This window comes from Macadamia integrifolia, chromosome 5 (genome assembly GCF_013358625.1).
Source record: "Macadamia integrifolia cultivar HAES 741 chromosome 5, SCU_Mint_v3, whole genome shotgun sequence".
Taxonomy (NCBI): Eukaryota; Viridiplantae; Streptophyta; class Magnoliopsida; order Proteales; family Proteaceae; genus Macadamia; species Macadamia integrifolia.
Window position 1 is genome coordinate 2,375,052 of NC_056561.1, and position 60,948 is coordinate 2,435,999.

The 60,948-nt window shown below is 39.1% G+C and overlaps 6 protein-coding genes, 1 non-coding gene and 1 pseudogene across 9 annotated transcripts in view; 5 read left to right on the forward strand and 3 right to left on the reverse strand.

Annotated features, from left to right (window-relative positions):
- LOC122078287 (probable leucine-rich repeat receptor-like protein kinase At1g68400) overlaps positions 1 to 2,701 on the forward strand; it is a 3,084-nt gene extending 383 nt beyond the window's left edge. Inside the window, exons 2-4 of the mRNA XM_042644213.1 lie at positions 12 to 934; positions 1,148 to 1,540; positions 1,795 to 2,701. Coding sequence (XP_042500147.1) covers positions 94 to 934; positions 1,148 to 1,540; positions 1,795 to 2,369 — 1,809 coding nt within the window. The 5' untranslated portion in view covers positions 12 to 93 and the 3' untranslated portion in view covers positions 2,370 to 2,701. The remainder of the gene's footprint in view (positions 1 to 11; positions 935 to 1,147; positions 1,541 to 1,794) is intronic.
- A 6,100-nt stretch (positions 2,702 to 8,801) lies between these two features.
- LOC122079736 lies at positions 8,802 to 10,186 on the forward strand (annotated as a pseudogene).
- A 6,322-nt stretch (positions 10,187 to 16,508) lies between these two features.
- On the reverse strand, positions 16,509 to 39,055 carry LOC122079294 (pyruvate kinase, cytosolic isozyme). Of its 2 annotated transcripts, none has more exons than XM_042645646.1 (4): positions 39,032 to 39,055; positions 20,854 to 21,394; positions 18,355 to 18,816; positions 16,509 to 17,710 (listed from the first exon to the last, which is right to left on the reverse strand). In XM_042645646.1, exons 2-4 carry the CDS (start codon positions 21,109 to 21,111, stop codon positions 16,898 to 16,900), a joined length of 1,533 nt encoding a protein of 510 aa, XP_042501580.1. In that variant the 5' UTR covers positions 21,112 to 21,394; positions 39,032 to 39,055; the 3' UTR covers positions 16,509 to 16,897. The 2 variants fall into 2 exon arrangements, with proteins under 2 accessions (XP_042501580.1, XP_042501581.1); XM_042645647.1 differs by lacking the exon at positions 39,032 to 39,055 and having other exon boundaries at positions 20,854 to 21,160; positions 21,368 to 21,526.
- Positions 26,187 to 26,279, reverse strand: TRNAY-GUA. The gene is made up of 2 exons: positions 26,243 to 26,279; positions 26,187 to 26,222 (listed from the first exon to the last, which is right to left on the reverse strand). It is a non-coding gene; the product is annotated as a tRNA-Tyr (tRNA).
- LOC122079296 (alpha-galactosidase 1) lies at positions 30,762 to 37,380 on the forward strand. The gene is made up of 15 exons (XM_042645651.1): positions 30,762 to 31,164; positions 31,984 to 32,042; positions 32,678 to 32,734; positions 32,847 to 32,881; positions 34,996 to 35,099; positions 35,343 to 35,418; positions 35,514 to 35,572; positions 35,675 to 35,740; positions 35,825 to 35,908; positions 36,014 to 36,078; positions 36,207 to 36,289; positions 36,434 to 36,524; positions 36,611 to 36,660; positions 36,767 to 36,907; positions 37,008 to 37,380. Exons 1-15 carry the CDS (start codon positions 30,974 to 30,976, stop codon positions 37,098 to 37,100), a joined length of 1,254 nt encoding a protein of 417 aa, XP_042501585.1. The 5' UTR covers positions 30,762 to 30,973; the 3' UTR covers positions 37,101 to 37,380.
- A 37-nt stretch (positions 39,056 to 39,092) lies between the features above and the next one.
- On the forward strand, positions 39,093 to 43,582 carry LOC122079295 (alpha-galactosidase). Of its 2 annotated transcripts, none has more exons than XM_042645649.1 (15): positions 39,093 to 39,604; positions 40,072 to 40,196; positions 40,325 to 40,381; positions 40,851 to 40,885; positions 40,987 to 41,090; positions 41,226 to 41,301; positions 41,399 to 41,457; positions 41,591 to 41,656; positions 41,750 to 41,833; positions 42,032 to 42,096; positions 42,321 to 42,403; positions 42,511 to 42,601; positions 42,717 to 42,766; positions 43,101 to 43,241; positions 43,369 to 43,582. In XM_042645649.1, the coding sequence occupies exons 1-15, from the start codon at positions 39,414 to 39,416 to the stop codon at positions 43,453 to 43,455; spliced, it is 1,314 nt and encodes a 437-aa protein (XP_042501583.1). In that variant the 5' UTR covers positions 39,093 to 39,413; the 3' UTR covers positions 43,456 to 43,582. The 2 variants fall into 2 exon arrangements, with proteins under 2 accessions (XP_042501583.1, XP_042501584.1); XM_042645650.1 differs by having other exon boundaries at positions 39,097 to 39,604; positions 40,138 to 40,196.
- A 2,675-nt stretch (positions 43,583 to 46,257) lies between these two features.
- Positions 46,258 to 52,348, forward strand: LOC122078181 (cellulose synthase-like protein G3). The gene is made up of 6 exons (XM_042644063.1): positions 46,258 to 47,017; positions 49,835 to 49,984; positions 50,170 to 50,295; positions 50,479 to 50,919; positions 50,993 to 51,340; positions 51,655 to 52,348. The coding sequence occupies exons 1-6, from the start codon at positions 46,406 to 46,408 to the stop codon at positions 52,207 to 52,209; spliced, it is 2,232 nt and encodes a 743-aa protein (XP_042499997.1). The 5' UTR covers positions 46,258 to 46,405; the 3' UTR covers positions 52,210 to 52,348.
- A 2,014-nt stretch (positions 52,349 to 54,362) lies between these two features.
- LOC122078270 (aquaporin SIP1-2-like) lies at positions 54,363 to 57,307 on the reverse strand. Its single transcript, XM_042644180.1, has 4 exons — positions 57,066 to 57,307; positions 56,468 to 56,950; positions 55,819 to 56,091; positions 54,363 to 54,742 (listed from the first exon to the last, which is right to left on the reverse strand). Exons 2-4 carry the CDS (start codon positions 56,759 to 56,761, stop codon positions 54,596 to 54,598), a joined length of 714 nt encoding a protein of 237 aa, XP_042500114.1. The 5' UTR covers positions 56,762 to 56,950; positions 57,066 to 57,307; the 3' UTR covers positions 54,363 to 54,595.
- Between the last annotated feature and the right edge of the window lie 3,641 nt (positions 57,308 to 60,948).

Consider the following 60,948-nt stretch of genomic DNA (forward strand, 5'->3'; position numbering starts at 1 on the left):
CCTATTTAAAGCCAGAATATGAGTGAGAGCATCCTGAATTTGGCAAGAATCAATGACCCATGTCTGGTTTAATCCGGTCAGAGACTCTGCAACATGAGCAGTGCTCAGAAATTCACCCTCTGTTTCATGGTGGTTGTGTTTCAACTGGTAAGCTCCATTTCATTTGGTGCGGATGGGTCCTACCTAGATGAAAGAAATGCTCTGTTTCAACTGAGGGATTCTCTTAATTCAACAATTGATTTGCATTCAAATTGGACGGGTCTGCCGTGTTATGGCGATTGGAGTAATTGGGCAGGAATCAGCTGTTCGAATTGGCATGTTATCCAAATTTCCCTGGATGGGATCCAGTTGACAGGTTCCTTACCGCCAATGTTTCTTCAAAACCTTACTTTCTTGAGTAGACTTAGCTTGCGAGACAATTCACTCTTTGGCTTTCTTCCCAATTTTACAAATCTTGACCACCTGCAATACATCATCCTCTCCCATAACCGCTTCTCAGGTTCAATCCCACCAAAGTTAATCAACTTGCCATTATTAGCTACGCTAGAGCTGCAAGAGAATACTCTTACAGGGAATATCCCACCTTTTAATCAATCCAACTTAACAGTCTTCAATGTTTCATATAATCTCCTTCAAGGCTTGATACCTAAAACCCCCATTCTTCAAAGGTTTCCCTTGAGTTCCTTTGACTATAATTCACAACTTTGTGGGAACCCGTTGAAACAGTCATGTCCTATTATTCCTGATCCAGTCAGTCCAACGCTTCCTTCCCCAAGTCCTTCTAGTCCATCGGGGAAGAGTGACAAAGTTGTCATAGTACGGATTACAGTTTCGATAGCAGTTGTGGCGGTTGCGCTTCTCACTGTGGTCTCGCTTACCATATTGTGGTACCGTAAGACAGTGAACAGAAAAAGAAATGTGGAGCATTTTTCTGGTATGTCTTTTCTTCATTGTTCAAGTTTTTTGGAATGATTAAAAACACTTCAATTTTTTTTCTTTTCCAAAGAGAGTTTGGAAGAATTGCAGAACATGAAACACACTACAAGTTGCTGCATCTGTGAACCCTATTTAATATATCTCATAAAAGTTTATTACTATTTCACTAACTTGTGGGATTTGGAATTCTGTATTTTCCTTCTGGTGACAGGAGAAGGTTTTATAGAGCGGGTGGAAAAGAAAAGGCAAATCTTCAGAAACAGGAGAGACCCTGAAAGAACAGTAGAATTGGATTTTATAGACAAAGACAGACCAGTCTTTGATCTGGATGATCTTCTGGGAGCTTCTTCAGAACAATTGGGGACGGGCAAATTAGGAAGTACATATAAAGCAACCCTGGAGTGTGGATCAGTTTTAACAGTAAAAAGGCTCGAGGACATCAATAAGTTAATAAGTAACAAGGATTTTGTTCAACAGATGCAGTTGCTGGGAAAGAAAAGGCATGAAAACTTAGTGGAGATCATATCTTTCTACTATTCCAAGGATGAGAAGCTCATTGTCTATGAATATGTCAACCATGGCAGCTTGTTTGAGCTTTTACATGGTAAAATTTTCTTCCTTTGGTCTAATTATTCATAATTATTAAAAACTAAGTTCTCATTGCTTAGGTAAAGAAAATTTGTGAAACCCTTAAAAAAGAAGTTCATCGATCATAATCTCATTCACAATGGTACAAGGAACATGACCACTCTAATATCAAAGCATGATGCATATTTTTTAACATCAGATGCTGATAGATTGATATAAAAATATGGGCCTAACCAGTTTGTTAAAAATTCAAATATTTGGTTGTCATAGGAAACAGAATGGAAAGAAGAACTCCAGTGAAGTGGAGTACAAGATTGTCAATTGTCAGAGGTGTAGCTGAGGGCCTGAATTTCCTTCACCAATCCATGCCTTCTCACAAGGTTCCCCATGCCAACCTCAAATCCTCAAACATTCTAATCGATCTCAAACATCAAAAATACCATCCTAAGCTCACTGATTTTGGATTCCTGCCACTGCTATCATCTCGTAAATCCTCTGAGATGCTTGCCGCTGGACGAACACCAGAATTCTCCCAAGCTCAGAAACTGACCCACAAAACCGATGTCTACTGCTTTGGCATAGTACTTCTAGAGGTCATCACTGGACGGATACCAGAGGCATCTTCACCGGGAAATGATGATGTGCCAAATGATCTTGCAGAATGGGCAAGGGAGGTTGTTAACGATGACTGGTCAACAGATGTATTGGACATAGAGTTAGTAGCAACAGAAGAAGGCCACTGTGAGATGTTCAGGCTCACAGAAATCGCACTCGACTGTACAGCTATTGAACCGGAGAAACGTCCGAGGATGAGTGAAGTGTTGAGAAAAATTGAAGAGATTTGAGGAAAAAAGAAGCAATTTGAGAGAATGAAGTAGAAGATGTAGAGTGAGTGATAATTTGATCTTTCACTTCCAGTGGCTTCTTCTTGCTTGATGCTGATGAGTACAGATTTGAGGCTCAACTCAATATTCAATATTGGCTCCCACTTGGTGCTGGGTAACTGGCCAAATTTCATGGGAAAAGAAGAAAAAACGAGTTATTGACCATTGTCAAGAAGCTCCCCCCCTTCGTGCAATTGTAACCAAAACTACCCTGAAAACATACATACCCTCCATTAAGTTTCCTTCATTTGTAATTTCATCCTTTCTGTAATCTACTTTCAGATCATCAAGTGTTGAAGCCTCTCCATTTCTGTACTCGATCATTTTGTTTGTTATTAACATTAATTGTTATATAATTGGGTTCCAATGGTTGGGTAGCAAAAGACCTTGGCTTGACTATTCCAGAATTCACTTATATGAGAGGCATATGTTGACAATCTTAAATAGTGAGAATCTCCTGAACTCACAAATTCTGTGAGCTTCAGCCTTCATCGTGAGCGTAACAGACTAATCACAAAGTTGAAAAAAACGTTGAGAGTTGCAAATTCTTTGCAAACGTAGCTGAAAATTATTTTCTTTGCCTTATGATTGCATATTTAATAATCCAAACCTTCGTTGGGAAATTGAATCGAAGTTCAATTCTTTGATACAACAAATCTATGATTCAGAGTTGTTGAGGGGGAACAGCTATTTCAAAATTTTGTTCTGCTAGGTCCGGATTAGATTCCATTTACAAGAGGTTTCCATGAAATGAAACATAATGTTTGGCCTAGAACTGGCTAAGTAGGTGGAAATAGCTGCTCCGATACCAAGGGATTGATGGATCCCTTCCTTTATTTAGAATCCTACCAAATTAGGAGAAATATATCAGAGAGAGAGACAGATGTTTAACTTTTCAAGGGATAAGAGATGGGTGGATTAAAAAAAAAAAAGTGTAACATAGAATTCTATTTACTATATTTTTTATTTTTTTTCAGTGATCAAAACTAAGAGTTTGATTGAGTGTAACATAGAATTCTATAGTTTAAGTGATTTTAATTTCTTTGGGTGATCAAAACTAAAGAGTTTGATTGAGTTCCATGGATTTAAGTAATTGGTATTGACACGTAGGCTTTTTTTTTCTTTTAAATCAGCTTTATAGAAACTATAGGGCTAATCCGTATCGATATTCGTACCACGAACGAAAACTTTGATGAGTTTAGCCAAACAGTTAATACATAAAGAAAAAAAGCTCTCCAAGGTGTCAGGGGAGGCTACACTGTTATTATTCTTTAATTTTTTTTCCACCTTATGAAATGACCATTTTGTTTTTCTATATATGAAATTATTCCAATGCATCTTCTTGGTGTGTTCATCCATCCAACTTGCTAAGAGAATCCTTTCCTATAAACCTAGTTAGCAAATTCAGATTCGGGAATTATTCGGATGAAGAATTATTCGGAATAACTCAGTCGATTAATTAATGAGTTCGGTCAAAAAAGCGGTCAAAAAGTAGGCAAAATAATAATCGAATTTAGATTCAGATTTGAGAAATATTGGTTTGTAAAAATAAAAGTCAGACAAAAAATTCGGATATCATTTTTATAATTTATTATATCAAGTATCATGGCTTATTGGAGTAATTATGTATTTGAGTGGATGGGCTTCAATATGGACCTAAAATGGTCAGTATCGGACCCCAGCCCTGTTGATGCAATGATGCTAAAGGTAGCAGGCTCGCCTCTCACCATAGGACCAGGAGACATCTCAACTCCAAACACCTTAATGGCATAGTTACTTTTCCTATCTGCAGTTCTGCACTCAATTAACAAGCCCTAGCATGAATCAGCAACGAATTCACTCCACCACCAACTATTATTAAATAAATTCATCGATTTTAAGTATTAAGAGAAGAAGCAATCTTTCCACAAAAACTACACAAAAATCATCGATTCGGTCAAACAGAAAAGACAATCTTTCCAAGCAAAGAGGCTGAGAAATGATTTCACCAGTGTTCATGCAGAGTAAGATCCCCGCTGGTGTCTTCACCAAATCGCTGATGAGCAGAACATTACCAACTGAAGGAAGAAAAAGTATTATCACTTCAAAATTCAAACAGATACCAATAATTTAACACAAAAACGATTTCCAAGGCTCAAATTCTGATATATGGCTGAGAAATCAAAACTGCATAGAAATCCATTTTTGAATTTAAATAAAAAGAAAAAAAGAAAACATCTTGACAACAAGAGAAACTCTCCACAATAGCGAACTGCCTTGGCTTGAATCGAAGAGATGATCAGAAAAGCAGCGGAAAGAAGTGAAAGAACGATCTTGAGCTAAACTACCTCCATGACTTTAAAGATTTGTGAGGAACAAAGATCAGATTGGAGTGTTAACTCTTAAGAATCGGAAATTTTCGAAAATTCTTAAGAGAAGAGAAAAGCTTGAAGATTTTTGTTGCAGCATTGAAAATAAGAGAACCTCACCATAGATCTGAGAACCTCTCTATTCAGTTGGCGATTTACGAATTATTCGGTTATAAGTCTGTTCGTCCGAATGTTTCGCTTTTTTTAATCAAATTCGAAGAAATCACGAATTATGGCCTATAAATGAACTATAAAACAATGGAGTTGAGGATGACTACTTGATCGCATGACCACTGCAAAAGCATGGAGACCAACTAAGGGGGGCACATAGATATCCAACTAGGGGGCTGGATGGTCTTTGCCACCCCCAATGTCTTAGATGTAAAGGCACATGACCAGTACGGATCTCTTTCCCAAGATATTGAGTGGAAGATGTTATAAAAACGACCTAACTCTCACTCAGGCCCAGATTATGACAAGAGCCTCAAGCTAGTACTAGTCCATCCTTGCCATCAAGGCCACATTACTTAGACCATTTGATTGGACCTTTGAGTCATTATTATACTCTCACCCTTATTGATCAAGGAAAAAAACAGGAAAGTATCTCTCCTTAAGGTTATTTATAACCCAATGACACAAATGAGAGGGTTTGTAAAGAGCTCTCTTCAGTATGCATTGTTTGCAAAAGTACCTGATCCTTCAAGTTTAAAGTTACGAAATTTACACAAGTAACATCAGAGATATCATCATAGTGAAACCTTTTACTAATTATTGACTTTCTACTATTCTGGACTGAAACTAGACTAATGAGATAAACATAAGATGTTTATAACCCAATGATACGGTTTCATGTATTTTTAGTCACTCAAGCGGTCAGCCCAAGTCTAAAACCTCTATTTTATGAAAGTACTCCCATTCTTCAAATTTGCCACATGGAAAGAAGTGAATTGATTGAAAAAATCAAATGGTTTATATGACAATTAATGTTTATATTATAGTTAGAAAATCAGGTTTTGACTTGGACAAGTCATTTTTTTTTTTTTTTTTTGTAGACTTGGGCCCGTTTGATAACGGTGCGTTTCAGCTGTTTCTGTGATTTTTCTGTTTCAAGAAACAGAGAAACAGGAACAAAAGCGTTTGATAAATCTATTTCGTTTCACCTATTTTTAAGAATAGAAATAGAAATTTATTTTGATTTATGGTTCAAGAACCGCTTTTGACCAAACAAGTTTAACACGTTTCGTCATTTCCGGAAACAATTTCCACTCAACAAAAGACCCATCCCTCGATAAAAAATCGTCCTTCTTATTTCGAAAGAGGACAGTAGCAACACGATGGTGGTGCATAGAGTAGGGGGCCTTTGAAGGTGGAGGTTTGCAGACGATAAGAGGGATGGAATCCTCAGCGTATGCAGAGACAGAGGGGAGGAAGAAACCCATGGAACTTGGGGAAAGTATCATGGTAGGCTGTTTAGGCGAAGGTAGTGGATGGGGAGTGGTCGGCAGCAACCAGGTCCTACTGCATCTCCTGAAAGAGAACTGAAGCCATTGGAGAAGGTACTCTTTCGCCACAAGCCGAGGAAGACTTCAGGGTGTGCACAGACACTGTGAATCTCAACCTCAAACGACTCGATTTCTGTCTGCAACACGAGAGAGGAAGAGAAGATGAGGAGAACAGAGGACTTGGAGAGGTTTTACTAGGGTTTCATTTCATCGCTTCTAGATATGGTTTTGGTATTTTTTAGGTAGTATTTTTCAAGATTAATTTTCTCAAAATGAATTCGAGTATGGAAACCATTTTTTGGCTCTTTGTTGAGTCGATCTTTGGCTATTTGAAGTGCAATGATGTAGAATAGATGGATCCTTCCAGTTTTGAGTTTCAATATTGAATGTTGCTCTGTCTAAGCCCTAGTCATGGGTTTTTCTTTGTTTGGTTCACCTGTTACATTTGAGAAGATGAAGGATGCCTTTTTTGAATGCTTGAACTAGATTTGCAGAGAGTGAGGATCAGAAGAGCAGAGAAGATGATGGATGAAGGATGCATTTTTTTTTTTTTTTTTTTTTTTTATTGACACAGAAACGTTTCTAGAATAAGATTTATCAAACACCTTAAATTTCGTTTCTATTTTCAGAAACAAAAATTAATGTTTCTATCATTTTTTGACACAGAAACGTTATCAAATGAGCCCTTGAACAAGTCATTTGAGTAGGTTAAAAAATATGAAACTTGATCAGAAGTCATGAGGACTAGTCTAATTAAAGGAAAGATTATATCATGTCAAACTCAGTTCGGGCTTTTATTCATACAATGTTTTTCTTAAATCATGTAAAACTCATTGAGTTTGAATTTTCAAGCTCATATGGAGCATATAGGGAAGAGAAAAAGGAAACTATTGGGGAAAACTCATGATTCATTAGGTTTTGGAATATTAAAAAAAAAAGGATTTTTTATATCAACCTCCTCGTTGTTTGTCAAAATTACATAATCCACCTTGAAAATCAAAAACGCACCCAACCTAGCACTCTTAGACTAACGTTAATTTTAGAATATAAAAAGACATAATTACCCTTCTCCTTCTCCTTCTTCTTCTTCAGTACCTATCTGAAACTTGCGACGGTAGGTCATCTTTAATCGACTGTATGCATCATTCTTTTTGCTTAAAAAAATTTCTGCAAGGTAAAATTTCATACTCGAGTCCTATGCTATGAACTTTGCAAACTGATTTACACTCCAATCCTAAAAATTTGGGGATTAGGTTTTGCTGTAACTTCAGTTCCATTCTAACTTTATTCACTGAGGTAGCATTTGCCTCTCCAAAATGTTTTGTTTGGGGGGTGCTATGCAAGAACCGAGACATCAGTTTTTTTCTCTTGCAATGGGAGAAATTTGTTTCACCTAAAAAAAATTGGTTCAAGATGGTAGACAGGGCAGAGGAAGAATCTAGAAGAGAATATAATGAGTAGTTGAAACGTTTAGGATGGAAGATTAGAATAAAAGTAGAAGATGGACTGAGTGTCCCCCCTTTCTATCGGAAGAATCCATTCTAGGCGCCTGCGACGGCGACGGAAACGGCAACAACGACTGGAGATTTGCCATTTCTCCTCTGTAACAAGATTTGGGGTTGTAGCACTTGTAGTATGACAAGTTACCAGGAAGGTCGCGATAATTGTTCTTGAGAAGATGAGTACCCACAACCCTCAACCCACTTACTGTAAGGGTCCTCCTCCTCCTCCTCCCCCATTTCGATTGATTCAGATGTTCCTTCTTCAGATTCGAAATCCCTACACTAGTCCCTGCCCCTTTTACTATCTAGGTTGAAGGGTGAAGGATTTTCCCCTTTTTTTTTTATCTTTCACACTACGGCTAGGGTTAGGGCTACAGCTACGCCATTTTGATTCTGACAAACTGAATTAGAGTTGATTTGCCCTGAACTCGACGAAGACGACGGCTTTGCACTAAAGCTTCCTGCAATGAGGCGCAAAACCCAGCTACGGATACAAGATAAAATGTGAAGAAAAACCAATTAACACCATAGATTCTCAAATCCACGACGACTGCAAGAAATGAGAGGAAATCAGTAGCAGAGAAGCGAGAATGGAATCTATGATTCTTTGAAGAAGAATGAGTTCTTTCCCTTCTCTGCTAGTTCCTTCTTTTAACGCTCCACCTGTTAATTTCTCTTTTTTTTATTATTTGTTCTTCTTTCTTTCTTCCTTCTTATATGTATTATTCCTTTGAGGGCGATTTACTGAATCTTAAATATTCATATTTTTTGGGTTTCATTAGGTCTATTGAGAGGGTAAAATCGTCTTTTTTATTTAAAAAAAAACTAATATTTTTCCTACCATGTTAGTTTAGGTGAGTTTAAATATAATTTTTTTATTTTTATAAGGGATTATGTAATTCGGGCAAACGACAGGAAAGTTAATGTAAATCACCTTATAAAAAAATCCAATCGAAATAACTAATTTTTTTTTAATGATTTAAATTAATCCTTTTCTATTGGAATTTACATTATACAATTAATATAGTTTTTCCACTTTTGTTTCCATTGTGGGTTGAGGGGGGAAACTGGGAAGGAAATCTCTGGGAAACGGTAGGGGATAAGGAGCAGGAGATAAGGAGGTACGGATGATTTGGAGTAGCAAAGAAGAACGTGTTGGGGATTGATCAGCAGCTTACACTATTTCACTACGTGCCATCACAGTTACACCCCTACCTCCCACATGTCTATATAAATCCAACTAATCTTTTCTGTGATAAACCACGACTCTCCACCTCTTCTTGGTCACCTCTGTTCCTCAAAAACCTCTCCTTTTGGAAGAGAGCAGGAATTGAAGAAAAGAAGTGAAAAATTAATGGCACTTTGAAGGAATAGTACGTAGCAACAGAGCTAGGCAGAGAGAGGGATCGGGACCAGTAGGCGGGAGACATGCCTGCGGGCAGAATTACATTTGGGTGGTCGGATGAGGCCACCAACCCTGATTCCATCAGAGCCATCATCTCCGAGTTCTTCTCCACCCTCATCTTTGTCTTTGCTGGGGAAGGCTCAGTCCTCGCTCTTGGTCTGTCTGTGTGCGTCTCTCTCTCTTGTCCTCTCTATCCATACATGAATGCATCAAAATAACTTGTAACCTCTAACGGGATTTGAGTTTCTGTGATTTTTGTTTTTTTTTTTGGGTGAAGTAAGATTTATAAGGAGCGAACGATAACGGCGTCGGGGCAGGTGGCGGTGGCGTTGGCCCATGCGTTGGCTTTATTTGTGGGCGTAGCAGTTGGATTCAACATATCCGGGGGACATGTTAACCCACCTGTTACTTTCGGTGCACTCGTGGGTGGTTGGATTACCTTCGTACGAGCCTGCTTTTACTGGATACCTCAGCTCTTGGGTTCTGTTGTGGCATCTCTTTTGCTCAGGCTCTGCACAAATGGCATGGTACGTACGTAATTCAAAGTTATATATATATATCTGCATGCACGTACAGCTGGATCGAGTTTAACCAACTAATTAAGTAAAACTAACTAATGGTGGTGGGTGGTGCATGGGTGGTGGGCGGTGGGTTTTAATTTGTTGTAGAGGCCGGTTGGTTTTCGTTGTCGCACGGTGTTGGAGAAGGGAATGCAGTTTTGCTGGAGACAGTGATGACATTTGGGCTGGTCTACACAGTATATGCAACTGCTATCGATCCAAAGAGAGGTAGCCTGGAGACGATCGTACCACTGGCTATTGGGCTAATCGTGGGTGCGAATATCCTCGCCGGAGGGCCTTTCGACGGTGCATCCATGAACCCAGCTCGAGCTTTTGGGCCGTCTCTGGTTGGGTGGAGGTGGAAGAACCATTGGATCTATTGGGTTGGGCCTTTCATCGAGGCAGCAATTGCAGCTTTAATCTATGAGTACTTAGTGATGTGGCAAAAATTGACTGGATGATCTTCCCTGCAGTTCCTGGTGCTTTGGCCGACCTGCACAGAAGAGGATGATCTTCTCTGCAGTTCCTGATGCTTTGGCCGACCTGCACAGAAGAGATGACAAAGTCGGGCTGACCCGACGAGAGACTCTCCGATGCCAAAGTTAGATCTTTCCATAGCAAATGCTCAAGAGAGCTTTTACAGTAAAAGGAGTGATTGATCGATCCCCAAGATGGAGGCTTACCTTGGTATTTATAGGCTGCTGATGGAGAGAGAAGGAGGGGAGTTTGTGGAGAGTCCGGTTCAGGCGTAGAGTCCTTGAGGGGAGTGACTCTGTGATTCTGAGAATATTTCAAGTTCCAGGGAATATTCTGGGAATATTTCCCATTGATTTTGGAGGTGCAAGTCGTGAGAGGGGTGGACGCCTCTGATGACGTGTAGTGGATAGAGTTCTGCCCCCGTGATCAGGGATTACGTTCCTTGAATGAAGGAGTGAACGAGAGCACATTTTTGGGTGCCTTACTTGACTGTGCCGAGCTGAGGTGACTGGTAGCCTGGCTTGATGGAGGGCCGAGGTGATAGCACAGCCCAATGAAGGGCCGAGGTGATAGTACGGTCTGATGAGATGCTGAGTGGTAGCAAACCGAGGGTTCTACTCGCGCTGATCCCCCTCTCCTTGGGCAACTTGCACATCAGGCCTGGTTTGCTGGGGTCCTTGTGGAGGGGTCTCTACTGGGACATTCTCCTGCTCTACCATTGGTGGTGAATGGGGACTTCCAAGTGGTAACTCACGGATGGATCTTACTCGTGTTGTCGTAGAAGAAACGACCTTCTCACTTCTTAATTGCATTGGTCCAAGGTGACTTTTTGTAATCGATTCCCACAGACGACACTAATCTGATGTGGTAAAAATTGACCGGATGATCTTCCCTACAGTTCCTGATGCTTTGGCTGACCTGCACAGAAGAGATGATAGGGGAGAGCTGGACTAACCTGACGGGGGACTCTCTGATGCCTAAGTCAGATCATTCCATAGTAGATGCTTAAGAGTTTTTCTAGTAAAAAGAGTGATTGATCGATCCCCATGATGGGGGCTTACCTTGGTATTTATAGGCCGTTGATGGAGAAAGAAGGAGGGGAGTTTGTGGAGAGTCCAGTTCAGGCGTAGAGTCCTTGAGGGTAGTGCCTTTGTGATTCTGGGAATATTCTAAGTTCCAGAGAATATTCTAGGAATATTCTCCATTGATCTTAGAGGTGCAAGTCGTGAGAGGGGTGGACGCCTCTGATGACGTGTAATGGATAGAGTCCTACCCCCGTGATCAGGTATTACGTTCCTTGAATGTAGGAGTGGACGAGAGCACATTTCTGGGTGCCTTACTTGACTGTGCCGTGGTCAGGGAGATTTATCCTCATCACCAACCCCCTTCTCTAGCAGTTCAATTTGGACAACTAGAGCATTAAAAATGGTTGACTTTTGTGATCGTGCATCATTCATTCTCTAGCACGTGTCACGGTGCCATAATTTCACCTTGGGCAAGCGAAGAGGCTACTTTGGTTCACCGTTGATCTCAGCAAGATCCAACCATCCATTCTCCATCACCTTCTCCTATAAATAAGATATATTTTTTTCCAGAAGACTTGTCATTTGTTCTTACGTTAAAGTCAGTTCGGCTCACTCTTAGCCTCAGCGCGGACATCTACAGAGTCTCAGAGTAGCCTGGGGCCATGAACAACAAGGTTCTCCTACTTGCTCATTCTCATTAGCTCGTCCTTTCCAGCATGTCACGTTCAAACTCGTCCTACAACAAGTAAGTAAGATCGCACCATGGTTGTCACTCACCGTTCTTCTTCTGCTCAGCCCTCCGTGTTTCCTAGTGTTAGTCCCGGTGATCCCGATATGGCATCCGTGCGTGACCCTAATTCGCCCAACCAGACCCCCTAGATGACCGTGAGGCTTGGGGAAAACCTCCTAGAGTGTCCAATTCCGAATCCTTCGTCCTCCAGTGATGACACTTCTAGCGGTCTGGGCTCCGATGATAGCTCAGGTTCTGGTGGTAGCTCTAGCTCAGGCAGCAGCTCGGGTACTGAGTCTGTGGAGGTGGTCTTGCCTGAGATCGTCTCTACCAAAGGTGATCCTAGCTCGGTTGCCCCAGCTCAGCCCCCCAGTGCCACGACAGCGGGCACTTCGGTGGCAAGCCCATCAGGAGCTAAAGTCCCTAAGGAAGGCCTAACAGAGTCTGAGGGGGAAGGCTCTACTTCATCCTAAGGAAAAAAGAAAACCGCGGTCAACACCCCGAGCATCCTCAGTGCCAAAGTTCTAGACTTGATCTGGGGTCGGCATGGCATCCCCGATTACGTGGTGATGCATGTCCCCGACAAAGATGAATGTGTAGACGCCTCTGGAAACGAGGTGGTCCTCTATGTTGTGGCTTTCCAGAGCGGCCTTAGGATCCCTGTGCCCGAGCTGGTTAGCTCCATCCTGGAGCACTGGTGCCTTGCCCCAAGCCAACTTACACTGAACTCCTGGCGCACTATTCTTGGCTTTGAGGTGTTGGTTTCGAAGCTAGGCCAGACTGTGATGTTGGACGTCTTTCAGAAGATGTTCTTGGTGAAGAGGCACACCTTGGGGTGGTACTACTTCACCAAGAGGGACAGAGATGGTCCCTACAACGATCTGAAGATGTTCATCAATATGCCTTCCTTGGTGAGAAGTGGAAGGAGAGGTACTTCTACGTGACAATGGAGGGGAACCCCTTCAAGAGCAGTTGGGTGAAGCCCACACTCTTAGTGCTGAACCGAGCTCCCAAGCTCTTCCTGCCCAACCTCCAAACATATCAAATGTGTTTAGGTGGGGAGGTTGTGGACGTTCAGATGCTGCAAGATGAAGACTTCCTCCAAGAGTGGGAGCTGAGTGAAGTCCCTGGTGAGGATTCGATTGAGTCCGGTTCCTACTAATTCAGCTTGGTTCTCTTTCAAATTTAGCTCGGCTTTAATGCTAACCCAGTTTGTCTTATCTTTGTTTTGCAGTGGTGAACATAAAGGTTGACAACAAAGCCCTTAACACGGCGGCAGCAGAGGTGAGGAAGAAGGAAGTGGCCGAGCAGGCCACCAAGAAGACAACAGACAAGGGCAAGGCCACGTTGAGCCCTAACCCTGGCTCGAAGGTCGCCCCTCACCCTGGCGCGGGTAATAAGGCCTCACCAATTACTATTGGGGGTAAGCCAGGGAAGGAGATGCCCTTGGCAGTTCAATACTCAGCTCGGTAAGGGACTCCGGGCTATTCAAGGGCAAGGAGCCAGTAGGCTCTAGAGAGAAAGTGCCGGGGTAGACCGGCACACCGAATCAGACTGCAGTAGGCCCGGATAGCAAGAAGAGGAGGCATTTGCCCGTGGATGATGCACAGCACGGCAACCCTCCCAAGGTGGCCCGAATGAGGAAGAAGCCCATAGATCCCTAGGCGGACTTGATGGAGAACGACACTGTGCTGGACCCCATAGCTGCTCAGGTTTGGTGTCACTGGAGCCGTCCCATGAGGGACATTGCCCGCATGAAGAAGTTATCTGACATCGACTTCACGGATCAGATTTACATTCAGATGGGCGACATAAGTATTTCCTGTTTCTCTTTATTTTATGTTCACTTGACGTTTAGAGTACTTATTACTCCTTTGGGTCCTTGCAGAGTTTTGCTTTTAAGGTTGAGGCTGCTCAACGATTTGAGAACATGGCCGTTGGTAGTGCTAAGGCTGACGATGAGGTGAAGCGTCTGCGAAGGCTCGACAAAGAATTGCGTCTGACCTCCCATGGACTATCATAGCTGAGCTGTAGCACATGAGATGATCATAGGGATCCATGGTGCCATCATATGCGTTAAAGACGGGTATCACAAAATTTGGGGGCAGCTCGGCATCTATCAGCTCATCAGATAGTGCATTATGGGCCAGGGTTACCGTTATGTTAGTCGGGTGCCTTTGCCTCTGCATTCCTTCTACCCTCTCAGTGAGACGCTGATGCTGCTCTCTAGGTCGTCCCTTCTTTCCTGGGCTCGATGATCCAGGGAGCGACGTTCCCTTTCAGCTCTTCTAGGGCTTCTTCCTCAGTCTTGGTGCCTGCCAGGCCAATCCTGACCTTGTTGTCATGTGCCTCTGGTCGGCCTAGGAGGCGAGCTTTGATGACCTCCCTGGGGTGGTGCTTCCTGAGCTATCCTCTGTGAGGAGTTCTCGCGTTCCTCTCCGCGCGGACGCAAGCCTCTAGTGAGCCTTTGAGGCATCACGTATCTCAGGACTCCGGTTACATGCGAAACGACGAGCCCTCCCATTCTGGGCAGAAAGGGGCCCTTGTTGGTGTCTCTCGATGGGAGATCGGGTTGGCACCGAGCGAAATGTGCGTGATGTTCTTACCAATCCCCTCCTGGTTGTTGTTTGAGGGGTGACACTATTGTCAAGTGATTCTTCTCAGGGTTGTCTGTCCAAAGTCGACCTAGGCAGCTGAGCTGAGCCAGTGCGGGGCACAGGGAGTGCCGAGCCGAACTGACATATGAAGTCTCGTACCAAAGTGTTTGTTGCTAACACCTGCAATTGCAGGCTCTACATCTGGTCTTCCATATTTTGGTGAGTCACTCGAGATGACGGGCCTTGACGAGATTGCTAAGGGTTTTTCTCTCGTTGATCTCCCTCTCCTAGGGTAACTTCCACGTCATGCTGGGCTCGTTGGGGTCTTTGTGGAGGGGTCTCCACGGGAACATTTTCCTGATCTTCCATTGGAGGTAGGTGAGGATGTTCAAGTGGTAAATCGCGAGAGGACCTTACTCGTGACATTATAGAGGAAACGACCTTCTCACTCCTTAATTGCATTGGTTCAATGTAGCTTTTTGTAATAGGTTCCCACAGACGGCGTTAATCTGATGTGGTGAAAATTGATCAGCTAATCTTCCTTGTAGCTCCTAATGCTCCAGCCGATCTGCACAGAAGAGAAGAAAGGGGAGAGCCGGGCTGACCCAACAGGGGACTCTCCGATGCCTAAGTCAGATCTTTCCACAGCAGATGCTCAAGAGAGTTTTTAGTCAAAAGAAGTTATCGATCCCTACAAGAGAGGCTTACCTTGGTATTTATAGGCTACTGATGGAGTGGAGAAAGGGGGAAGTCTATGGAGAGTCTTACTAGGCGTGGAGTCCTAGAGAGGAACGACTCTCTGATGCTAGGAATATTCCAGATCCTAGGGTATACTAGGAATATATTCTCCTCTTATCTCGAAAGTGCCAGCCGTGGGAGGGGGATGCCTCTGATGACGTGTAGTGGATAGAGTCATGTCCTTGTGATCAGGGATTACCTCCCTTGAATGTAGAAGTGGACGAGAGCACATTTCTGGGAGCCCTATTTGATGTTGTCGGGCCGAGGTGGCAGCTCGGACTAATGAGGGGCTGAGGTGGCAGCTCGGCCTGATGAGATGCCGAGGTGGCAGTACAGATTGATGAGGGGCCGGAGTGGCAGCTCAACCTGATGAGATGCTAAGGTGGAAGTACGGCCTGATGAGGTGCCGAGGTAGTAACTCGGCCTGATAAGGGGCCGAAGTGGCAGTGCATCATTAGTTCGAACGCTCCTTGGTCGTGGTCAGGGAGATTTACCCTCATCACTTCCAAACCATGAAGTTTGTAATGTTTCAAATAAATGCATTTGATCTTCCATCCAGTCATAAGGATTGTTCATACTAATTGTATATCAAGGTCTCCATCACCATTGCTCAGACGACACAGTAGGGAGGAAAGAGATTGAAGAAGGGTTTTGAAAGAAAGGGAAATGCTTGTTGCTTTCCTTATACAACCCAAATCAGCACTAATCTGTAAAACCTTAGAGCTGAATATGCCTTGATTTCTAATACGATATTGTGAAGAAATTAAGATAAAAGTGGATAGAGAGAAAAATCCCTTCACCCACTTCTTAAATTGAATTGTTTTATAGTTTAATAACTCTTAGGGGTAACTAACACCATTAAGTTTCACAAGCAATCTGAGTCTCTGACCATAGTACCGGGGTGTCCAATTTATTTTTTTATTTTATTTTTATTTTTTTATTTTAATGCCAGCTGCCGATTTGACACACCATTCACCCTCCTTTATCCCAAGCTTGGGACTGGCAGCCAAACACTAGCGTAGTTTGAGACTTACTGTCAACACCCGTAATATCAAAATTTCAGGCACATGTACCTCGTCGCCCTGTTAAATCTGAGAAAATCACCACAGGCTAATGCATAGAAGGGATGATACAAAAATGGGACAATGGCCCAGGATTACACAGTATAGCTCTCATTGCAGAAGGCAATTCAGAAATTAAAAGAGAGATGCTCAAATTCAAGTCAACCCTGAAACTCAATAAACCATTTGTTCCTTCTGATCACATTACACCAAGTATAGATCATCATTGCAGAGGCACCAGTAAAATGCATTGTTTAAAGACCCATCTGGCGCATGTGAAACTTCATCAAATCTGCTAAATGTGAGGAAAACATGCTGACTATGGGTGGATAAATAGAAGAGGATATTCCAAATCCAAACTGATTAACGAGATAACAGCAGAAGCAACAGAAGCAACAGAAAAAAAAACCCGGCCAGGCAGCCACCCAGCTTGGGTCAAAGGATGAATGTCTCGAGATTCTTCAATGCACGTAAGCAACAAACAGGAAGTAGAACTAAAACAAAATGGCATCTAAAGTTAATTGTACCATCTTCACTTTCCATTTTACTTCACCAGACAGATCTTTATGACTGAGGCTGCGCCTATACGATGCAGTGCCACAACAGCATCACCAGGCTTGCAAAGCCCCTTCTCCGTAGCAGCTTTAAGGGCAGCTTCCAGGATCACCTCAGTGGATTCTGCATCTGTGGCCTTGGCAGACCCTTCAGCCAGTTGTGGGATAAGACCCCTGTAGATCAGACTGTGCCTAGCTGGAGACTCGTCGCTAACAGTCCAGTCAAATGAATCAGTCGTAAGAACAGGGACCACCACTGAGAGGATTGGGACTGCCGGTCTGTATTTCGCTACTAGCTTGGCTGTAGTCCCACCACGCGTCATCACAACAATGAGGGTAGCTTTAGCCTTGTTGGCAGTACGGACAGCTGAGGAGGCAAGACTCTCCAACGGGCTCATGGGGAGTGGTGTTGACTTGATCATCTCCTTGAAGATGGCTCCATAGTCGAGGGAGGACTCAGCCTCAATACATATCCGGGCCATAATCTTCACTGCAAGCTCGGGGTAAGCTCCAGCAGCACTCTCACCACTTAGCATGACACAATCAGTACCATCAAGTACAGCATTGGCTACATCTGTAGCCTCAGCACGGGTTGGCCGAGGTGACTTGATCATAGATTCAAGCATCTGGGTGGCGGTGACCACAGGCTTACCAACAAGGTTGCATTTGTAGATCATCATCTTCTGGGCAAGGAAGATCTTCTCAACTGGGATTTCCATTCCAAGATCACCACGGGCAACCATGAATGCATCAGTCTCACGAAGGATATCATCAAAGTTTATTACACCTTCCTGGTTCTCAACCTTTCAAATAATAGAAACTCAAGGATGTCAAACAGGACCGGATTGAAAACAAAATGTAACTGAAAAAGAAACTATGCATAAAGGAAACCCAAGTAACCAGCATGAACCTGTTTATAGGAACGGATCACAGGTTGAATGGTCGATGAAATCCTTAAAGCTGCCATGGAACAGTTTGGCCAAACCAGGTGAATTGAATCCTTCAGGGATTAAGAGAAGGTGTCAACCCACCCATTTGGGGCTGGTGACGGTCAAATGGCTTGACTTATGAGTCAAGTTTGAGGCCACCACCATTCAGGAAAGTCCATTAGAGATTGTAGGACCCACCAATAGGCAAACAAGTTTGCTTCAAGCAAAAAATACAAGGTAAAATAACCCAATAAGATATCCTAACCATCAGACAAATACTTTCCAGGATAATTTGCCATAAATTTTCTACTGTCCAAGAGAAGTTGGCTAACCTGTATAATCTAATTAGATCCCCCCCCCCCCCCGGCTCTTCTTTCTTGCCTATATCTCCATCAGAGGTCAAATTAAATGGGAGGCCACTATTCATGCATAATAGACAATGCTTTAAGCCTATTTCTTGGAATTTCGCCTTCAGAAAATATCCATTAGACAATCAAACATTACAGGGTTTAACATACCTTTGACATCAACAGGATACGCTTGGCATGAGGTCCAAGAACTTGTCGGACATTGACAAGATCTGAGCCTTTGCGAACAAATGATAAAGCAATCATATCTATGTTGTTGGGAACACCCCATTCCAATATGTCTTCCTTATCCTTCTCTGTAAGCGTGGGAAGATCCACCACTACACCAGGAAGATTGACATTTTTCCTCTCGCCTAGGGTGGCGGTATTCTCACAGCGGCATCTCACAGTTCCAGCACCTGGGTCACAAGACAAGACATTGAGTGTGATGGTGCCATCTGCGCATAGAATGGTATTTCCAGGCTCCAAGTCTACTGGAAGCTTCTTGTAACTCATAGATATCATCTCCTGGTCACCCTTGATGCTGTAATCAGTAGTCACTGTGATTTCCTGACCCTCTGTAAGTTTTATGGGATTACCGTCCTTGAGAAAGCCAGTTCGGATTTCGGGTCCCTACACCAATAAGAGGAAGAGGAAGTGATGCGCATGGCAAAAGTACTTCGCAATTTTCTATTTCCAGATGAAGCTCTTAAACCACAAACAAGGACTTCCATCTTTGAGACTGCAAATTGTTTAGCTATTGACAAAAACAGAAGTCAGGTTTAATTTGTTGGCTGTGGTTACCATTTGAATCGGTACAAATATGGCAGCTGAGCATGCAATTTTAAGTTAAAATTGTCTATTCGGTGGTAAATTACACAAACAATGTGTAAACAAATGAAATATGGATTAAAATTGATAAATAAGAAATTGAGGATCATAATTTTACAACATAAAAATAATGTGGAGAAACAAGCTGAACATGCAAAAGTATTCGCTGCAACAGGTAAGAATCTTTGACCTGGATAGAAATACTATAGTAGGATTTGGTCCTCAGTGATTCAGATGTGGATCATTCAGGAGAAGACTATCAAAAAAAAGGATCAGCCAGTCCACTAAATATATTATCCTGGTTGGATGCAGAGAAGAGGATTTCTCTCTTCTACTCACATTCATCCCACCATACCATAAACTTGTAACATCCATACACAAGAAGAGTTGACCTATAAATCAAGGACAATCCAGTTCTGAAATTTTGCAGTCGAACATCACACCAGATTCTTCCTGTCGGAGACATGCCAAAACTAGGAGAGGACTAAATTTAATGTTTGACAACCTTTAAGCAAATCTAGTCAACAAAAAAACATACATGAGTAAGAAACTAAGACATATATCTTATAAGCACACAGACAAATCCAATCAGGAATGATCATGACATACTATAACATATACCCCATAAGAATGTCAGCATTTTGGAATTGCCAAAGTTGTCCTGCCAAATGCCTCTTAACAGTCTAAAGTACCAATAGGTTTCAAGTAATTGTTACATACAAATTAGCAGGTAGGCCTATTAGAAGCATATCTAATTAGCAACCTTGAATTCCTTGGAAAGAAAACACAGAAATAAATTCTACTATTAGTTAGCTTAAATCTCATCCACAGCAGAGGCACAAAAGAGAAACTAAAGTTTGAAAAATTAACTTTAGGCCCACAAGTTTCTCAGATTCATATACAGAGACATTCAGCAATCTAGGAAACCCAATCACTCCCAACATGCTTAGCATACTGATCTAAAAAGAAAATGACATAACACTCATACCCAAGAAAAGATGCTACATAAATAATTATAGAATACAAGATTCCTGGATACCGTAGCAAAGCACTGCTCAATTGAAACATTAGCAGTGCATTAGGCTAGAGACAAGAGGCCTCTGATGAAATTCAGAATGATAGCACATGTGGATAGTGGATACAAGAGCAGACAAAGAAGACAAAGTTAAAATTGAGTTCTTACAATATTTAAATAAGAAAATTCAAACAGCACTCTTAGGGCACTAAATCCGAATGAAACATTTAACAGCAAATTTTTCCTTCAAGTTGTCAGAGAATTTGCGACTCATCTTTCTTATCTCACAATTTATAGTTGAAATAAGATATATGCGTAGAGGTAAAATCCTCAAATTATCAGTACATATTGCTTTAATCGAGACTGAAGGCTCCAGACTTGAAAGCCCGTCGAACAGATTGTCTACACAGTTTCAGTATTCTAATCTTCCAATCTTTCCTTTCAAGTAATCAGAGAATTTGCAAATAATCTTTCTTTCCTCACACGCTAGAGTTTAACCACTGAATAGCATATCATTAAATCTACAATTTTCACCAAAGCTGAAGTTCCATTCTCAAACAGTATATCACCAGCATTTATACCACATGTTTTTTCTGGGCTGCAGTTTTCAGTCGTAAGCCTCATCCAACTTTTTTTTATCGAAAAGATCAGATCATCTCCACAGATCTAAACGTGGTGGACACACAGTTACACAAACATACAAAAGGGGGCAAAAATACGATGCATTCCATTAAAAAAAAATAACTTCTTTTGTTTACGAAAATTAAAATGAAGAAGAAGATAAAATCTAAACTCAAGAATGAAGAGAATATAAGAAAACCAACCTTAGTATCAAGCATCACGGCACATAATATCTGCGTGTTCTGCATGGCGGTTCTCAGATTGTTCAAGGTTTCTTGGTGATATTCGTGCGAACCATGAGAAAAATTGAACCTGGCCACGTTCATTCCCGCTCTCAAAAGCTTCTCGATCATGGGCACAGATCGAGATGCCGGACCGAGCGTACAAACGATCTTGGTCTTGGGGATACGGCCATCATTTGGAAGCTCCTTCAAAATCCCCTCGATGTCAATGTTCGCCATGACACAGCTCTGTTCTCAATCAAAAAAGAAAAATAGAACCTCCGAAAATCTTTCAGAGAGTTCCCTTCAAATGATTTTAGTATAGAAAAAAAGAAAAAAAAGAATCAAAGGAATCAACAATTAATTCCAAACGCTTAGAACACCGACTGGCAATCAATAGAAACAAGAAAGAATATGAGAAATCAAAAACCAGATATTTCGAAAATTATGTCCCACAGACTCAACTTAAAACCATCGACACCTTTCCACACCTCACCTTTCCTTCACACCTCTCGCTCTCTCTCTGTGATACAAGGGGCGTCTCTTTCTTTCCTATGAGCTATGGACTTAGAGCGGTAGTGTGGTAGACTTTGGACTTCGACGAAGGACAGTGATTTGGAGATGGTTAAAGAGTGAGCATGTTAAAGCCACCTGGAGGGGCTGCAAGTTTAACTTTTATTAGGGAGAGTTGCGAGGTATTTAAACGGTTATGGGCTGAGTCAGAATGACACCATTTGGTAAGCATGCGGTTCACGAGGAGAATATCTCCCACATTTCCCACCGGCTCCCATTCTCCATCTCCATCTCCCTATTCGGCTCCTCAATCACTTTCTTATTTTTTATTTTTTAGAAAAATGAAAACAATGAGGCATTGACTAGAAAGAGAATATACGTTTAACATCTCCGCTTTTCTATCGGGCCTAGCTCGTTGAGATCAACACAAATGAGTATCGAAAAGAATTTTAAAACATTCCTAAGGTCATCCTTAGCCCTACAAATTAAGCAACCTCTCATTATCTGTCCCTACCTCTATTTATTTATTATTTTTTTAATAAAAAAAATATATATTAATTTAGAAAGAGTATTTAAAAAATAACTTGGGATTCCTTGATCACTACTTCCCTATCCATGACTTTATAGACTATAATCTTAAGGGCATTAAATAAAGTATTGTTAGGCTTTATAAAAAAATAAATATTTTCAAAAAATAGAGGTATGGTTCTCTATGACCAAAGAGATGCTGTCGATTGCTATAAGTGATCGAAGTTCCTCCATGTCGCTTCATATTTCGTAGACATTCCACCCTTCTTTCGTTGCCTTTTTCAACCCATTGAGAAGGCCCGTGATGTTGCTTCAATTCCCTTCTTTTGTTACCTTTTTCATGCCCATGCCTCTATTGATAGTCCTCCCAATTGCAACTTTGTTTCAATACCTTAATAAAGACCCCTGTTTCTCTCTCAGTTTCATCTCCTTAATGGTACTATGAGATTGAAGTTACAAGTTTGTAATTATCCCTATGTAATTTAATCTCGTAGCACATATGGGTTTGAGAAATGAATTCTTTCTCCATGAAGGAAACTCAATTTGTAAATTAAAGGGAGAAAGATCCCCACACTAGTATTGTGGCCATGTTTTCTCATGTCCCTCTCATTTTCCTAAAAATAAACAATTGGTGTGGCATTGATCGGGTCATACTTCATGAGATGGTTATTTAATTGTTACTTTTAATTATATTTTCATAATTAATGTAACTATATAATGTGATTTTGTATGCTTGCAGTGTTTTCAAGAGATGTGCACATGTTTGATGCTAAATGGATGGAGATGGTTCAGTCTAGAAGCAAGGATAAAGGAAAAGGGTAGAGTTGAAATTTCCTAGGGAAGAGGAGAATAAAAAAGGTCACAGTACGTACGTATAAATAATTTGAGAGAACGCTCTTCAACTAAGAACTGTTGATTTAATATCATCAAACCTTTGCCGTTGAACTAATAACCTAAAACCGGCTGCAACCATTATCTCTCTCCCCTCCGCCCTCATCAATCGAGTTTTTTTTTCCCTAGTCCATTGCTTTTGATTGTATCCTCTTTAATTTTCTGCTTCTAGTTATTATGGGTTTCTTCACTATTATGAGATTTTAGTTTTGTCTTATTCCTTTTGTTTTCAAAGTGCGAATGACTGATTTTTGAATACGACATCTAAACCCTTTTATCTTTGCTTGATCTTTAGGAGATGATGACTCCAATGGAATAGGTAGTATTCCAAAACCCTAATTTGTGAGATTCTTACTAGATCTCAGATGTAGTCTCTGCAATTATGATAGTTTTGTCAGGTTTGCAATAGTTGGAAGAACAACAGCGTAGAACTTGGACGCCCCTTTCTTCATCCCAATAGCTTTCTTCCAAGTAGGATTATTCAGTGGTGAGTTTTTGTGAAGACCTCAACATGGTTATGTGACCTACTGGAAGAGATGAGACTCCATTGATGATGCTGGCAATGAAAGCAAATTTGTTGGAAGACTCACTTGATCTTGGTATTGATGAGGAGTGTAGTCTAGAAAGCATTCCTTGCCGCATCCAACAACTTCTTTAAAAATTACTTTAATGGAGCTCCAGGAAGTGGGAGAGACAGAACAGGGAAAGGGGATGGGAAAGTCTTGTGGGTTTATGGTGGAGGAGAGGGGAGGAGGATGCAGGAATCGGGAAGGAGAGAGAGAGAGAGAGAGAGAGAGAGAGAGAGAGAGGAGGAATCGTATTTAATTGTAACAGCCCCAAGACTGTCATGAAACTCTCACCGCAAAAGCTGGGAACCGGTTACCCTAAAATTCAGTTAAAATCAATTGACGGCTCGGATTACCCCTGATGCCATATGTACGGTTAATATAAAAAATGCGGATAAATAAGCTCGCAAGACATACGTTTTGCTACCATTTACACATGATTTCTTCTTCTCTCCCTCTTTCACACGTCCCTTTTTTCTCTCCCTTGTCTTACTTTCTCTCACACTTCTCTCTCTTTGTCCAAAATAGAATAGGAGTCCCCCTCTCCTACTTTTCCTAAAATATCTCCCCTATTTTCTCTCGTTTCTTTCTCTAATATCTCTCTTTTTTCCCTTTCATGATTCTCCCCCACCCCCCCCCCTCACCATTTCTCTCTCTCTCTCTCTCTCTCTCTCTCTCTCTCTCTCTCTCTCTCTCTCTCTCCTACTAGGCCCTAAAATCATCTCCAATTTTATCTCTCCCTTCCATATTTCTCTTCTAGGGTCCCCTATCTTTTTTCCCTCTTTTACTATCTCTTTCCCACGACTCCTTTCCCTATTTTTTCTCACATCTCCCACGTCTCTTCCTCCATGCTCTCACATAACACACACACCCCTCATTCTCTCATATATCCCTCTCCATCCTTCTCTTTTTCTTTTCTTCATACTTGTTATCTAGGAAATGGGGCTGCCCTTTTCATATCAACCCCTCACACACCCTTAACACACACCCTCCCTTGCTGGTTTTTATCATCATCATCATCATCATCATCATCATTATCATTATTATTATTATTATTATTTATGGTTCTCCCTGCTTCTTGCATTGCACTTTCTTTGGAGCGGATTTTCCTGGACAACATTGCACAGAGATCATTGCCATTGCATCGAGGTTCCATCACTATCATCATCATTGCTGCCCTTCGTTCTTTCGCACCATGAATGGCTAAGTCCCCTTTCTATCTTTAGATTTAGATGAAGTTGTGAGTTATTGTTATTTAATTTCTGGTTGGAATTCATACTTGATTGTTTGATGTTAAAGACCCATTTTCCATTGTAGATGATTTTTAATAGTTAAATTAGTTTAGAATATTTGTCTCTGTGATTCAGTTATTCTATTCAAACAATAGTATTTTATGTTAATTTTTAACATACACTAACGATAGCCTTTAACCAATAAAACTAAGCATGCTAAGAGAAAGTGATAGACGATAGTGCTTGACAGAATAAGTTATGCTTAGGATAACCAGAGATTATGTTTTTGTGATTGCATTGGAACTTGTAGTTTTAGTGGACCGAAGTATGAAGCAGAAATTATGTAATAATACCAAAACGGATTCGAGACCTGATGATAGCTTCTTCTCATTAGTTCTTATCTTTGTTAATTGGTTTACTTAGTTTAATTTGAATTCTAAATTCTATAAATTTGATTTACAAAGCACCAGTTACCTCAATCTGAGTTAATTTAGCTTTCTAGTTCTTTGTGGGTTCAACCCCTTTCTTATTACAATTTCATAGTTTAGTTAAGATTTATTTTGATTCATTCACGACAACAATCAGACAGGGGAAAGTCCTCTATATATACTCCCAACATAAAAATTCATCTTCCCTGACTCGAGAAGCTTATTGTTGTTCTCTTTCATCTCAACCAGAATTCAAATGCGGGAAGAGGATTAAAAGTGCTGGCGTACGAAATACATGTGAACTAAGCATGGAGAAAAAGAAGTGTAGACAAGAAGTAGCCGAGCTCATTCCCTTTGCTTTTTGGGCTCTAAACACTATAGTGTCTTTTGGCTAAATAAAGGGTTTGGGGCTTCTTGCTATGTTATATATATGGCTAAATCTATGTTTATAGTAATCTATATGAACATAAAGATAAATTCATCCATCAATCCAAATACCCGAAACAAATCGATTTTATTCAACGTGTGTTTGATTCAAAGAACCACGCTTAACCCCCTCCCCCACTCCCATGAAACAACTCTATTGCAATGGAGAGTGTATAGTACCCAAATCATTTGCTTGACAATAAGTAAAAAAAAAAAAAAAAAAAAAATTCTTATACAAAAGTTTTAATTTAACAAAATTTCTAAGAAGGAAAATAGATTTCAACATCCTCAGTGATTTCTAACTAAAAAATATATATTGAAAATTTACTTTTTTTGTTCTTCATCTCTTCTTTTCCATCTAATTTTTGCCAAATAAAACATATTTATAATTTTTTGAGAGAGGATTCTCTAAGCAAGTAACTTAGAGGACCAATGAAGCGCGACAAAAAGTTTCGTACATAGAAGGGCATTGGATTATTGTAAAAACCTAAAAATGATCATTCTTTACTCTAAAATATCATTTTGACATATCGATTAATAGATAACGGTGCCTAATTAGACTATTTAAGACACGAAAACAGATTGGCAATCGACCCAACAGCCGGTTATTATGATCATTCAGAAAAAAAAAATAAACAAATAAATAAAATCTATGAGTTCAAAAGCTGTTGAGGACAAAATAAAATTCATTTTGTTAAAATGTAAAAAAAGGGGAATGAAAATTAAAAAAATCCGACCTGCCGGATTCGAACCAGCGACCTAAGGATCACCTATCAGGTTCGACCAACTACAGTCCTCCGCTCTACCAACTGAGCTAAGGTCGGACCTGTGATAGGATGGTATGTAATTTCTTTCAGAAAGCAAACTCTACCTTGGTTCTCTCTTACAAGCCATATTTCTGGTTAGAAACGCAAGTCTATTAGAGATCATCTTACAAAGGGTAGACAACTGTTTAACTAAAAAATAATCCTCTATAACTAAAGAGAGAGGGTTCCACAGTGAAAGTGTGGATGGAATCTTTCATAATACTAATCTATATGTGGCCCACATGGTTAGGGGAGGAGAAAGAAAATAATAGAAAAAGGCATTGTACAAAGGCGTCTGGGTACTTTAGTTGTGTGGAATTTTTTTCCATAAATAAATAAATAATTAAAAAGGGTGAAGGAACTTTGTCTACTTGCGTGACCACTAAGCCAGAGCACATGCCAATGGGAGGCCATGCTATGACATCTAGGAAATGGGCAGCGGTCTTTTCCATCTACCTACGTCTTTGTATGGAGCCACGCAAGGGGATAGAGTTCTTAATTTTTCCCAATTAAAAAACGGCCAACCTACTAGTCCACATAATTTCCTTAACTTAAGTGGAAAAGCCTTGGGATAGAATCCCACCTTCACTTGAGAATTAGATGAGTTATATACTAAGATGTGAAGTGAAGTGAAATAAAATTAAGGGTAACGACGTTACACCCTCTTTGAGCCTACGCCTTAGAGGATAGGATGCCTCCTGCCAGGCTCCCATTGGCCCCACATTAGCGTTGGGTCACACATTCTAGTGAAGATGTCCGTATTCCCTATAAGTGAATAGGAAAGTTCTGTAATGATCATAGAAAAGGTTGGGTACCAAACTAAAAACAAGACATATGGTTACTTTTTTTACTTCACTTCAAATGAAAAATTACTGAAAATTTTTCTACTCCCTTCCTTTTAAATCTTGTCCCAATGTTTTCACATTATTTTATTTCGATTCTACTTCCAACCATTTAATGATGCATCTCAATTGAAAGTTTATCTTACGATTTTTTCCTCATTTCATTTTATTTCATTTTATCACTGATAATTTTAATTTAGGAAATTATTATTCTAGTTTGCTAGGACTAAAAAGACTATCTAGCTAGACTGATGTAAATATTAAATATATTGCGTATTGGATGAATCTAAAATTCTGTGAATAAGTAGACCATATCACATGTTCATATGTCATGTTTCGTCATAAAAAAATGGAGTATGTCAAAAATAAAGTAATAAAAATTCAATAAAAATGAATGCCTAAAAATACAAAGAATTTTTTAATAAATAAATACAAAAAAATTAATCCAATACACAGGATGATATATGGATGAAATTTAACACATGGCCAATCTAAATCATTTATTATATATTTATATGATCAAAATTATCACATCATCATTATTTTTTTTTTAATAAAAATCACATCATCGTTACATGTGACAAAACTTTGTGCTCGACTGAAGATTCTCATTAGTCTGACAAAACTAGAATTCAAATTAAACTAAATAAGCCAATTTACAAAGATAAGAAATAATGGTGCGCATTCTCTCTCTCTCTCTCTCTCTCTCTCTCTCTCTCTCTCTCTCTCTCTCTCTTTTAAAATCCACAAGTTGGCCTGGCCGCACATGCATCAAAGCACAGGTATTCTATAAGTGGACACCATGGGTGGGCACCCACTAGCTGAAGTGGGTTGTCCTTGTTTCCTTTGTAGGTTTGGTTATTGACAGGACCATGCTCAACAGAAGGTGTTGGCATGACGCATTGCCGGGCAATCGGAGGTTTGGGATTGTGTATGTTACTAGTATCAACTATGCAATGGTGCGACAATTTTTTATGTATAGGTCCAAATATGATTGTAAATAAAATACGGAATGAATATAAAACTAGCACAATCACACAACATCAAGAATTATAGTGATTCGACTTAATCCGAGTTTAGTCCACTCCCTTCAAGAATCCACTTGTAAGGTATTCCACTAGTTCTCATTTTCAGTACGATAGGTAAAGAAGAAAACCTTTACAATATTTTTCACGAATAAGAATATCCTTACAAAATCACATTTACAGGCAGAGAGGTGCCTTTACAATCTCATTTGCAGGTAGAGAGGCACATTACAATATCTTTTAAGGTAGAGAAACACCTTACACTCTTTTTAGGATAAGAGGATCCTTACAATCTCTTAAGGATGAAAGGGTCCTTACACAAGCCTAAATACAGTCTAGACTTAATGTAAAATATAAAATACATAAGTGAAAGAGGATTACCTCTGGTGTGGTGCAAATGAAATATGCAATAGTGATAGAATGAATGCACCTTTTGAAGTCTTCTTGATGCTTGTAATGTAAATGCCAAGATATAGATGAAGATTTGTAGATGGTCTTGAGTTCCTCTTAAATGTAAAATGAAGAACTTGAACTCAAGAGATGGTGTAGACCAATTATCACTTCTAATGCTCAAATAATGCTTCTCTAAAATTGAGATTAATTGTTAATTAATAAGTAGCATTAGAGGTATTTATAGGTGAGCTTAGGAGAGCATTTTAGGCAGTAAATCTCACTTAAATGGTAATATTCTAGGTCCACAGGTCGACAGCCATCGATAGCTGATCAATCGGAAAGAGCCATTATAGAAAAATATAGCCATTGGGGCACTTTCAGGTAGTCACTGATCTACCAGGACTTTTCACCGATCGATTGGCTATGGTCTCGAATAGTTCCAGTTGACCAGGGCTTCCAGTTGGTCGACCTCCAATATGACACTCTATTTTGACAGAATGCTGGAATACTGATCAGTCATCAGTGTTTTGATCATAACTTTTTTGTCCGACCTTGGATTGACCTAAAATTAGTTGCATTGGAATCATTACTCAATTTTATACAAATTTTATGAGGATTTAATCTCCTTATACTAACTTTAAGATTACTCAAAATTCCCTTGAGTCAGGTTAATGTAGTTTTCATAGAATTTCACTAGAACACATTTTTCCTAATATGTTCCTCACCACTTAGAGATTTTCAATACTTGGTCAATGTATGCCCTATAGTCATTCTAGTATGATACAATGCACATGCATGTGGTGAGTACACACACACATATATATATATATATATATATATGAAAGTTACAAATTACATTAAAAACGAGCAAATTATCCTAGTGGTTTTTTTCTTCACTTGAACCTTCCACTCTTTGGCACTTCATCTTCTTTTCTTTTTGTTTGTAATTCCAAGTCATCGAGCTTCATGTCTTGACATCTTAAAGCTTGAATTCTTTTGATACCTTATTCAAGTATTGACACCAACTTATTGATACTCCTCATGATTGATGGAATGTGTAAGACAAAAATTGGAAAACTGAGTCGATAACATTAGCCCATTATGGCATTTGGTCCATCACAGTCATGGTTCAAAAGTGGAACCATTTTTCATAACCGAATTAAAACCGAGGTACAGAAACAAATTAAAACCAAAAATCATAACCGAATTAGAACCAAAACTGAACCGAACCGAATTGAATCTGTTTGAGTATCTAAATACGGAATCGAGTTGGTTCTCGGTTTGATTATGGTCCATCATATCGTCATTTGGAATCAAACCAAAACCGAACCGATTGACACCCTTAGTTCTTTCCCCCCTTTTTGGGTTTGTCCCCTTTCTTAGTGGTTGAGGCCCATCTCTTTAGGGCTTGGTAGGGCTATCTCCCTATCTAGTCAACTTGGATTTGTATGTTGTATTTGTTTTTCTATCTTGTGAGAAATGATTTTTCATGATATTAGAATGGGAATGATACGCCAATGTAATGCCGATGATCAGGGTCGAAAGGAGAAAGAACCTCAAGGGTTGTGAGGAAGGGATAGACAATGAGAGGAACTTTTCCCATAACAAATTAATCTAATCCAATAAATTTGTTGCCTCACAGCGCCTTTCAAATTTTTTATCCCTCTCCTCAAATGGAGGAAAGTATGGTCACGTTAGGGAATTTTAAAGGAAAAATGTTCTATGAACTACCAGGGTAGGGTCCAATAGTAACTCTTTATGGATATGTCCAGGATTACTGTTGCTAATTGCGATGGTATTCTAGATTATAAGGGTGTCAATATAAAATTGAAATCGGAACGATCACTTAAAAACTCAATATCTTCCAAATCGAATTGAAATATTTTCAAATTATTGAATAAGCAATTAATCGGGTAAAATTAATTATGTTCTTCAGTAATTAAAAAATTACTAATTTTTAATACGGATATGGATCGACAGTACACTAGGCCAGATAAAACAAGGATACCGTGGTGAGAAGGGCTGTTAAGTTTGAATCATCATCGGCTCTGATACTTGAACTAATGTGCATCCTTCTCCCTTTCATTTCATTTGTGTTAGTTTAAAAAAAGAAGAAAAAGATTTCTAAATCTTCAACCGGTACACTGATAGTTACTCTCCACGTACGTTATCTCTCCTCGCCGAATTCCTAAATCACTAGCTAGGGGGAAATTTCTGTCAATAAAATAGGACCTTCTGTTTCAGTTGTTGGTGAGTTGGATCACTTTCCCGTCGTTCTCTTTGTGCGGTTGTGGAGAGAGAGAGGTGGTAGTGCTGTTACTTACTACTGCCGTAGTAGTGTGGGGGGCTTGGGTGTAGCGATAAACAGAGTAGATCGAGCAGGGGGTGGCCGGTAGTGCTGAAAAATTGATTGATTAATTGATTGGGTAGGTACTTGCCGAGGAAGAAAGAGATGAGGGGAAATAGTAAGGAGTTGGTTTTGGTGTTGATGTTGGTGTTGTCATTGGTGTGTGCCTCTGTCTCTGCAGTATCGGTATCGGTATCGGCATCGGCATCGGCATCGAGAAAGGTTTTAGAGTCGGAAGGTTATGTCTATAGACGTAATCTGCTCGCTAACGGCCTTGGCAACACTCCTCCGATGGGGTAAAAACTTTAAATCATTTCTTTCTATAATCTTCATGCTATGCTCTCTCTCTCTCTCTCTCGGTCTCTCTCTTTCTAATGCTACCAGTCAAGAATTGACCATTCAGCACAGTAGTGGCAGTGGTGGACTTGTCTGTCTAATCTACTGCTCTGCTAAGGGTGGGGCCGAGGCTGAGCGGTCTGTCGGAGACGGTGTTTGTTCGTCGCCGATCGTCGTCGTCCGTATCAGCTTTTATCACTATTTAGTTACTTTCTGCGAGTTGCTCTTTCCCTTCCTTAAAAATTGTTATTTGGGGTGGGTGGGTGCGTCTTCCCTTTTTTCTTTCTTTAATCCTGAGTCTTTCTTCGTCACATTAGTTTTGTTCACTTGATTTGGTCTAGTGGGACTGTTTTCTCTAGAATACTGTCAATAGAACTAGAACTGGCCACCTTATATGGATAAAGTTAAAATTTTGCGCCACTCTTCTCCTTTTTCTACCCACTCTCCGCGCCTTTGCCTTCTGTTCCACATCCAAGGTCGGTGGGTTTTCCTTTGTCTTTTACCTTTAAACGGACAAAGGAGTGGTCAATGGTTTCAGCAATAGGGAATCGGAAATCGTTACCAATTGGATCAGTCGATATGGGTTGTCCAATTCCTGGTCATCTTCTTTGTATTTCAACTTGATTGGGACCCGTTCCTAGTCATTTCCTAATTATTTTAAATGTAAAATAAAAACTGCTCTTCTTATCAATCAATGTTAACAATGGAATTTTTCACTAAAACTAACAAACAATTTTTATTTGTTTTATTTGTGTATGTATGTATTGTATATCCTTTAGGTGGAATAGTTGGAATCACTTCAACTGCATGATTGACGAAAAAATCATCAGGGAAACTGGTATGTCCCTATAACTCTCTTTTACTAAAATGAAACCTATTGACCAATGTTTGTTCTAACATATATATGGGCTTAACATAATTTTATGGGGCAACTGTTTTCTGTCCGATGGCGGCCCCTGGGCCTAGACATAGGGGCATACTCCCCCAAGGATGGGTTCGATGATCATTTTGCATCCCTATGTCTATTGCACAGAGGACTTTCTCGACAGAAAACTTTGTTTACAGATATTATGGACCTAAGCCAAAGAGGCTCCTATGCCCGAGTCCCAGACACAGGGGGTGTAAATTACTACCCCACACTGGAAATAAAAGAAAAAATTCCATTCATATTGATGCCTCTATTCATGCTCTCGTTGGCCCTGTGCTGGTGTAGGAGTCACATGATCGGGAAGCCCCTATTTTTTTTTTCTATAGTAAAAAGGTTCTTTAAGCCGCTTGAGGCAGGAATAACAGGATGCTAGCACGTATCTCTCTCTCCTTTTCACATGAACTGGCCTCCCTCCCCTTCCCTTTACTTGCAAAGAATGAATTGACAATGGAATATCTTGAGTATTTATAATTATTCAATCATTCTATAGCCACTTTCAATTCATTAGTTGTGATCCTTTCTAACAATTGTTATGCTTTTAATAGCTGATGCTGTGGTTTCAACTGGTCTTTCCAAGCTTGGCTATGAGTACATAAACATAGGTGTGCAATGCCTCCCCCTCCCCCTCCCCCTCCCCCTCCCCTTTATATATGTGTGTAATCTTGCTTTACTGGTAAGTAGCTAATTCTAACTCCCTTTTCCCACCTTTATTAGATGATTGTTGGGCTGAGATATCTCGTGATGACAAGGTTTGCCTCTGTCTTTCTCTACTTCTTAAGATTTCATTAATTTTATTTATGACTTTTGTCCAATTTTCAGAGTAAAGCTTTCGTTCCCACTATTTTTAACTGTATTTCTAGTGGTATTAGAGATTCAATGAATTTCTATTAAGAGATGATGATAATGCTTCTGATATTGTTATTTTGTTTTAATAATTGAAAAATACCTAAGTTTCTTGATAAAATAACTAAAAACAAGAGACGGAAACTTCAGATTATGACTTCTTTAACTTGATAGTATCAATGACCAAATGCAGTTTGTCAAGAACTTTGGACATAGGTAGTAGCAACCAAATGAAAAGGAGGACTGTACTATGCAATATGAGGCATCCTTGTGTATAAAATGGATTTTCCATATTTCCATATGTATTTTCTGTAATGTACATTTGGTCCTTAAAACTATCATATTGAAGAATGAAACCATTTTCCCTAAGGCTGCGTTTGGTTGCAAGGGAAATGGGAAGGGAAGGGAAGGGAAGTGAAGGAATTTTTTTTTAGTGAAGTGAAATTCATTTCCCAGAGTTGTTTGGTTGGATGTAAAATAGATGTAAAATTTTAAAAAATTGAAGATGCTATATATATATATATATATATTTACTAGAAGAGGCAAAAGAATTTTCTTATAGAGGAATCATGGATCAACCCCACCTGATTAAAAATAAGGTATTCTTTAGTGGCCACTGACACCTTTTCTTAACCCTGCAAATGCTAAGTGGATCATTAGCAAAATAGTTAAAAGATTAAGAGCTCTCAACAATCTCTTTCTCTTGATTGGTTGATTAACAACTACCATGGATAGGAAAGTTATAGTTGAGGTTCAACACCATATAACAATTCCACTATGCCTATTTCATTAAACTTTTCAATCAGTCCAAAAACCCAAACCTAACATTGAGCTCATCTTCCCTGTAGCTCTTATCATCACTTGGTGTTTGGAGTTGCCACACTTAACGGTAAAAACGAAGCAAGCTTAGACCAATATGAGCTTAGGATAGCCTAGTTGAGCTTTAGAAAGTCTGATCAGTGATCATATTAGAAGTTTGTTTTCAATAAAACACTGTGAAACTACAATTGTTTGATTGAATTGTCAACAATGCATTTGTTCATCATTTCAAAAAGTTAAGTGCAGCTTGCATGATTAAGACTTGATCGTACAAAACAAAGAAGTAATGCAGTGCACACAACAATGATTAATAGATAAAAAGAATCACTCCTCTCTCTCTCCCCCTTCTCTCTCACACATATCCACAAACACACACAGTACATTCACTTCACCAAACATTCAAGAACTCAATGTTGCATAAAGCAATATACTCATCAATCACCCGATAAAATCTGTCAGATTATCGCACCTTTCAGCAACAGGAATGAACAGAAATATCGAAAGAGTTAATAATGCAGAACCAATAAAAATCAAGATAAGGCTTATTTAAAGACATAAAACCCAGGAAACCTACTTCTCTAGAGACCGATTAAACCCAAACCAGTCTATTACTAAGAAGAAAACATGAAATTTAAATCCAGTTCTTCCGATTTACATTTTGTTATTTCGTTTCTCCCACATATGAGTAGAGAAGGAAAAATGAGACCAAAGGATTTTAGCCGGAAAGAATGGAGATCTCACCTGAAACCGAGAAAATACAACTTCGCAGCCGAGAGTGAATGGTAGCGTTACCAAATCCAACTCCAACTCCTGTAGGCTAGAGCTCGAGAGACTGAGCATCGGCCAACGAGACGCTGAGAGGGAACAGGGGAGGGGTGGTGAGTCACGAGAGGGTGAGAGAAAGAAATCGTGAGTAGGGTTTTTATTTTTCTTCCTATTTTGGTCGGGAAATGAAAATGAAAATTTTAATGTTTAAGTGGAATTTTTTTCACATGAAAAATATATTTCTCTTGCAATCAAACATCAAAATTTATTTCCCTTGGGAAATAAATTTCACTTTACATAAAAAATTTGCATTCCCCTTGCAACAAAACGAAGCCTAATTGTTTTCCAAGAGGGGATATTTATGTGTCTTTGTATTGTTGAGCCACTTCTTTGTTTCCTGTTTAACAGTTGTTTATAAAATTGGTATCAATTTCAGGGTAATCTAGTTCCAAAGAAGTCAACATTTCCGTCAGGCATTAAAGATTTGGCAGACTATGTCCACAGCAAGGGGCTGAAACTAGGTATCTACTCAGATGCAGGGTAAGTACAATAGATTTATCTATGTAATTAAATCAATAGCCATTGGTAAAATTTCAATAAAACGCTATCCATTTGTAGTGGATGTTCTCATGTCTCAATTCTACTCTTCAAATCATATGATTTAGGACCTGTTTCTGTCTTTTTTTTTTTTTTTTTTTTCAAGTCTAGTCATTCAATCACGTGTACTACTCTTAGATATGAGAGGAAAAAAAAAAATGAACTTGATATTTCTGAATTTGGCAGGTATTTTACATGTTCTAAAACAATGCCAGGTTCACTTGGTCATGAAGAACATGATGCGAAAACTTTTGCTTCATGGGTATGCTTCATTCTTGCTAACATATTTCTGTTACAGAGTAGTTGATATTTGGGAAATTAAATAACCATAAGTTTTGTTAACTTGGCCAAATGTAGGGTGTTGATTATCTGAAGTATGATAACTGCAACAATGGTGGTTCAAAGCCAACTGTTCGGTAATCTAACTTTAGGAATTTTTATTTATTTATTTTTTTAGGGGGGGGTCTTTTATTCTTGAAACTTTGAATACTGACTTATATTAGAGATGTTTTCAACAGGTATCCTGTAATGACCCGAGCTTTGATGAATGCGGGCCGACCAATTTTCTTTTCGCTTTGTGAATGGTAGCTCTATTTGAATTTGATTGTTTCCTTCATCTCTTTATGTATCATTACTCCTTGTATAACTGCTATCCTTTTATTGACTAGGGGAGATTTACATCCAGCTCTGTGGGGTGCTAGGTTAGGAAATAGTTGGAGAACTACTAGTGACATTTCTGATACATGGGACAGGTAAAACATTGTGATGTTAATGATATTATTTTCCTTGTTTTGATAAATCCAATACACTTTTATTGAAGAAAATGAGATCGTCCTTTTCTGCTTCAATCAACACAGTATGGTTTCTAGAGCTGACATGAATGAAGTTTATGCTGATTATGCAAGGCCTGGTGGTTGGAATGGTTAGCATTCTTCTATTTCAGACCATTAATTAGTCAATGCTTGAGCTAAAATGGAGTTTTAAGATTATTAAATATGGTATTGTTTGCTTTTAAGGCTTGTTTAATACCAAGTTGTGTTGTTGGAGCAGATCCAGACATGCTTGAAGTAGGAAATGGTGGAATGACAAAAGATGAATACATAATTCACTTCAGCATATGGGCCATTTCTAAGGTACCATGGTTTGTACTGTTTTGAAATCGATCTAACATGGATTTGGCAGTAGGAGGCACCCGACAATGGCTTGGTTAAGTAAATCGCTAGACCAGAAAACATTCTCCTTTTGATTTATTTATTTATCTATAATGAAAATTGTAGGCTCCTCTCCTTATTGGATGTGATGTGCGAAACATGACCAAAGAAACCATGGAGATCATTGGCAACAAGGAGGTCATTGATGTAAACCAGGGTAAATACATTTACCATTCATGACTGAGTTCAACTTTACCTAGTATTTCTCTGCGCAAGATTTTTACTTTGGTGAATGTTGAACAGATCCACTTGGTGTTCAAGCGAAAAAGGTCAGGATGGAGGGTGATATAGAGGTAAAAATGAATTAACACTTTAATATCTAAAATCTATTGTTTCTGAATGTATAAAACCAAATCATAAAAATAGGCACTGAACCACATTTCTCTCTCGTGTCGAAAGGTTTGGGCTGGACCCCTTTCAGGCTATAAGGTTGCACTCCTCCTGGTTAACAGAGGTCCATCTCGTTCTCCAATTACTGCGAATTGGGATGACATTAGCATCCCTCCAAAGACTGTCGTAGAGGCCAGAGATCTTTGGGAGGTACTTTCAACTAACCAACCAGCTTGTTACATCTTCTGTGTCTTGTCTATGTTAATTTAGTTTTTCGTTTAGTTGATGAGTGCCTTGGTGTGTCATGCAGCATAAGACATTGATTACAAAACTTGTGGGGAACCTGACAGCCACCGTCGATTCCCATGCAAGCAAGATGTATGTGTTGACACCAGTTGCTTGAGTTACCATTGTTGATGAGTTCACACCCGGGGTTCTTCCCTTGACTGATCCAACAAAAGTAGAAAGATAGAAGAGTCAAAGTAATTCACAAAATTCGGAAAATAAGGTAAAATAAAATAAAGAGCAGAGGGAAGAATGTAAGGCAGAGTTGTAGAAATTAATAATGCAATTCTTAGTCGTCTGCTTCTTTCAGAAAACAGAGGGCGGGGAGGACTTTATGCTACATTTTTAATGTTGAAGGAGAAAATTATTTGAAGTGATGAAATTTTATGCTTTTGTAATTGTTCTTGTTTTATTATCAATTTATGTCCCAAAAGACTAGGATGTATGGTGGTCGTCTATTACAAAAGGACAAGAAGATTTCGTCGCTTTCATAGCTAGGAGATGGATGACTTTAGCATAGGTAGCAACAATTGTGTGGTGTGAAATCTTGGGAGTGATGGATCTCATCCCATGTACTTGTAAGGGTAGGGTGGAGGACAGACGATATAGATTATAGCCACACAGAGAAACCATAAAACTTTAGTTTGAAGACCTAAATAAGTCTTTTGGCCAATTCAATGTCAATATATATATATATATAGTCAGTTAGTTAGTTAGTCTGAACATTTAGATCTCTGGAAAAACACCATCAAGGAACACCTTCCTTTCGAGTCTAAAAATACAAATATTCCACCTGCGTATCCAACAAGCATCCATCAACTTCCACTAAAAGACTTGTAAGATGTTAGGGGCATATATCTGAAAGTCTAGACTCTGGACGGAGGAGATGTTAAAAATGTCATAAAAAAATGCACTTAATTGTTTGGAAAATTTCTTTTATACAATATGGATCGAGTATCTAATAAATCCTCTCAATTTCTCTTCCCACAAATCAATCCTTTCAAGTTTCAAAGCTAGTGATGTTTGAACTGAAGCTTGATCCTATCATTATAATTAACTAGTAATACTTCACTTCCTATATTAATTAATTTTGAATTTTCATATAATTAATGCTCAATTTTAATTCTAAAGATTCACTGGGAAACGTCTGAACAAACTGCCAATCGTGTTCGTGTGTGTCACGTACGTTTGTGCAACAATTACTGCCCAGTTGTTGAAATTTTGGAGAAAAGATTTGATGCATCGAAACTATTTTGGGAAATGATTTACTTGGTACTGTATGTTTTCCTCTTTAAATATACCTATCCTCATTGAATATACTGTTTCGCTATTACTAATTGGTTTAACATATAAAATGTCAACGCCAATAGGCAATAGATCCTATACCAACCATAATTGGCTGCTACTAATGGATTGGTACAAAAAAAAAAAATTTGAGGATAAAATAATAAAAAATAAAAAGGATACGAGAACTTTGTCTACTCAGTGATCTTGTGTCTGTCTATATCTGAGTATAGAGCATTAGAACCACGTAAGTGGGTATAAATTTTTTGAGAGCGGATCAAATTCACGTATAAAAATGTACAAAAACGATCTTGATCCATAGATTTAAAATCAATTCTCTCTCTCTTTAATTAGGTATTTTACATTAATATTATCTACTCATAAAAGTCATAGTGTGCATGGCAAAATTGTTTCTCCCAATAAAATAATTCATACCGACACGGATACCGTGAACTAACCCCCTTTAGAAAAATAGAACCGTTGAAAACGACAAGTTGGGTTTGGATTCTACTCACTACTGAGTACTGACCACCGACAGGCGTTGCCACCGCTGCTACTGGTAGTTTTTATTTATTTTAATTTTTTTTTTATTTGGTGTAGAACTACTGCCAAGTCTGCCATACTTCCATCAGTTCCATCTATTACACCTCATCCTTAATTATTAATTAAAAGAGTAACAAGAAATCTGATTAGGAGAATCTCCTACTCAGAAAGGAATGATTTACAATAAAAAGTGGTGTATCCATTTCCTCACTAAATCAATACGTCTCTCTCTCTCTCTCTCTCTTCCTATTTTTATAGAAAGCTGATGATTCGGAAAACAATTGGTTTGTTCGATACACCAAACCGACGAATCCAAGAGATCGAAGTTATAAGAGATGTTAAAGAGAAGGGGTTGGATGGCTCGTTGGACCATCGACCTCCGGGGAAGGAGAGCTGATGAGCGCTCTAATTATACGTCCTTTTCCCCTTAATTATACCTGAATTCTTTTCTTTCCCGTTTCTCGTCTCCACCTAACCTTATCATCTTCTCTCTCTCTCTCTCTCTCTCTCTCTCTCTCTCTGTATATATAAATGATGCACCCCATCCAGAAGCATGTACTCCAGCCTCCTCCTCCTCCTCCGCCCATAGGAGCCTACCAAGACCATGGGTCTCCCAACCTCAATGGCACAAGCGATTGTGATTATTGGGCCAATACTCACCACCCTCTTCTCCTTCTTATCAGTGCCCGCTGCCGCTCGTCTGCTCAATGTTACTTCACCAGATTTAACAACAACAACAACGACAAGAAGCAGGAACCTATTAGACAACGGCCTTGCTCGAACTCCCCAGATGGGGTAAGCAAAGCTTTCTTTCTCATTGCTCTTCTTCTATCTCCATCTCTCTGATCATAGGTTTTTTTTTGTTTTCTTAATTGGGTAAAAGAATTGTGTTCTCTGCTGTCACTTGTGAAAGAATCTGAGGAGGAATAGGAATAGTAAGCAGTACAGTACCATCCAGGAAAGCGCAAATTAAAGAAGATAATACCTGAAAAAAATCCATATGAGTTAATCCATGGCATTTATGACATTACCTGAAAAAAAAAAAAAAAAAAAAAAAAATAGGCGTTACTCGAAGAGTACTTATTAATTGCAATAGTTTCTTTCTTTCTTTCTTTCTTGCACTTGCGTCTCAGTCATACACTCATACCTCAATCAAGCAGTAGTGATCCAGGAAATTCATCATCATCTCTTTATATATTAATTCAACTTATAATTTCACTGTTTTCGATCTTCAAGTCATTCACCACCTTCAATTCCTGCAGTTTCTCCCCTGTTATAAATACTAGTAGTTTACAGGGTCGACTAATTTATTGGTATGGGATTCTTAGATGGAACAGCTGGAACCATTTCCATTGTGGGATTGACGAGAAAATGATTAAAGAAACAGGTAATGCTTGTACATAGTACATGCATACTATAGTATAATATATATAATTTCAAGTTAAATAAGATTTGTGATATTTCAGTTTCATTTGTCTTTAACATTACACTGATAAAGCTTTCATGCTTCTGCAGCGGATGCAATGGTGGCAACCGGTCTTTCAACCCTTGGTTATAAATATATTAATATAGGTATTTTCATTCCTTCTTGGATCAGCTGTTTTATTTCGGAACCGATACTCTATTAGGCTACTCAAATGCGTATATAATAACCCTGTGCCCCACCCATTGCTCAACTTACAACAAGGATTCCCAATTCCCAATTCCCAATTCCCAGGTGGATTTCATCCATCAAACATGCCTTGAAGATCCATCATATCGAATCATGGTTTGAACACCTGGGTTTTAAATCAAAAAAGGAATCGGGATCTCAATTGGGTCTTATCGATTCCAATCCTATTCTGTTCTGGATTTTGCCTGAACCCTAGAGAACCTAGACTGGACCGCCCCACCCGCAGGAATCAGTTCAGCTAATCCATGATTCAACCACCAATGGGGCCAGATTGAGCCTACCCGGATCTTCTACCATTCGACTTGTACATATGGAGATCTATATTCATGATGCTAATTTCTTATGCTGTTTCATATTGATTTACTTTAGATGACTGTTGGGCTGAACTTAATAGAGATTCACAGGTACTTGCAACGCCTTTTTGTTTATTGATTAGTACATTTTATCATGAGGAGCAATTGATATATATATATATATATATATTTTTGGTTTTGAATTCTGGCAGGGAAATTTGGTTCCTAATGCCACAACCTTTCCTTCTGGTATGAAGGCTCTAGCAGATTATGTCCATGGCAAAGGACTCAATCTTGGAGTCTACTCCGATGCAGGGTATAGAGTTTCCACTTCTTAATCAATACTGTTGCATAAAAACTTACAGACACATTCCCAGGCCCTTCTCTCAGCAAAACGTAACTTATTTGTCCATGTTGCTTAATTATCAATGAATGGTTTCATAATGTCCAGGACCTATACTTGCAGTAAGGACATGCCTGGATCACTAGGCCATGAAGAACAAGATGCAAAAACCTTTGCCTCGTGGGTATGGTTGTGTGATTAGTTCCTTCAAAGGGTACTTCTCTAAATTATGTTCATCACTTCAATCTAGGTAAAAGTCACATTTTTTTTTCCTCATATAGGGAGTAGACTACTTGAAATATGATAACTGTTACAATACTGATACCAGCCCAAAGGAAAGGTAACTTACTATCCTGCTAGCCTATATGCCTGTGAGAAACATCCACTTTTTTTTTTTTAATTTATTTTAAGATCCTACTTTATACCTAATGCTACTTTGTTCCAATTAATTGTTTGATTACGTCTTGAGATAGGTACCCAAAGATGAGTCAAGCCTTACTGAACTCAGGAAGGTCTATCTTCTTCTCCTTGTGTGAATGGTAATTTGATTTTCGTCAAGTCCATAAATAATTGCATGACATCCATTTTACTTGCATTGCTGTTGAGTTTATTGGTTTTTCTTGTAACACAAGGGGGCAGGAAGATCCAGCTACTTGGGCGCCCAGTTATGGAAATAGTTGGAGGACAACTGGTGATATTGAGGATAACTGGGCGAGGTAAAAACTGTTCTTTAATGTATGAAGCCCACTTGTCTTCTTCATAGAGATTTAGAGATGCAGCTTTAAAGTTTTCATCGAACTCGAAATAGCAATTTCTTAAGTATGCATTTCTCAACTAACAAACTGCAATGTGGTCGGCCAAGTTTAGTTCTCTTATATATTGTAAAAAAAAAACTGATGTATTGCTGTGGCTAGTATGACATCTCGAGCAGATCTAAATGATAAGTGGGCACCTTATGCTGGACCAGGCGGCTGGAATGGTAAAACTCAGCTCAAGTTGCTTTATTACTTTTAGTAATGTGAAGATCATTCGGTTCAAATGTTGCACCAAGACCCTTTTAAAAGTGACCAGCTACTAAAGCATTTCTTAGTTAATCCATGTCTATCAAGGGTCTCATCATAGTTCTACCATATTGTTCTGCAAATCTATGTTGTGAACGATACTGAGTTTGATTTCTCACTAGTTGGGAGTTGTTACTATCAGATCCTGACATGCTTGAAGTGGGAAATGGTGGCATGACAACAGAGGAATACCGTTCACATTTCAGTATATGGGCATTAGTTAAGGTTATCGGAGAAGGTTTTGAATAAGTTTGTTATTGTCTCCTTAAGCAAGTTGAAGAAGTATCAAATTAAATTATCTGACCAAAATGGTGTTGCTCTGAATATGCAAGGCTCCTCTATTGATTGGTTGTGATATTCGAGCGATCGATAAAATAACCCTTGAATTGCTTAGCAATGAAGAAGTTATTGCAGTTAATCAAGGTAAGTATGCTTCTAAAAGTCTTCCAATGTTATTTGAAGGAGTCATATGATTAAAAAGGAACTTGACATTTTCAAGCTCTTAATACCTGATTCTCTTATGATAAATTGTGAACAGATAAGCTTGGAGTCCAAGGAAAAAAGGCTGAGAAGGATGGAGATTTAGAGGTATCTTCCTAAACCATTTTAGCCTGTCCCTCATCTATCCTCCAGGGACTAAATTACTTGGGGCCAAACCTATTTAGTGTTTGAGAAGCCACTAAAAATCAGACCTAGGCCTACCTTAGTATCAAAACAAAAATGTAAGTCCAACCTTAATTAACTTCATTGGCTTCAAATTCAAGCACATATTAGTGACAGATATGTCAGCATATCTTGGAGCAAATTGCTCAATTCAGTTCAGAAGCACCTCCATACCTTTTTTCTTTTTTTCCCCAGCTAGCTAATTACTTTGTACCCTTAGCCTGGAGAATTTCATAGTCAATTATCTTCTGCTATGCAGGTTTGGGCTGGCCCTCTTAGTTTTTACAGGGTAGCAGTTGTACTATGGAACAGAGGATCTTCAAAGGCTCAAGTTACTGCTTACTGGTCGGACATTGGCCTTAAACCATCAACTGTTGTCACAGCTCGAGATTTGTGGGAGGTGCATTTCATATATGATTCCACATTTTTTTTTTTTTTTTTTTTTTTTTTTAATTTTATATATATATGCAGTCAGTTGAAATATTATTAAATCATATTAATATATTTTGATTTACATATTTTCACAGCATTCGACGATGTCATCTATTCAGGGCAAACTTTCAGCTGAGATTGAGTCACATGCCTGTAAAATGTATATCCTCACACCGCAGTAGCTAGGAATCCATGAAGATTATGTGTGTGCTATAGAGAAGCAAAGCTTTGGCATGCTCATAGATGTATCTATTCATGAGCCAAGAAGATGGTTATGGACTCTTATTACAGTTAACATGTTGACATAAAGGACTGGCATTCATAATTTCAGTTACCCTAATATAACAAGCTAGAAAAAAAAATTAAATAAAGAAGCAAGAAAAGGTAATCGATGAGTCTCTCTAGTAGTGTAAAACATATAAGTGTCTAGTTTTTATAGGAAGTTTAATTAATAGTACTGTAAAACAACATCAGAGTAGCGTCATGTCATGAGCATGCTCTGAGTCTCAGCTTTGGAAAAAGTATCCCATCACACATAGTCTATGAGGATGATTTGGCAAGAGGTTGGCATAAAGGATGACATTCAGAATTTCAATTCCCCTGATATGGTATAGTAACAAAATAATAATAATAATAATAATAATAATAATAATAATAAAATAAATAAATGAGCAAGATAAAGTAAACGATAAGTCTCTCTAATAGTGTAAAACAAATGAGTCTCTAGTTTTATATGTGGAGTATTTAGTAGTAGTAGTGTAAGTAGACCAGTCTCTATTTTTTATATGAAGTTTAATTAGTAGAACCGTAATCAGTGTCACAATATGAGCATGCTCTCAGTCCCAGCTTTGGAAAAAGTATCCCATCACAGTCCATAAGGATTATTGGACGTAATTGGTGGGTCTCCTCAACAAAAGTAGAAATTATATTGGGAAAATTACATGATTATCCATTTTTGGATTTTTTTTATAAAATTACTCACAAAAGTTTTGGTTAACAAAAATATCCAAAATTAGGTTTGGGTTTACAAAACTACCCAAAATAGTGATTCTTCGTCTTCCACATATAATCATGTATTTTTTTTATTACTAAAACTTTGAGTGGGTAGTTTTGTAAACCCAAACTCAATGTTGAGTATTTTTGTTAACATAAACTTTAAGTGGGTAATTTTGTAAAGGGAAACCTAATTTTGCGTATTTTTGTTAACTGAAACTTTTAGTAGGTAATTTTGTAAAGAGAAGCCCAGAAGTGGTTAATCATATAATTTTCCCAATTATATTCTGCAACTTTGAAAGCGTCTACGCCCCTGCCCTGCTCTGTTAGCTTCTCTTTATACACAAAATGGAAAGCAACTTCAAGAAAGAGAGTGTTAATATGATTTAATATTGTCCACGTCCAACCACTGCGTATGCATATTGCCAATGACCTATCATTTACATGGTTTTCTCAATGTTCTTTGATCCTTAATATTTAAGCACTCCACAAACAATGTATCGTTAAAAAATAATAATAATAATAATAATTATTATAAGGAAAGACATGCAGAAACTAGGTCTCGTCTTTAGTATAATCATAAACAAAGTTCCATGGAGGGCAAAGATTTATGTAGTTGACTGTTTGTAAATGAGATGTTTCTTGTGGTGATGTTTTGTCGCTTTCCTTTTTTTTCCTTTTATTTTCAGCATTTATTTTACCATGTCATGGATTCATAGAGCTGACCCCATTTAATTGGGAAAATGTTGAGTTTTTGTTGTTGTTTAAATGTTTTCACTCCACTAATTAGACCATCCGGTCACTGTCTCTATTCCCTAACGAAGTGGTGAAGAAAAACATCATAACCTTATGTTTTTCCATTATTAGTGTAACAATTTTCTATTTTTTGAAACCTCATTGTACCCCAACATTATAAAGTGCATTTCAATTTTTTGGAAATAAGAAAATTTACAACTTCTCAATTCACTATACGGTGACAACAAGTTACTTCTTTTTATTATTATCTTTGACCAAAATTTCTATATGAAAAATAATTATTATTAATTAGATTGATGGTCATTATCATAAATTGTAGCACTTGAAATCTCATGATTTGAACTGACATTTTTCTGTAATTTTATCAAAATTGATGGTATTAGGTGTAATGTTTTTTTCCCCCTCTAAATAGAGTCGATAAAATGAAATTGGAAAATCATCCTATACAAAAAAATACTAAGAAGATATATTGTAATGTTTTAAGGTGAAAGTTTCCTAATTTAGGCAAATTATATAACTTTGCTCAACTTAGGCTATATTCTCATTGTGATTAAACCAAACAGCAAGAACAAGTTTTAAATGAGTTTATATGAACTAAAAGACTATTACCTATATTTTTATAAGGAAATTGCCCACGATGATGATCAGTTTATGCATTATCCTTCCTCTCGTGACATGTTTTTGTTTTTTTTTTTATATAAAGATAGGTGAGTTCCTTCTTCCTATGTATGTCTGAATGTAGGGGCTCATCACCGCTCATGTGGATGGATCATGGATGGTACCTTTTTTTTTTTTTTTTTTTTAATTTTTTAATCTACAACTAGGGAACGGTTGTTTACACAATGAAATTGAACCACCTTCTTACTGCACTTTAAATTAAAATTTGAACGGTAAAAGGGTTAATGACCGTATCACGTGACGGTGACGAGAAAAGAGGACCAATTTGCTATAATTAATGGATTGGATTTTATGGAATCTGATCCAGCCACCAATGGATAGTTCTGCCTAAAAAAAAGAATAAAAAGGGCGGTAAGATGCTTAGTCAAATCTGGTGGGCAGTAGACCTTGTAGTGTAGCATCAATTTTCTGTCATGGTCTCGTCTCATCAGCGGTAGGCCATACCATAGCATACCCTTTTTGTCTTTTTATTAAACAATTTATCTCGTTGTAATGACAAATGATCATCAGCAGGCAACTGGTTTCACTTGTTAAATATTATGACCCCGGGCCCTGGGCCCGGATCGAGAAAATGGAAATTTTACTTAATAATATATATATAGCCAAACTCTGACCAAAGAGCTATCAAGAAGAAGCCCCGGCCAAGGATATATTAGATTGGAATTGGGGCATCTCAATCATCAAGAACAATCTCAACAACGATCGATGACAGCCGTAAACGAGAAGCCGGCGGCGGCACTCCCACTCCTCACAACTCGGGCAATGCGACGAACACCTTTGAATCGTGCATTCGGCCTCGTGTATTCGTGTGCCGTCGTGGCTCTGTTCTACCACCATTTCCACTCATCCATTTCCTTCTTCTCCCTTCTCTTGATGGTGGCCGATGCGGTCTTCGCCTTCATGAGGGCCACCACCGAGTCTCTAAGGCTGCGTCCGGTTCGCCACCAGGAGTTTCCAGAGAAGTTGAAAAGTGTGGTACTGATGGGAGGAGTACTGGGGGAGGAGAGGGATTACGATCCACCAGGCGTGGACGTCTTCATTTGCACCGCTGACCCATACAAGGAGCCTCCCTTGGGAGTGGTGAACACGGCACTGTCGGTGTTGGGGTACGAATATCCGGCGGAGAAGCTGGGGGTCTACGTATCGGATGATGGGGGATCAGAGCTTACGCTGTTTGCCTTCATGGAGGCCGCCAAGTTCGCCCGCCACTGGCTGCCTTTTTGCCGGGACTATGGATTACTTGACAGGTCCCCCGAGGTCTACTTTGGAACTGGATCATCATCATCATCTTCATCTTCTACACATAACATCATCAAGGTTTGTCGTCTATTAATTTGTCAAATTCTACACTCTACTACTACACTCAAATCTTATCTTTTCTTCCAAATCTTATCTTTTCTTCGGATTCCTTTCTCTTTTACTTTCTTTCCCTCACCCCCCCCCCTCCCCCTAGCTCGTATTTTTCCACAGAGGAAGGCGACCTCTCAACTTTATCTGAGATGACCTTGATACCTAGACTTGGCAAGATGAAATGGAACCTAAATTTTATGGATGAGGAAGACTTGTGGTCCTCTTTCTACTATTCCTAGTGAAATTGCAGCCTAACCAAAATTATCCACATGAAAGAATGGATCAGGGTCTCACACAAGAATTATTCTAGTATCGGATTGATTCATATAGATGTAATTCCAAAAAGAAGAATCTTGTTGAGGATTCTATCTGTGTGGAATAGATCGTCTGAAAACTTGATCCACAACTCTCCACATGAAAGAACAATCAAGTTTCAAAAATTTTATCTAGGAAACAAATATATTCCATTTTAAAAAGGGAAAATTACGTCTCTCTTCTTTGTAGTTTGTCAAAATTACATATATATCCAAAGATTTGAGTGATTTACACCTCCTCCCCTAACATTGAATGTGAGTATACTATTACTTTTATACAATAAAAAACTTTATTACTCCTTCAATAGGGATGGTCTTAGTATCAGAGGACTATTATACCCTTTACAACAAAAGGCTTTATTACTCCTTTAGTAGACTCTATTACCCCTTAGTAGAGATAGTTCTGAAAGATAACTCTTGGAGAAGGTGGAGGCATTTTCTCTGCAAATCACCCCTCTGCAACCAAACTCAGGTGGAGAAGACGTCATACAACTCCGGCAGTCCTTGAGCAAGAATGGCATGGACGGACACGTATCCCATCTCCCGAAGGCGATGTCATACATCTCAACGGCGAGTGGATCCTCGTCGAAGAAGTCGCATGTGCCACCGACGACGAAGAAATGGGAGCCGAGATGAGCGACGATGGGGTTCTCGCGCCACACAAGTGGCGGTCCCACATGGTGCCAAGTCAGGTGGAAGGGGTCGGAGGAGGAGAAGAATAATCCGGTGGTGGAGAGTGTATAGAGGAGGTTTTGGGAGTCCGAGGATCGGAGTGCGCCGATGGAGGAGGTGGTAGGGGTGAAATGGAGGTTGTGGGTGTAAACTATGAACCAAGGGCTTAAGACGAGGTGAGATGCGGAGGGAGGTGGAGACGTAGCCTTGCCATGCCTTGGAAACACGAAAGGCCACCACCAGGTCCAGCAACGTCAGGCGGGTGAGGATTGTAGCCTCCAACACATCTCCATGGATCGAAGCTTCTTCTACTAGTACTTTTGGTTGTAGTGCTTCTCCTAGTCTCTGTTCCTGTTTATGTTTTGGAAGGATTGTCTTCATATCCTCAGCTATGTTCTCCAAGTCCAAATCTCTTTATGTGAAAACAAACAAAAAGAAAGAAAGGAGAGAGGATAGGAGATATGGAAAACGAAAGAAAGGAGAGGTTTATATATAATAGAGTACAGAGTATATCCACCTGAACTAAAAACATAGATCTTGGAGGTTGCATTCAAAGGTTGGAGAAGAACGAAGGGATGATTTTTGGTTTTTCCCTTTTGTTGGTTTTAAGTGAAGAGTGTAGTAGTAACCTCAGTTTTTCATAAGGGTATTTTCGGCATTAAAATCGTGAAGTCACCAACTAATAGTTTAAAATTTACGATGACTAACGGATCGGACCTAATTGTAAGAATCTTTCAAACTATATAAAAGGGGGCATAAATCACTCAAACCTTTGGATCTATATGTAATTTCAACAAACTATAAGGGAGGGAGTAATTTTCCCTTTTAAAAAACAAAATGTAACCACAATCATAATCTCATTCCAATTACATGGTTCGCTATATGAATCCATCCCTTTTAAAAATGATTTATAATAAAAAAAACTTTTTTGCTTGGTCCCATTTTAGAAGGGTTTCCTAAACAGCCCACCATTTTGATCATCTACTTTGTCCTCTTCTCCCTCCCTCCCTCCTCTTGTATGATGCTGTGCTCTAATTGATTCCACCCATTAATTTATCACATGTAGGCAATGTGCCTATCTCTCCTTTTAATCAAATACATACCCTCCTATATATTAGTATTAGTTTTGGTTTTGATATTGATATTGATATTGGTATGCATCCTCATATAGTCTAAGATTTTCAAAGGTTCATAGGATCCATTAGCCCTCAAATTCTCTGCTCTAGATGAGCCGTGTGACATGGCAGCTAGAAAAAGGTATGCTCATTATATGAGTAGTTTGGCAATGCTTGGCTCCCTAAATATGAAAATAGTAGGGTAACTATAAGGCTATAATCACCATTAATTATGATTTTAAAATCCTATTTTAATTTACTTTCTTAATAATAAAAAATATTAACGAAGAATTATCTTCCAACTCATTAATCTAAAATTTAATCTCATATGTCTCTTCCACTCCAAAAAGGAAAAAAAAAAAAAAAATTCCATATCTCTCTGTATATTACATATTAAATGGCAGTGTGCTCGTTTAATATAATCCTCCTTCGATCACATAAAAATCATCATCAATTATATATATATATATATATATATATGCAGAGTTGATCATTCGGACCTTTCAATTCATAGATGTGGATCTCAGACCTATGAATGGAGATATTTCCGAAACTCACAAAGAAAAAGGGAAGTTCCCTCTATGAATTGAAAGGTCCGAATGATCAACTCTGCATATATATATTATAAGATAGATTTCAATAGTGTTCTCTCTTTAATTTGAACATGTACATATTAATTCCAGATGATGTATGAAGAGATGAAAGTAAAGATAGATAGCGTTATGGAGAGAGGGTCTGTTCCACCGGAATACGTCATGAATGAACATGACCGTCAAGCTTTCAACAAATGGACGCCAGCTTTCACACGTCAACACCATCCTGCAGTAATTCAGGTTATTTTTAATTTGTCACCAGATCCAGATATATATATATATATATATATATCATCTTGTATGTGTTTTGCCAGCAAAAGATCGTTATATGATTGATGTTAAACCCTTTTCATCTCTCTCTCTCTCTTAATGTATTAATGTATTAATGTATTAATAATGTATTTATTGATGGATTGCAAGAGCAGGTTTTATTAGAGAGTGGGAAAGACAAAGACGTAAAGGGCCATAGAATGCCTAACCTCGTCTATGTCTCCAGAGAGAAAAGCAGGATCTCACCACACCAATTTAAGGCCGGTGCCCTTAATGCACTGGTAATTAATTAAGCTTATTCACATCTAGCTAGCTCTTAATTACAGTATTATTAATTATGATGATCATGATTCATGAGCAAATAATTAAAAATCACATTTATAATTACCTATAATAAAAAAAAAAAATCAAGGCAATTATGTATTGATGTACGTACTTGTTTTGCATATATGAATGTCTCGAAGCTTCGTGTATCAGCTACGATGACCAATGCGGCGGTGGTCCTAAACTTAGATTGTGACACCTACTCCAATGATCCCCAAACCCTTCTTCGGGTGCTATGCTATCTTGCAGACCCTGCCATTGGTCCCAAACTAGCTTACATTCAGTTCCCTCAGCGGTTCCATTGGATTGGCAAGAACGACATCTACGGTAATGACCACAGACGTTTGTATCAAGTAGATCCACCAGGGATGGATGGACTTGGAGGCACACGTTATGTCGGCAGTGGATGCTTTTTCCAGCGACCAGCCTTCTTTGGGGGACCTTCATCTTCCTCTTCCTCTTCCTCTCCAGAATCCCACCCCCATGACTTGGACAAATCTATCAGTTCCAAATCAGTTTTGGCATCAGCCCACCATGTAGCAAGTTGCAACTATGAGCATGGGACCAACTGGGGCATTGAGGTAAGATGCTGCAAATTAAGCATTCATGATCATAGATAAGTTGTTTCTCAGTATTGATAAAATGCATGTACAGATAGGCTTCAGATACGGATCATTAACAGAAGACTACAAGACTAGTTATCTGCAACAGTGCAAAGGATGGAATGCAGCGTTTTGCCATCCTGAAAGAGCAGCATTTCTCGGGGGCTCGCCTTTCACTCTCAGTGACGTCCTAAGTCAAAACATCAGGTGGTCCATTGGCCTGCTGGAGGTGGCCGCCTCCAAGTACAGTCCTATCACTTACGGCACTCGAGCCATGGGATTGCTCATGGGTCTTGCATATGCCCACAATGGATTTGAACCAACTTGGTGCCTTCCAATAACCACCTATGCCTACATCCCACAGCTAGCTCTCCTCAATGGACTCTCCATGTTCCCAAAGGTACTACCTACTACTACTACTACTACTTGTACATGTTTACAATGGATACAAATTAATTAAGATCCACATACACCATACCATTTTCCTTTTTCTGGGTAATTAATGATCCATTACGGGCCTGATGATGTTAATGCCAACACAAACCAGCATTACACAGCTGCAAGCAATTCATAACTGAGATGAAAGTTTTTCTCAATTTCCCTTTTAGAAAAAGGAGAATTCTTGAACTTGACTGCAGATTGAGATTGACTAACAAGGTTCCCATAAATAATATTGTATTGTATTGTATTGTATTGTATTGTATTGTATTGCAGGTTTCAGACCCTTGGTTCTACTTGTATACGTTCCTTTTCTTAGGAGCATATGTACAGGATTACCTTGAATTCATTTTAGCAGGAGGAACAACCCGAAAGTGGTGGAATGATCAAAGAATGTGGATGATCAGGGGAAACTCATCTTATCTATTTGGGTCTGCTACCTATTTACTGAAATCGGTTGGCTTTACAGCCTCTGGTGGGTTCAATGTGACTAGCAAAGTGGTTACAGAAGAACTAAGGAAGCGATATGAGCAAAGCATATTCGAGTTCGGGGTAGCCTCAACTTTGTTTGTGCCACTCACAACAACTGCCATACTCAATTTGATTGCATTTGTGGTGGGGTTTGCAAGAGTGTTAGGACATGGAAAAAAAGCAAGTGAAATGTTTGTGCAGTTGTTTATTTCGGGTTTTGTGATGGTGAGTTGTTGGCCAATATATGAGGCCATAGCTTTCAGAAGGGACGATGGAAAGATGCCTGCAAAGATTACAATGATATCAATCTTACTTGCTTCGATTCTCTACTTAGCGTCATCTTTGGCGCTCAAACTTTAATCAGTCACTTCCCCGGCCCCACTCATCAGCTTTTTAATTTCCTTTTCATCTGTGTCTGTGGGAATAATTATACACTTCTATGGCATCTCTTTATGAATTTATCCTTCTATATATAAACAGAATGTCTTAATTTAATTCATATTACTACTTTTTTTTTCCTTCAATATTTCCACTTCGTCAAATACTATTGAGACAAATTTTTCTCTCTAGCTAGCGTCCATCGTGTTCATACTTCATTGTATGAAACCTTTCAACTTCTTGTCTTGGGATATCTGGGGGTCAAACTCCTGACCGGACATCAATTGGCTCACTTGTTAGCCAAAGGAGCTTTACGGCTGGGGATGCCGCGAACTCGGTGGAATTCTCCACCGTCGTTGTTACAAACTGTATCGGCTAGGAGGTTCTCTTCCTATCTTTTCTCTTAATAAAATTTTAGTTTTGTCAAAAAAAAATCCTAACATCATTGTTCCCTTTGCAAATGGTGCAAAACATCATTAAGATTAAGATTCCTATCAAATCGAGCTTCTGATAGATTAGTCTGCACAAAAATCAAAACTAGAAAGTTGACAAATAAGCAAGCAGTTAACCAAGCGTACAGACTTGGGACAATCTGAGGCATTGTTAGTTAAAACGGGGACGACAAAAAAATAGAGATGTACAGAATGAATTTTAAATAGATAAAAACGATGAACGGTATGATAAAAAAAAAGGGAAATGACAAATGGACAAAAACAAATGATATGAGTATTAAAAGTGTAGTTTTCAAAAAACAAAACCAAAAAAACGATAGTATAATCATGCAATTTGAGAAATTATTACATGTATACCTGCATCTAATGTTTCAAAAGCTCTTGGGAGTCCTAAGATAAAATAACCCAATGGGCTATAAGAAGATGAGATGTTGCTGGCTTTAGCTTCTTCTTACTCAATGGGCTACAAGAAGATGAGATGTTTTTCCTATAGATAATCTAGAAGTTAAAAACCCAAATCCTAATATCTTATCGTCTTCACTCTTCACTTCTACGAATGGTTTTTTTTTTAATTATAAAATTTCTATTTTCCCCTTAAAATACAGAAACACATTTAAAACGTGTTTTAAACGGATTTTTTTTGTCGTTTACGTTTTTTACCATATTGTATAGTAGCATACGGGAAAACGCGTTTTAAACAAAAAAAACGGCAACCGCATTTTAACTAACAGTGATATGAGGGTGATAAGTTCCCCTGAAAATTTATTTGGAAACTCCCAATCTATCGTAAATTCATTTTTTCCTTATGGAAGCGTTAACATGAGATACTTCCACCTGGGTTGTTCCAACAAAGGATTCTTGAGACCCATTTGTTTGGAGGGGGATTTAAGGAATGGGAAGTCATTCGTACTTTTCCATTCTCATGAGAAATTGAAGTGTTTGATTAGTTGGGCGGAAAAGTTACCAGCCAACCTCTTTTTCTTATCTACCCAACCCCCCCCCTCCTACTTTTTCCAAAGTTTTTGCACTATCAACAGAATGGAAAAGTCTATTTTCTGTGCTGCACAATACTCCCTCTCCCCCTCCCTCTCCTCATAGAGCCAATCAAACATCTGCACAGTTTATAAGGAATGTAAGGCTACTTATACTCAGCATTCCATTCCAAGTGAATTAGGCAGCTGTTCCACTGGGGACTCTCACTAAATTTCTACTAGTTCAGTCTATCAAAAAGTTAATCAAGGCTATATCTTATCCCGGCCCCACCTTAAAGGCTGATAAGACCTGAATGTTTGCTTAACTCACATACTTGGCCTACCTTGTATCAGGAAATGGCTTTGACAACAAATATGTGACCATCTCTTAGCAGCATTTATTATCTAGTGATGCTGTATGCAGTGTAATTTAGTTCTCGACGCCTAACTGAAGGGTATCCAGCTTGCTCTGGACATAGTCAAGGGGTTCATCTAGCATGAGTCCCGCTGTGACATTCCACTCTATCTAGCTCTCCTAAATCATAGATCATCAGAAGCTCTTGACATCCGGACCCAAAACTTTTGGACTTCCTTTTGACTTGCCTAGGCCTTCACAGACTGATAAAAGTTAAAATCTGTTTCTAGTTTCGAGTAGTTTTGATCTTTGGAGTTTTTAGTTTTGACAACAAAAAACCCCCCCATTGAAAGCAAATTTACTCAACTTGGCTCCAGAAGATTTCCAAAGTAGCTTGTCAAGAAAAATCACAAGGCAACTCATTCAAGTTTGAATATGAAGAAGTGACCTACAGTTGTAGTTTCCAGGTTCAGAAAACCACATTATCTAAAAATAACTGCTAAGGACTAAAAGAGGGAATAGTAATGGAGAAACAGAGTTACAGATAAAAGTACTTGACACAAACGACAAAGTAATGCACTCTTTTTTCTTTATGCTTTCTTCTGCTTGACTGGTTGAGGGAATATGACCCGGAAGATCGAAGCAGCCAGAATTGCTCCAATAAAGGGGCAAATCCAGTAAACATAGAACTGCTCCCATGTATTGTGGCGGTTGTTCACATAAGCCCACCCAAAGGCCTGCATCAAATAACATACTTGCTGAATTTATATCAAGTTTGCTATCTTCTAAAATCAGAAAATAAAGAAGTATCAAACAACGGGAAAACAAAGTTAGTGAACTTGGCAATGCTTATGATGATCCTTTGATTCAAAAGGGAGAAAAATGTTTATGGTGATGCAGTATGGTAGAGAAAAGCTTTACTTACTGTTAAGGGAAAATTTCCCTTTCATGTTTATACATCAACACTTGCTATTGCAGTAAAATTTTGATGGGAGTGTGTTTCCTGTTTAGCCTACGCCAGCAGGAAACACCCTATGAATGCCCCCCCAGTAAAGGAATCATTCCAGGAGGAAGAGAGATCATCTCAGGGGAGGGGAGGGGAGGGGAGGGGAGGGGAGTACTCACGGAGGCTATGCTCCCTGACAGGAATCATTTCCCCAATTTTGACAGTTGGTAGGATGACAGATGATCATTGGAAATCCTAGCCCATCTAGGGTGGGTAAATGTATAGGGATAGTGAAGATCAGCTAAACTACAATTTCCATCTAGTCACATAAGACTAACAGAATTCAAAAGAGAAGAGTGGAGTTCAAGTGATTCTTAGAGGTTTTTTACTAGTAGACGAACAAGAACTGCACTACTCAGTTTCCGGTAAGATAGCATCAAAAGAACTTGACTTTCATCTTCCATTGTAAAAGCACTATCTTTCCTACTTGTTATAAAGAAGGGGATAATGGCAATGAGGATTACAATGGAGCTCAGTTAAGACAGAGGAGTAAGAAGATTTGTCCTGTTTTTATTAATATCAAATTAAGAATGGTGCGCAACAAATATCAAAACATGCAATTAAAAAAGTGAAAGAGATCATCTCATGATTCATTCAGCAGAAGAACAATTCGTAATTCAACAGGAAAAAAGGGGCCAGCCACAAGCAGCATTCAAGGACGATCCAGTCAAACTGGTACATTGAGCTGCTATTCGGTGGATCTTAGAATTGTACACAGAAAGACAGAAAAAAAAATCATGATTCACCACAGAAAGGAGAAAGAAGGACAAGCAAATGGAAGTAGAATAAACAAAAAGGATTACTTACATTGGCAGGATTCATGGCCGGTCCAGTGTAACCAGATCCTGCAACAACCAATGAAACCGTCGCCATGGCAATCAGCCAAACCTTTAAAAGCGGGTTTCTCGGACCCTTGACCACTATATATAAAACGGCGAAACTGATGATGAAGGTCAAGACCCCTTCGGCGACGGCCCCAATGTGCAAGTCGACTTTCAGTGAAGGCCCACCAAGCATGTGTTTGTACTCGGGCGGCATCACTTCCACAATTGCCAAGGCACCGCCCACTGCCCCAATTGCCTGTAGACATTAACCAGTTACTTTTTTCCATTTTCATCATTTTAAATCTTCATACAGCTCGACGTGAACGCAAATTTGAGTTCAAAAATTATCAAATTTGTATTCCCCCCTTTTTTCTGGGGTCCTAGGTATACAGATACGAAGTAGAAAAGGAAATTGAAATAAAAAGAAGGAATCAAATCCAATAGACCCATCGAAACGAGGGTCCAAGTGAAGTGATATGCTTGTTATGAAGGTCAAATATAAATCCCAAACCGCAATTATCCATTAAGGACAGGCTCAGCGGAAGCAAACAAAGAAGAATCAACAATCGAAGAGCAGGAACTGTATGTCGTAATTAGTAGGGGAAAGACAAGAGAAAAGCACAAAAAGAAACCTGAGCAGGGAAGCGGAAGGCCATGGAGATGAGGTTGGTATCGCCGATGCCGGCGGCGAAGAAGGAAGCAGTGCCGGTAGGATTAAAGCTGGCTCCACCCATGGCGGTCCCAAGCAAGGTGAAGAGTAAGACGAGGAAGGCGACGAGGGTGGTGGTGATAACGAGGGCGGAAGCGATGCTTTGGAATCCCAGCGCTTTCTGGATAATGGAGGTGGAGGCCCGAAGAGTGGAAGCGCAGAACACCCACATGGCAGTCAACACCGCATCACCGATCGCCGCCTTGACCACACCCATCCCTTCCTGCTTTCTCCGGGCTCCTCCTTTCCTTGTTATTGATGATTCCCTAGTTGTATTCTTCTTCTTCTTCTTCTTTCAGAAGTAAATTGATAGATAACTCAAGAGGGGAAGAAGGCAAAGGAGATGATGAATCCCCCAAGCCTCTTTGCCTTGGTTTTGCAGACAATAAGCTTGTTGAAGATTGACCTCGCAGAAGCAAAGATGAAAAAAATAAATAAATAAAGAGAAACAAATCAAATCTTGGACTCTCTCTCTCTCTCAAGTCTCACCCTCTCACTTTATTCGGGTGTGAAAAACCTACCGCTTTCAAGTATAGTATAAAAGTAAAGAGCAGAGCTGACGATCCGAAGAAAGGCAGGTAGGTAGGTATCACTCGCTTTCTCCCTCGCTCTCGGAGAGGCTCTCGGAGATTTACCTCTCTGCTTTAGCCTTTACCTAACCCGACGATCCACACCAATTGCAAAATAATCCCGTTGGATGGGGATGGAGTCATGGAGGGTAATAAAAAAACATATCTGGTGAGCAGGTGCTTCATGCTTGGGGACCGTAACTCAAGTAGTAGCGTAGTAATGCCGTCGTTGTTGGAGGAGCTGGAATTGGATGTTCCATTTGACTATATTTTAACTCCTAAGGTTCCACCCTCCCAGTCCCAGCCTCCATCTTAGGACTGAGTTCCTGTGACCTTCGTGAAGGGATCGGTCAATATTGGCTGGATTCGAACGATATTGATCGATCGATCCGATCTTTATTTTTTCGATTCTAATATACATGTATGATCCAAAGGTATGTATGTATAATCTAAAGTGATGCGATAAAAATTGATCGAATGATCTTCCCTATAGTTCCTGATGCTCCAACCGACCTACAGATGTAAGAAGTGATCGATCCCCTATGATGGAGGCTTACCTTGATATTTATAGGCTGCTGATGGAGAGAGAATGAGAGGCGTTTGTGGAGAGTCATGTTTAGGCATAGAGTCCTTGAGGGGAATGGCTCTGTGATTCTGAGAATATTCCCAATTGATCTCGGAGATGTAAGTCGTAAGAGGGGTGGACGCCTCTGATGATGACGTGTAGTGGATAGAATCCTACCCCTGTGATCAAGGATCACGTCTCTTGAATGTAGGAGTGGGTGCCTTATTTGACTGTGCCAAGCCGAGGTGATAGGTTGGCCGAGCGGAGGTGACTAGTTGGCATGAGAAGAGACCGAGGTGGCTGCTCAACATGAGGAGAGGCCAAGGTAGCTGCTCGGCACGAGGAGAGGTCGAAGTGGCAGGTCAGTCTTCTATTTAGGTTTACATACACCCTTCAACGGTGCTGAGGAATGGGACATATTTTGCCTCATCACAAAAATAAAATCATATATTATATAAATTGATTAAAAATAAATAAATTTGACCGATATGAATTATAATCTGATGTCGGCCTTTGATCAATCCTGATCGTTCCTAAGTTTTAAAACCTTGGAAGGGAATATGGAGTGTTGAAACTTTCTCGAAAAATATCTTTATTTATTTATTTCTTTTTTGTGGTAAATTATTATATTAAATTAAATTATGTGGCTTATGCGACTCATGCCTTATTATTATATGGGGACATTGTTTTCTCCTCCTCATTGGATTTGCCGCCGTATTTTCCACTTGCAAGCTGTAGTTGAACTTGAAGATTTGAAGGGGCCAATTCCAATTCCTGAGTCTTAATTCTTTGCTGCTGACTCTTGATTCGCTGAAAGAATGATGCCATTCTTAATTCATACTTCTCGTCCCTTAATGTCAAAGACTTTCTTATAATTTGAACGGTACTGATAATGGTTCTAAAAATCGGAACAGAACGGTCAAATTCTGTTGGTTTGGAATAGTATGGGCCTTGACCGACCCTCCATACTGATTTTTTTCTGATCTCGTGCTACAAGTATGATTTAAGGGTAAAATTATTATAAAAACATTTTTTTAACAAAGGCAGATCTGTCTGATATGGCCTGATTTAATCCGTTCCAGAATGCTATTAAAATAGTATCAACTTTGACCATTCTTGTGATCGTTCCCGAGTTTTAGAACCTTGGTTTTAATTACTCAATAATACATGCATATATATACCGCCTTAGCTAGACCTCAAGGGGTCCATTGATGAATTGTCATGGGTTAAGCGCGAAGTGTCTTGCCTGTGTTTGAATTACCTTGGTAACACTTTTGGGGTCACCCACGATAGATTAATTTGGTTTTTTAGTTAATCCCATTAATGATTTGGCTCAATGATTGCGGAGTCAGTTGAACTTGAGGAATAGTCATGCCAAAGGCTTGGAAACCTTGATAACAACCCTAAAAGAAAAAAATGGGGATGAACCAATTAATAGAAGGGTATGACAGGAATTTTAAGGTACTAGTGGAAAAAGATTGGTGAAAGTTTGCTTTTTTATATATATCAAAAGAAAATAATAATGTAAAAAGAGTTTAAAATAATTGCAAATCCAATGGAGATATAATTTTTTTTTTTTTTGAGGAAATTTCACTCCTCTCCCCTAAATGTTTCATTTATTACACTCCCATCCCCTATGAAGTTTAAAATTACAATCGTACTCCTCTAATGTTGTAGATTTTATCAATCGTACCCTGATCGTGAGTGGCCCACCGTTAAGTGATGCATCATGATGTATAATTGAACTTTAAACTCCAAAATACCCCTCGTCAAATGAGATTACAACATTGCCGTTTCTATAATCTTCATCTTCTTCCTCGAAGTAAAATTCTCATCGATTGGGATTTTAAGGTTTTAGAAAAAAATCACTGTGCCATTGGAGGATTTCACCGGCGGCCAAACTCTAGCAAGGCATCCAGCCCCCTTCTTCTTCGTCGTCCTAGTTTGAAAGAGAACCTATCTTCTTCTTATCCCTTCTCTATTTTCCTTTTCTACCCTATCAATTCCCTGTTCTTGCATTACTTTCTGAGATTTTTTGCATGGCTAAGTGTCAACTGAAGGCTTTCTACTAGCTGATGATAACCACAATATTGACTTGTTGGATCCGTCTACTGATTCTGGTTGGAGCTTCAAAAGCTCTGCAGATCTGAGTTATCAACTCAGCAACTTCAAACAGATTGATATCCAGATCCAACCAATTTCTGTTGATATTTGGAGGGCCTTTCCTTTGATACTAATTTGGTGATGAATGGTTGGGTATGTCTATATCACATTAATTAGTAAATCTGAGACCTACTTTCTAATTTCATGACCTGTTGATATCTCAGCATCTAACAGTTAGTTTCGACTAAGATTTTTAGGGATTCATCCCTTCTATTAGAACTCTTTTTGATCGACTTGGTGGTGGATGTTGATCAAGTTTCGGGCTTGGTCAGGGGAGACAACAGAAGAGGAAGAAGGGGTAAGGGAAACGGACCAGATCTGGATGCGACGGTGGAGGGTATGGTTGAGGACAAAATCTTTGCTAGGTAAGGGCTGCATGGTAGCTGGGTAGGTGTTATTACCACTGTCTAACCCTTGCTGGATTCAAAAGCGGTCCTAGGTGACGCATGTGCAGAGGCTAACGGGGTTGTCAAGACCACTGTTAGTTTAACGGGAACGGCAAAAAAAATAGAAACCTACGGTACGAGTTTTAAACAGATAAAAAAGATGAATGGTACGATAAAAAAAACAGTAAAAAAAAAGGGAACGGCAAACGGATGAAAACAAATGGTACGAATATTAAACGCGTAGTTTTCAAAAAAAATGAAACAAAAAAACGGCAGTATACTCATGCAATTTGAGAGATTATTACCTGTATATATGCATCTAATGTTCCAAAAGCTCTAAGAGTCCCAAGATAAAATAGCCCAATGAGCTACAAGAAGATGAGATGTTACTAGCTTTAATTTTAGTTTCTCCTTACTCAATGGGCTATAAGAAGATGAGATTTTTTTTTCCTATAGATAGTATGGAAGTTAAAAACCAAAACTCAAATACCATAGTCTTCACTCTTCACTTTTTTTTCTCTTTTTTTCTCTTTTTTTTTTTTTAATAAAATTCCTATTTTAGCTTTAAAAATGGATACTTGTTTAAAACGGCTGTTTAAAACAGATTCTTTTGCCGTTTTCATTTTTTTTCATATTGTATAATAGCATACGGGAGAACGCGTTTTAACTAACAGTGGTCAAGACATCAAGTGATATTGGACATTTGAAGAAATTGGGCACA

Bases quoted from the DNA above. Each gene is read 5' to 3' on its own strand.
- LOC122078270 (XM_042644180.1), bottom strand. From the start codon at position 56,761: ATGGGTGTGGTCAAGGCGGCGATCGGTGATGCGGTGTTGACTGCCATG. The intron at 56,092-56,467 runs GTTTCTTTTTGT...TAATGTCTACAG, and splicing joins CCTTCCGCTTCCCTGCTCAG to GCAATTGGGGCAGTGGGCGG. The intron at 54,743-55,818 runs GTAAGTAATCCT...TATTTGATGCAG, and splicing joins CGGCCATGAATCCTGCCAAT to GCCTTTGGGTGGGCTTATGT.
- LOC122079295 (XM_042645649.1), top strand. From the start codon at position 39,414: ATGGGTCTCCCAACCTCAATGGCACAAGCGATTGTGATTATTGGGCCA. The intron at 40,197-40,324 runs GTAATGCTTGTA...ATGCTTCTGCAG, and splicing joins GAAAATGATTAAAGAAACAG to CGGATGCAATGGTGGCAACC. The intron at 41,657-41,749 runs GTAATTTGATTT...TTGTAACACAAG, and splicing joins TTCTTCTCCTTGTGTGAATG to GGGGCAGGAAGATCCAGCTA.
- LOC122078181 (XM_042644063.1), top strand. From the start codon at position 46,406: ATGACAGCCGTAAACGAGAAGCCGGCGGCGGCACTCCCACTCCTCACA. The intron at 50,296-50,478 runs GTAATTAATTAA...AATGTCTCGAAG, and splicing joins CCGGTGCCCTTAATGCACTG to CTTCGTGTATCAGCTACGAT. The intron at 51,341-51,654 runs GTACTACCTACT...ATTGTATTGCAG, and splicing joins GACTCTCCATGTTCCCAAAG to GTTTCAGACCCTTGGTTCTA.
- LOC122079294 (XM_042645646.1), bottom strand. From the start codon at position 21,111: ATGGCGAACATTGACATCGAGGGGATTTTGAAGGAGCTTCCAAATGAT. The intron at 18,817-20,853 runs GTTGGTTTTCTT...TTATTGGTGTAG, and splicing joins CCGTGATGCTTGATACTAAG to GGACCCGAAATCCGAACTGG. The intron at 17,711-18,354 runs GTATGTTAAACC...ATTATTTGAAAG, and splicing joins GTATCCTGTTGATGTCAAAG to GTTGAGAACCAGGAAGGTGT.
- LOC122079296 (XM_042645651.1), top strand. From the start codon at position 30,974: ATGAGGGGAAATAGTAAGGAGTTGGTTTTGGTGTTGATGTTGGTGTTG. The intron at 35,909-36,013 runs GTAAAACATTGT...CAATCAACACAG, and splicing joins ATTTCTGATACATGGGACAG to TATGGTTTCTAGAGCTGACA. The intron at 36,908-37,007 runs GTACTTTCAACT...TGTGTCATGCAG, and splicing joins AGGCCAGAGATCTTTGGGAG to CATAAGACATTGATTACAAA.